We start from the raw sequence: 60,948 nt of genomic DNA, 5'->3' as shown, positions 1-60,948 counted from the left end.
GGGGGAAATGACAGCTGTATCACTGGTACAGGTAGGGGTATAGACTATGGGAGGCTCCCTACTGCTGACTGCATCACTAATGTCACTATTAATGCCACCTGGCCCGTTGAAGGGCTGAACCAAACTAGAGGTGTTGCTGATGTATGGTGGATGTGTGGACCTGCCAGGCGGTTGACCCCTATTTTGAAAGGAGACTGGCAGGGCACATGTGCTTTGGCCAGTCTGATAACACCATTGACTATTATTGAGGTTACAGCTAACCAACTCCTGGGATCTGCACATGACACAGAGGCTCGGGACCAACCCAGGAGACGGCAGAAACGTGACGCTCCTTGGTCCGAGGGTACAGATAACATCCACACCAACCTGTTGGGGGTCCCAATAGGGGTCCCCTACGAATTCCAGGCATTAAACAGGAATGATGGCCTGTGGCATTTGTTGCCCATTATTGGCCCAGCTATTGTTGATGCTAAGCAAACTGCCTGGATAAATTATATCTACTATAATCAACAACGATTTGTTAACTACACCCACACCGCACTTACGGGGATGGCTGAACAATTGGATGCCACCTCTCGAGCCGCTAGACAAAATAGGCTAGCACTAGACATGATTCTGGCCAACCAGGGAGGTGTTTGTAAAATGTTTGGAGAACAATGTTGCACGTTTATCCCTAACAATACCAATCCAGATGGGAGCATTTCAAAAGCTCTGAGCGGGTTGGAAAAGTTATCTGTGGAGATGAAGGGTCTTGCAGGTGTGGAGGAGAGTGGACTGTTCTCCTGGCTGGGTGGTTGGTTTGGTGAGTACACTGCATTGATGGTCACTGGATGTCTGACCCTAATAGTTGTATTTCTTATATTAATGTGCTGTGCTGCATGTATTATCCTCTGTTTGAGGAAATCTTTTACAGATGTTGCGCACGCTGCGGTTATGATGCCATTGCTTGCTCACGTTTGGGGGATGCTGAGACTGCCTTGGCAGAGGATGATCCATGGTTTGCTATATAAAAAAAATTGCTTATTTTTAGTTTAATTCATTGCTTTTTGTTTCACAATATATCCTTGTAATCTTTTACCCTGTATGTTGTCCTACCTTATGTCAAGGTTTACATTTCCTGGGTGGGTGTTAGCCAACCTAGTACCTGTTAGGTGTAGCAGGGTGGACTAGATGGTTTTTTATTCTTTATACAATAAAGGTGTGTTTCTTTTAATCTTTGTATTCTGAGTGTGACACCCTAAAAGGGTGTCAAAAGGGGGAGTCGAAATGCAGCTTAGCGTATATCATTTGTTGATTGGTGTAATTGTTGATTTAAAAAAAAATATATAATAATAATTAATTAATTAATTAATAATAAACGTTTGACTATGTTCATGAAATACTATTAACATATTACTATACTGTGACCGCTGAAGTAAAGGATAATGAGTGACACCCTAGGGGTGTCAAAAGGGGGACTCCTAAAAATCCCTATGGTATCTAATATGTTACTAGGGTAACGAGAACGTGTTCTGAATGGTCATTAAAGGTTTAAAGTTCCTGGGTTCATCAACAACCTGGTATGTATGTATCGATCATTGAACCTGATGGTTTCTAATACTATATCACATGTGATATAATATTAGCAACTGTTGGCCTGGGCGCCTGGGTGTCTGTGTGTGTGTGCTGGAAGTAACATTTTGCCCCAGATAGTGTGCTGAGAAGCTGTGGTTAACCTTGAGCGAGAACAGTATGCTTTCTATGCAGGTGCAAATAGCTCAAACAATGTTACAGAACTGTCTGACCTCAGTCTCCAGGGTGTGGGAGCGTAATCTACACAGCAACAGCGCCGGACACCAAGGAGCGCCAAGAGGCTGGGACCAGCCTGAGCGCCGGCGATAGGCTGAGCAAAGTTTAAACCACGCTCAGCCTCCACTGTGATAGGCCAACAGACGGGTTGGAACTACGTCTATCACGGTATAAGAACAGCTGTTTACTTACCTCCTGCCAGTTCCCTGTTCTACCCTGCGAGGTGTTACAGTGAACCCGGATATACGGAAATTGCATTTACCATTTATCGCTTGAGTTTAATAAAAATACTTAAATTATATTCGGTGACTCTGAATCACATTTTGTCCTGATACCAGATTTGAATTGACGCAAATCCCTTATAAGAGAGTGAGAGAGAGTCATGCTCAACATGAGCTTCTGATATATTTCATATTTTTTTGTTTTTAGAATGAGATAAACACTCTAATCGAAAAAGAATTCCAGACAAGAAGTGATGAACAACAACTCTATTCATTCAGAATAGAAGAAAAAAATAACTTTGCGCCTCAAGTTAAGAAGTTAAGAAGTTTTGAGTCTAGCTAGCTAGCTACACAACAAAGACCTAGCCAGCAGACTAACAAGCTGGCCAGAAGAAACGAGATAGAACAAACCTAGCAAGGGCAGATATTACAACTACATCAAACGACCAAACTGAGTGAGTAAACCAAAAAGGAGCACGGACTAACTTTAAACATATCTTCTGTTTTTTAATGTGAGGATTTGTCACTCTTTTTGCTGGTTTTTGAACTAAATTAGCGCTAGCTAGCAACAGCAGCAGACGAACAAATCGGTTGCCATGGCAACGGGGCAGCAGCAGCAGTTGTAGCAGAGCCCACAGGCACCATGTCCCCACTCCCCCTCAGCGCTGAATCCATTCTCTACCCTCCAGAGGCCAAAAATGACACAACGAGGAAAGCTTTTAAACAGAAGCTACTAGAGGGGAGGCCAGAAACCCTTTTTGCAGACCTCTACAAAAACGGTGACGTGAGTAATCTCATCTTCCTCACTGACCAGCCAAATGCATGGCGCTCAGCAGTGTGCTCTCACTACCCATCCATAAAGAAAGAGGGAATCTGTAATGGGTGGAAGCTGGAAATCAAAGAGACGGACGACCCTGACAGCACCATGATAACAATCAACCTCTACAAGACTGGGACTGTCATGGTGGAAGGTAACATTAGGCTGTTTGAAACAGACTTTCAGACCATTAAGGAGAGAGCGGAGAGAGAGAAGGACACCACCAGTGACATGCCCTCCCACAAGACAAACTCCACCAGCACCACCCTCACCCCTACTCTCCCCACCCAAAAAGGCACATCCAGCACCTCTCTTCCCACCATAGTGGAGGACACGCCCCAGGAGGAGAGCGACCCCCTCAGTGCAGAGCAGGCTCAGGCCCTCCTCACCACCATGGCTGCCATGAGGGATGAGTTCACCAAACTGGAGGGGGAGGTGGTCCTGCTCAGGGAGAGCGTGAGCAAACAGCAACCAGACAACCACACCTTAGAGGAGCTCCTAACCAAGGTGAGGACAGAGCAGGACAGCAGCCTTGCAACACAGCTGAAAGAGGTTCAGCAAGAGAGAGACGGACCTCAAGAGAGAGCTGGCTGATCTAACAAAGGAGGTGAGAGAACTCCAAAAAGACAGGCAGAGCAGCAATAAGGAGCTGACCACACTAAGAGAGGAGCTGCAGGAGAGAAAGAGAACAGAGGACAGGCTGCAGGAGCAGCTAGACCACCACCCTATGACCTGCCCTCACACAGCAGAGGAGCCCAGCTCAACCAGCCAGGCTTCCCCAGCCCTGCCTGCTGCACCCCTCCTCCCCAACCCACAGAACAGCCTCCCACTGACAGTGGCACCGACACAGACAAGCCACACCCCAGCTCCAACACCCACCAGCCCCCCCTCTGCCCCCCCCCCCCCCCCATTTGATGGACTCAAATGGGAAGTTTGTTCAGGAGAAGAAACTTTTCCCTAGACACAAAACGAGAAAGGTGTGGTGCCCAACAACGCAGCTGCTTGATGGAGCTGCTTGATAAGCTGCTTGATAAGGCCCATCTCGGGTCGCCAAGCCACATAATCATACATACCGGAAGCAACGACCTGCGTGCTCAGCATGAGAGGGTGGCGACTTCACTACGGGGAGTGATTGAGAAGGCCTCCGCAATCTTCCCCAACTCAAGAATCGTGGTGTCAACCCTTCTACAGAGGAAGGACTTCCACCCTGCCACAATCCAAAGAATAAACGCCAGCCTATCCCGGGACTGTGCCCTGCGACCCAATGTACACCTGGCCCACCATCCCACCCTCGATCTGGACTGTCTCTATGACCATGTTCACCTGTACAGGGAGACAGTCCCCATCCTTGCCAAGACTCTCAAGGACGTCGCTTTAAACCGCAGCCCGACCTCTCCACCCAGGAACAGCGGAGCAATCTCCACCCCGCCGAGATCACCGAGACAACACCCCGGACCAGCACCCTGGAACCTCCAGCCACGACCACAGCACCACCAACCTCAATGCCCACCACAGCCAGCGCAGCACAGACCACCCCAGCCCAGCTTCAGAGCCACCCAGACGAGGCCTCCCACCCCCCTGCCCCCCACCGCAGACCCACACTTGGAGGAGCCACAGCCCAGCAGGCAGAGCTATGCACAGGCTGTGAAAGGAGCAACTGGCCCAGCCCCCACCAACCAAATTAGTGACATTAAACAAATGCCGAGTCTACTATGCTCACATGTGATAGGCCGAGGGTCATGGTAAGACGAGCACAAGAACTCCACCATCCTCACACTACATCCACCCAAGTGGCATGACACAAATTCTATCTTAAATGATAAACAAATCACATTTGCAAAATAAGAGTTTACTTTAATTGAAAAATCCTATTTTAATAGTTCTTGTTGGATTGTGAGTGTTTGTCTCATTTTGAAGGTAAAGGGAAAAAAAGTTATGAAATCTTTTTACGTTGCATGTTGGAATTTACAATGATTGAAGTCCTCTGCTTTTGGGCTAAAGAGCAGAAACCCAGACTTCCTGAAAGAAATGGATGATGTTGATATTGTAGTACTACAGGAAACACAGAGGTGATGTTTCCACGGGCTGTCCACCAGGTTACAGGGAGATAATCATACCATCCACTCACAGAGGTGATGTTTCCACGGGCTGTCCACCAGGTTACAGGGAGATAATCACGGGCTGTCCACCAGGTTACAGGGAGATAATCACGGGCTGTCCACCAGGTTACAGGGAGATAATCACGGGCTGTCCACCAGGTTACAGGGAGATAATCACGGGCTGTCCACCAGGTTACAGGGAGATAATCACGGGCTGTCCACCAGGTTACAGGGAGATAATCACGGGCTGTCCACCAGGTTACAGGGAGATAATCACGGGCTGTCCACCAGGTTACAGGGAGATAATCACGGGCTGTCCACCAGGTTACAGGGAGATAATCACGGGCTGTCCACCAGGTTACAGGGAGATAATCACGGGCTGTCCACCAGGTTACAGGGAGATAATCACGGGCTGTCCACCAGGTTACAGGGAGATAATCACGGGCTGTCCACCAGGTTACAGGGAGATAATCACGGGCTGTCCACCAGGTTACAGGGAGATAATCACGGGCTGTCCACCAGGTTACAGGGAGATAATCACGGGCTGTCCACCAGGTTACAGGGAGATAATCACGGGCTGTCCACCAGGTTACAGGGAGATAATCACGGGCTGTCCACCAGGTTACAGGGAGATAATCACGGGCTGTCCACCAGGTTACAGGGAGATAATCACGGGCTGTCCACCAGGTTACAGGGAGATAATCACGGGCTGTCCACCAGGTTACAGGGAGATAATCACGGGCTGTCCACCAGGTTACAGGGAGATAATCACGGGCTGTCCACCAGGTTACAGGGAGATAATCACGGGCTGTCCACCAGGTTACAGGGAGATAATCACGGGCTGTCCACCAGGTTACAGGGAGATAATCACGGGCTGTCCACCAGGTTACAGGGAGATAATCACGGGCTGTCCACCAGGTTACAGGGAGATAATCACGGGCTGTCCACCAGGTTACAGGGAGATAATCACGGGCTGTCCACCAGGTTACAGGGAGATAATCACGGGCTGTCCACCAGGTTACAGGGAGATAATCATACCATCCACTACATTAAAAGGAATCAGACAGGGCAGAGACTCAGGGGGAATGCTAATATGGTATAAATCTGAACTAATTCATTAAATCGAATTGATCAAAACAGGAGAATTCTTTATCTGGTTAAAAAATCAACAAGGAGGCTATCTTGACAGATAAAAATGTCTTCCTCTGTGCCACATACATTCCCTCCTCAGAATCACCCTACTTCAACGAAGAGAGTTTCTCCATTCTAGAGGGGGAGATTAGTCACTTCCAGGCCCAAGGCAACGTACTGGTCTGTGGAGACCTGAATGCTAGAACAGCAGAAGAACTAGACACTATTAACAGTCATGGGAATAAACACCTACCAGGAAGCAACAACCTTTCCCTCCCCACAGAAACAACTATGACAAAGTGAAAAACAAAAACAGAGTACAGCTCCTAAAGCTCTGTCGAACACTGGGTCTGTACATAGTCAATGGCAGGCTGAGAGGGGACTCTTTTGGTAGGTACACCTACAGCTCATCCCTTGGCAGCAGCACTGTAGACTACTTCCTCACCGACCTAAACCCAGAGTCTCTCAGAGCCTTCACAGTCAGCCCATTCTCTCAGACCACAGTAAAATCACAGTGTATCTGAGAAGAGCAGAACCCAACCATGAAGCATCACGGCCCAATAAATTACATGGTACTAAACAGGCCTATAGATGGAGTGCAAACAGTACAGACATCTCCACAAAAAGCAATTAGTAGCCAAAAAATACAATCTCTCCTGGACAACTATTTAGCCTTAACATTCTCCTTCAGCAATGAAGGTGTAAATTTGGCCGTTTGGAACATAAACTTTATATTTGACAAATTAGCCTCCTTGGCTAATTTAAAGAAGCATAAGAGCAATCCAAAAATAACAGATAATGAAAAATGGTTTGATAATGATTGCAAAAATCTAAGAAAGTAATTGAGAAATATATCTAATCAAAAACACAGAGAACCAGTCAACTAAAATATACGCCTTCAATATGGGGAAACACTGAAGCAATACAAACACACCCTAAGAACAAAAAAGGAACAGCACATTAGAAATCAGCTGGATGGAATTGAGGAATCCATAGAATCAAACCACTTCTGGGAGAATTGGAATAAATTAAACAAACCTCATCATGAGGAATTGGCTATCCAAAATGGGGATATGTGGAGAAATCACTTTGCAAACCTCTACAGCAATATAACAAAGAGCCCAGAACAAAAATATATACAAGAAAAAGTACAAATCCTTGAATTAGCAGTCAAAGACTATCAGAATCCTGTGGATACCCCAATTACAGAAGAAGAATTATTGGAAAAACTATGCACTCTCCAACCCAAAAAGGCATGTGGTGCTGATGGTATTTTAAATGAAATGATCAAATATACAGACCACAAATTCAAATTGGCTATACTCAAACTCTTCAACATTATCCTCACTGCAGGTATTTTCCCCGATATTTGGAACCAGGGATTGTTCACACCAATCTATAAAAATGGACACAAATTTGACCCAAATAATTACAGAGGAATTTGTGTTAACAGCAACTTGGGGGAAATTCTCTGTAGTATTATAAATAGCAGACTACATTATTTCCTTGACGAACACAACGTCCTGAGCAGAAGCCAGATTGGATTTCTAAAAATGATCGTACAACAGACCACATTTACACCCCCCACACTCTAATTGATAAACAAGTTAACCAAAACAAAGGCAAAATCTACTCGTGTTTTGTAGATTTCAAGAAAGTATTTGATTCAATTTGGCACGAAGGTCTTTTTTATAAACTAATAGAAAGTGGTATTGGAGGGAAAACATATGATTTTATTAAATCAATGTACACTAAAAACAAATGTGCGGTTAAAATTGGCAACAAGCAAAGACTTCTTCTCTCAGGGGCAGGGAGTGAAACAGGGCTGCCCAATAAATCCAACACTATTAAACATCTACATTAATGAATTGGCAAAAACATTAGAAGAATCGGCAGCACCTGGTATCACCCTACTGTCACGACTTCCGCCGAAGTCGGCCCTTCTCCTTGTTCGGGTGGTGTTCGGCGGTCGACGTCACCGGCTTTCTAGTCACCATCGATCTATTTTTCAGTTTCGTTTTGTTTTGTCTGTTTATACACACCTGGTTTCAATTCCCCCATCATGTTCCCTATTTAACCCTCTGGCTTTCATTTCTGTTTTGTCCGTGATTGTTTGTGCGTTAGGTGTTGTGATGATTACGTGTGTGTTTATGATTATTTCCATTTGTGGAACTTCTGCATATATTTTGAGTAAAACACTGTGGTTTCACTCAACACCTGTGTCCTGCGCTTGACTCCGATACTTCTCCGCACACAACCCTGACACCTACACAACACTGAAATCAAGTGTCTGCTGTACGCAGATGACCTGGTGCTGCTGTCTCCCACTAAAGAGGGGTTACAGCAGCACCTAGATCGTCTTCACAGGTTCTGTCAGACCTGGGCTCAAACCGTTAACCTAAAAAAAACTAATATAATCATATTCCAAAAAAGGTCCGGAAATAAGGATGACAAATATAAATTCTATTTGGACACAGTTCTATTAGAACACACCAAAAACTACACATATCTAGGACTAAATATCAGCAACACAGGTAGCTTTCACATGGCTGTGAATGAGCTGAGAGACAAAGCAAGAAGAGCATTCTATGCCATTAAAAGGAACATCAAAATTGAAATTCCAATTAGAATCTGGTTCAAAATTTTGAAGTATGAACCAATTACTCTATATGGCAGTGAAGTATGGGGTCCACTCTCTAATAATGAATTTACCAAATGGGACAAACATCCAATCGAAATACTGCATGCAGAGTTTTGCAAGACTGTATTGCAAATACAAAGAAAAACTCCAAATAACGCATGTAGGGCAGAATTGGGCCAATACCGCCTCCTCATTCGGAAAGAAAAAAGAGCCATCAAATTTTACAACCATCTAAAAACAAGTGACCCCAAAACATTCCATCACACAGCTCTACAATGTCAAGAGATGAAACAAAAGAAGAGTCCCCTCAGCCAGCTGGTTCTGAGGCTCAGTTCACCAACCCAAACCAATTCCATAGAGCCTCAGGACAGCCCTCAGAAAATCTGGCTCAACCAAATCATCACAAAACAAAAATAAAAATATATCACCTATTGGAAAGACACCACAAAAATGTAAGTAAACTTCAATGCTATTTGGCTCTAAACAGACAGTACATGGTGGCAGACTATCTGACCACTGTGACTGATAGAAAACCGAGGAAAACATTGACTAGGTACAGACTCAGTGAGCACAGTCTGGCTATAGAGACCGGTCGTCACAGACAAACCTGGCTGCCCAGAGAGGACAGGCTGTGCTCACTCTGCTCCAGGGGAGAGGTAGAGACAGAGCTGCATTTCCCATTACACTGTGACAAATACTCAGACCTAAGAGAATATTGCTTTCCCAAAATTATAATTCAATACAAAGAATTTGAAACTATAAAAGATTAACCAGATGCTCTTGGTCCCACCATTTATTTATATATAAATATATATTTTGTATATTTATACATTTTATTTTTCAATATGTATACTTTGACAATGTAAGTAATAATGAACTTGCCATGTCAATAAGGTCAATTAGAGAGAGAGAGAGCGAGAGCGAGAGCGAGAGAGGAGGTGGGGGCGCTAGATATCAGCCCACTAGGCCTAAAGATGGGCGGACAGACAGACTGTCGTCCACTCATTCAAGAGCCTTAACTACACCATCAGATTATCCATGCGATTTTATGTGTGTGTATCATGAGTCATGGTAATGACTCGACAAAGCTCAGAGCTTTGCACAGTGCTTTGTTCAGCTGATTAGAGGATCTGACCAGCTGTGCATTAAGAAGAGGAGAAGGTGGTAATGGATCAGCATACCAGGATCACATTGAGACAATGCATCCAGGTTTCCCTCCTCCAGTCCTCCGGTACATCCAACATACACATTTTTATTGTTGCCCTGGACAAAAAAAATGATTCAACAAGGGCTTGATGATTAGTTGACAAGTGGAATCAGGTTTGCTTGTCTGGGGCCACAACAGAAATATGTTCTGTTGGGGGTACCACTGGGCAAAAACTGAATCAACGTTGTTTCCACGTCATTTCAACCCCAAAAATATAAGTGATGACATTGAATCAATGTGGAACACTCATTGGATTTGCAAAAAGTCATAAACGTAAGGGCATTTCATGTTTTAACCTAAATCACATGACATGGTGACATGTTTTGTTATATTCACGTTGAATTCACACTAGTTGACAATTCAACCAAATGTAAATCAAAACTAGACGTTGAACTGACGTCTGTGCCCAGTGGGTAGGCCAATATTCAGTTAGTGGAATCAGGGAATTTGTTGGTAAAACAGTTGTGTTAATAATATCAGTGACGGAGACTTCTGTCTTGGTTTTAACCTGGAACAACTCAAATGTACTCTTCCTGACTGTCCGGTGTTGTTCTAACAGCAGCCATAAGAACCTTGCACTCTGGAAAAATCTTACTGCTGCCCGTGGGCCACAACCCTGTAACAGCAAAGTAATAGCAGTTTTAGTGTAAAATGCATACTTATGTATTACAATGGTGTGTGTGTGTAAGTTAAATACTAGTATATTCCTTGTATGACCACCAGGTGTCACCAAGCTCATTCAGAATCTTCCAAGAAAATTCGGCTGACTGTTCATCTGGCTTCATTCACACCAGAGATCCCAGTAGTTATCAGCAGTGGATTGAGTAAGTGTGTTGGATTAGATAAAAGCACGGAGGGACTTCACAAACAACCCCTTTGAGACTTTTTGTTGTTGTTGCTTTTTACAGTCCTTGATCTTTTGTCTTAGCTGATAGGGCCCTTGGCTTTGAATAACATGACTGAATGAGTGTGTCTAGTAAGTGTGTTTCTCATCACAACCAACGTGATTCTGTGTGGCTACAGGGACCTGTATTGAAGACAAGCTGTGAGTGTGTTGATAGAGATTTAGTAGGAGAAAACTGGCATCCGCTTCCTTTCCCATCTGCTAAGTTTCAGAGTTAAGCTGTGGATGTTCTAACAGACTCCGCAAGGATCCAGTCCTGGGCCATTGTTATTTTATTACTGTGTGTGTGTGGTTATGTGTTTCTTTGTCTGTCTGGAAAACTGGACAGTGGAAAACTCCACTTTTCACTCACTGTTAGAAGTTGCAATATTGTACTAATGGAGGAAACCATTTATTTTCTGAGAATATGGCCACAAATGAGTATTCATAGAAGAAGAATTCAACAAAAACCTGAATTACTGGGTCTGATCTCATCACTGCCCAGTCACTATGCAAAGGATATTTGGCATCCAAGCCTTGGCTGCAGTCTATGAACATCCACAAGAAGGCAGGCAGTGAATAACTGAGCCTCTGTAGAGGAGCCAGCGCTGAGATAAGCCTGTGCTGTGCTTACATTTATTAACCTGATATTAAATCTTCTCACCTCCACTATGTGTTTCATACTCCTATGCCAGGACATTCACGAAGGCCAACCCCGTAAATATCCATCTTTATCAGTCCTAATTCCTTTTTACGAAGTAGAAAAATGTAAATGCAGCACTATTCCTGCCATGCTGATAACTAATGTACTGTATTTCTCATGGAGGGATGTCACACATTCTGTGTGTGGGTGCAGTGTGTTTAATTGAGGAAGACATTCCCCAATAAACCCATCTTCACACAAACGCCAGGGAATCTTGAAATAACCCAGGAGGTTGCTGAGGGAAGGAGTGCTCATAATAATGTCTGGAATGGACTGAATGGAATTGCATCAAACACATGGAAACCAAGTGTTTGATACCATTCCACTAATTCTGTTCCAGATATTACTATGAGCAGGTCCTCCACAGTTAAGGTGCCACCAGCTGCCTGTGGACAGTACCACAGGAGGTTGGTGGCACCTTAATTAGGGAGGACGGGCTCGTGGTAATGACTGGAGCGGAATCGGTGGAATGGTATCAAATACTTCACACACATTGTTTCTATGTGTTTGATGTCATGGCATTCGCTCTGTTCCATCCATTATTATGTGCCGTCCTCCCCTCAGTAGCCTCCTGTGGACAGTACATATTCTAAGTTAACTAGGCAGGTGAAGGTGGACTGTGTCAGTTACAGTGAGTAGCCCCCTGATGGATTGCATTGTTTCCAATGACAGTCGTGTTGCTTTGAAGAGTCGACCTTGACTGGGTAGGTAAAGTCTATTTATTGAAGTCATTACACATTAGGTGTGAACAGGCCTACTGTAAATCGATATTTTAATGACTGGGGTTTGAGTAATCTCACATAATTATGTTTGATTATTTATGCCCGTTCATTTTGATTATGCCCAGGAATACCTGTGCCTTGTTTATGGTAGAAATGTGAAGACATATTTCTGTCCCTACTGTAGAACTGAGTGTAGAACACAATGCCAGGGTAAGCCACTGACTTTACTGCAGACATGTCTAACACAACGATGTTCCCCAAGAGAATTTGAAGGTTAGATCAATTCCATTAAGCACATCCTAGACCTGCCTCTCTCTGTGGATTGCATTGAGCAGCAGTCAATCTTATATAAGCTTCTTAACAATCAATGTTTCGTTTTATTCTCAGATTCTAAGATCCTGTAAGGTAAAATGCAGGCATGCTTACAATACTGCATGCCACAACAATATGGAAATAGATAATTTATTCATCAATCAATAGTTATGTTCCCACAGGGGTTGTTCTATAGATCATTTGGCCTAATGAAGTACACACTGTACATTTCACCACATATGGGCTTTCAGTTTCTGTTCCAGTGAACTGTTATGACACACAATATCAAAACTATGAGAACTAACTCAGACTAACATCAGAACAACACCTTGTCGTTCATTCAGGTCCAATTAATATTAACAGATTATACCATGATTTATAAACAACTGGAAGGCTTGTCTGTCTCAGGTTGCGTCCCAAATTGTACCCTATTCCCTATAGAGCCTGGTTAAAGGTAGCACACCCTCAATCTGTTCATTAATCATTAGCCAGGACATGACAATTTGGTTGGGGTTTCCAGGTAACCACAGAGCTGTGGAAGAATAGTTTATGCGTGTTACTCTTGTTCCCTGCATGTTTTACTCTGTTGCTGCTGAATGCATATGAAGACCTTCCACCTTGTTGTGTTATTTATCAATGGTGTTGCTTTGACAGGCTTGAGCTACTGTTTCTGTTTTAAGTCTTTAGGTACATACTTTGTTTCCAAACTTCTGTTCCTGCCCGGTTAGGCCGGCTGTCTCTGGCTGTGTGGGCGGAAGGTGTGCCTGGTAGCCTCCATCTCACTTTCCTGGCTCTGCCTTTGATTCCTGGCCGCGCGCCTGGCCTCTGAGCTCACTGAGAAATGCTATCAACTGTCTTTCGGTCAGTCGGCCGGTAGTGGTGGCATCCACAGGTCCTTCACCCTGTGTTTCCAGACACATTAAAGCACCGCTTTTGTTAATACACTTCTGATATGACATTTTACTCTTCCTGGAATTCCTCTGTGAAATTCACCCCCTTGCCATTTTCAAGGCCCCTGCAAACAAAAGTCAAACCACCACGGACAACGATCTGTTTCACCGTCTCCAATTAACTTATGTTCGATTGTATTTCCAGGTGACCCTGTTCTTAAAGGGATAGTTCACCCAAATTACGAAATTACACATTTTGTCAACTGGATCCTGGACTTCCTGATGGGCTGCCCCCTGGTGGTGAGTGTAGGCAACAACAACTCCGCCACGCTGACCCTCACCACGGGGCCCCTCAGGGGTGTATGCTTAGTCTCCTCCTGTACACCTGTTGTATATAGCCAAGTTATCCTTACTCATTGTCTATTTATTATTACTTTTATTATTATGTGTTTTACTTTTCTATTATTTCTCTTTTTTTTCTTCTGCATTGTTGGGAAGGGCCCGTAAGTAAGCATTTCACTATTTGTCTCCACCTGTTGTTTTACAAAGCATGTGACAAATAAAAATGTGGTTTCCTTACCAATCCATGCTTATTTAAAAAAATGTTTTTAGTTGCACTGTTTCAAAATGCTAACGTTTTAGCATTTGTGGCACAAGTCCCAGTACCGATATTAGCATTTTTCGTGCATCATATCCAAATCATCCAAAAGTTTCTAAAATGTATGCCTGAAAAACGCAAAAATCGGTACCATGACTTTCAGGCATTTGTGGTACAAATCCCATTTTAAGTTATGGTACAAATATAATTTTTCACGCATCATGTTCAAATCATCTGTGGCTATCTTTGAGCTTTCAGATGATTTGGACATGATGCGCAAAAAAAATGTTAATATCAGTACCAGGACTTGGATGTGATTTTTGCCACAAATGCTAAAATGTTACCATTTGGAAACGGTGCCATGTAAACTAAACCAAAATCACAGATCGCTGTCAAACCTTGTCCATAGACTGCTTACAGGCTATGGAAACCTATGTCATTTTGTAATTTGGGTGAACTATCCCTTTAAGAAATGGCAAATGTTTAGTTTCACAACACAGGCATGTTTTGTGGAATCTCTGCATATATTCTGCTCATCTCTTGTAACATCCACTTCCGTTCCAGGAAACAACAGCCTAGCAGCTGTGTTACTTTGGACGTTCTATGTGTTCCAAGAGGTCATTCCTACCAAGAATTCTGACCCACAGTTCTAGGAACAGATGACTTATGGGTATAGAGTAAGCTGACTTAAGAGCATGGTGACAGTTTAGATTAGCCTTCATAATGAAAGTACACTTCAGCCATGCACTGCCCCATATGTGCACTGCAGTTGGTAGAGTGAGAGAATAGCCAACCAGTGGTAAATCAAATCAGTACTTCGCTCTGACATTTTTACTGTATTCATTCTTGTGAATTGGCAACAATGTGGGGTATTTAAAATGCTATTGATAAATAGATTACAATGTTATAGTTCACTTGACCTGTGGCGAACAATAGCACAGGAAGGGGAGACTGTTGTTGTAGTGTGGATGCGGACATGTTACAGGAGAGCTTGGTCTCTGGGAGGTCCTCTTCATCAAGCTGTGGAGGCATCCCAAATGGCACCCTATTCCGTTTAAATTGCACAACCTTTGTCCAGTAGCGCACTATAGGGTGTCATTTGGGATGCAACCCATGGGTGGGTGAGACACTTCCTTTACAATTGAAGGGCTTGTTAAAAACACACTCCGGTCCTCTTAACTTTACTACCTAACTTCCAGATTGAAGAGTGTCAGAGACTCATCTCTCCATTTAGCTTCTGTTATAGCTCATGTTATCTTGTACAGTATGTCATAAAATGTAACATTGAACTAAGATTTTCAGCCCAAAAATCAACTTCATTATTTGTATTGTAAATCTTGATATAAATAGTAAGGTGATCTGCTGTACCCCTGACCATTACGTTCAGAATAGGGAGAGAGAATTCCTCCTGCAGCTTTTCTGAACCTAATGGTCTATATACAGTATATATATATTCACCCCCCCCCCCCCCCTTGGCATTTTTCCTATTTTGTTGCCTTACAACCTGGAATTAAAATAGATTTTTGGGGGTGTTTGTATCATTTGATGTACACAACATGCCTACCACTTTGAAGAAGCAAAAATATTTGAAACAACACAAAAAAAACAGAACTTGGGTGTGCATAACTATTCACCCCCCCCTCCAATGGCAATACGCAATACTTTGTAGAGCCACCTTTTGCAGCAATTACAGCTGCAAATATCTTGGTATGTCTCTATAAGCTTGGCACATCTAGCCACTGGGATTTATGCCCATTCTTCAAGGCAAAACTGCTCCAGCTTCTTCAAGTTGGATCAGTTCCGCTGGTGTACAGCAATCTTTAAGTCACCCCAGATTCAATTGTACTCAATTGTATTGAGGTCTGGGCTTTGACTAGGCCATTCCATTTATATGTTTCCCCTTAAACCACTCAAGTATTGGTTTAGCAGGGTTATTGTCCTGCTGGACTGTGAACCTCCGTCCCAGTCTCAAATCTCTTGAAGACAAAACGGTTTCCCCTCAAGAATTTCCCTGTATTTAGCACCATCCATCATTCCTTCAATTCTGACCAGTTTCCCAGTCCCTGTCGATGAAAAACCTCCCCACAGCATGATGCTGCCACCACCATGCTTCACTGTGGGGATGATGTTCTCGGGGTGATGAGGTGTTGGGTTTGCGCCAGACATATCGTTTTCCTTGATGGCCAAAAAGCTAAATTTCAGTCTCATCTGACCAGAGTACCTTCTTCCATATGTTTGGGGAGTCTCCCACATGCCTTTTGGCGAACACCAAAAGTGCTTGCTTATTTTTTTCTGGTCACTCTTCCTTAAAGCCCAGCTCTGTGTAGTGTACGGCTTAATGTGGCCCTATGGACAGTTACTCCAATCTCCGCTGTGTAGCTTTGCAGCTCCTTCAGTGTTATCTTTGGTCTCTTTGTTGCGTCTCTGATTAATGCCCTCCTTGCCCGGCCTGTGAGTTTTGGTGGGCGGCACTCTCTTGGCAGGTTTGTTGTGGTGCCATATTCTTTCCATTTTGAAATAATGGATTTATTAGTGCTCTGTGGGATGTTCAAAGTTTCTGATATTTTTTTAAAACCCAACCCTGATCTGTACTTCTCCACAACTTTGTCCCTGACCTGTTTGGAGAGCTCCTTGGTCTTCATAGTGCTGCTTGCTTTGTGGTGCCCCTTGCTTAGCGGTGTTGCAGACTCTGGGGCCTTTTAGAACAGGTATATATATACTGAGATCATGTGACAGATCATGTGACACTTATATTGCACACAGGTGGACTTTATTTAACTAATTATGTGACTTCTGAAGGTAATTGGTTGCACCAGATCTTATTTAGGGGCTTCATAGCTAAGCGGGTGAATACATATGCACACACAACTTTTCCGTTTTGTATTTTTTTTAAACAAGTTCTTTTTTTCATTTCACTTCACCAATTTGGACTATTTTGTGTATGTCCATTTTATAAAATCAATTTAAATTACAGGTTGTAATGCAACAAAATAGGAAAAACGCCAAGGGGTGAATAGTTTTGCAAGGCACTGTATATACACACACACATTGATGTATATACAGTACCAGTCAAAAGTTTGGACAGACCTACTCATTCCAGGCCATCAGACTATCAAATAGCCATCACTAGCCGGCTACCACCAGATTCTTCAACCCTGCACCTTAGAGGCTGCTGCCCTATATATATAGACATGGAATCACTGGCCACTTTAATAATGGAACACTAGTCACTTTAATAATGTTTACATACTGCTTTACTCATCTCATATGTATATACTGTATTCTATTCTAAAGTATCTTTGTCAATGCCACTCCGACATTGCTCGTTCTAATTTATATATTCTTAATACCATTATTTAGCTTTTAGATTAGTGAATTGTTAGATATTACTGCACTGTTGGAGCTAGGAACACAAGCATTTCACGCCACCCGCAATAACATCTGCTAAATATGTGTATGTGAACAATACAATGTGATTTGATATACAGTACCAGTCAAAAGTTTGGCCACACCTATTAATTCCAGGGTTTTTCTTTATTTTTGCTATTTTCTACATTGTAGAATAATAGTGAAGATATCAAAAATATGAAATAACACATATGGAATCATGTAGTAACCAAAAAAGTGTTAAACAAATCTAAATACATTTTATATTTGAGATTCTTCAAACCAGCCACTATTTGCCTTGATGACAGCTTTGCACACTCTTGGCATTCTCTCAACCAGCTTCACCTGGAATGCTTTTCCAACAGTCTTGAAGTAGTTCCCACATATGCTGAGCACTTGTTGGCTGCTTTTCCTTCACTCTGCAGTCCAAAAGAAATAGTCTCTAGAATGCCAACTCTGACCACCTGAATCCTATTAGAACCCAGGTGTGTTTGATATTTACCCCTGGCTTGGTCTGTCTGGAATGCATTAGGAGGGGGTCATACATGGCCAGTCAGGGCTATGGGGGGGAGAGAGAGATGCTATGCTGCTGCTCACAGAGAATTGATGTCAGAAACCTTGAACAGCACCTCCTCCCAGGCTGAGTGAGGCTCCTGCAGCAGTTACCACATTTCCAAGTGTGCATCTGAAATTGGCATCCTGTTCCCTATATAGGGCACTACTTTTACTTACGTTTGAGCCCTGTGAGGCTCTGGTAAAAAGCAGTGCACTGTATAGGGAACGGGGTGCCATTTCAGACACATCACAGTGTTCTTCTCACCAGTAGTGGCTCCTTTGCTACTTATTTCAAAAAGAGACAGAGGCATTACAATGTAAAGTTTTTATTTTGTATAGCAAATTTTCTTTATATTTTCTGCGATATGTATTGTCTTTACAATGTGTGCAAGCAAGGGGAAATAGATATGAAGTCACATTACACAACTTTGCATAAATTATTCATATAGATATCTTCAACATGGGCAAACGTGTTCTATACAAATATATACATTGGAAAACCTATACTTTATTTTACCTATACTTTATTTTACGTCAGTATTTTTTTTGATACACTCTTGTTTGGCACAATGAAATCATTGAAAAAATAAGCTTGTATTGTCAGTCACATCCTATAGAATACATAGGCATGAATGTATGTACAGCAAAATGTGTAGCCTGGTAATATAATTTTTTTAATCATGCGTGCTATGTCCAAAACACAGCACGTATGATTTCCCCAGGCAGGAAGTCAGGAAGTGTTTCTATGTGTGAGTTTTTTCCCCACGTAGCCCTGCTGTAGAATGTGTATTTTTTCAAATGTTGCTAAGCTGTGGAGGCTGTGATAGGAACTGTGACACAGTGTATACAGTGTATTTGGAAAGTATTCAGACCCCTTGACTTTTCCATATTTTGTTACCTTACAGCCTTATTTTAAAATCGATTAAATAGTTTTCCCCCCTCATCAATCTACACACAATACCCCACAATGACAAAGCAAAAACAGGTTTGTAGAATTTTTTGTAAATGTATAAAACTTTTAAAAATAAATATCACATTAACATAAGTATTCAGACCCTTTACTCAGTACTTTGTTGAAGCACCTCTGGCAGTGACTACAGCCTCAAGTCTTCTTGGGCATGACGCTACAAGCTTGGCACACCTGTATTTGAGGAGTTTCTCCCATTCTTCTCTGCAGATCCTCTCAGCTCTGTCAGGTTGGATGGGGAGCATTGCTGCACAGCTATTTTCAGGTCTCTACAGAGATTTGGCTGGGCCACTCAAGGACATTCAGAGACTTCTCTTGAAGCCACTCCTGTGTTGTCTTGGCTGTGTGCTTAGGGTCATTGTCCTGTTGGAAGGTGAACCTTCGCCCCAGTCTGAGGTCCTGAGCGCTCTGGAGCAGGTTTTCATCAAGGATCTCTCTGTACTTTGCTCCCTTCATCTTTCCCTTGATCCTGACTAGTCTCCCAGTCCCTGCCGCTGAAAAACATCCCCACAACATGATGCTTCCACCACCATGCTTCACCATAGGGATGGTGCCAGGTTTCCTCTAGACAATTCAGGCCAAAGATTTCAATCTTGGTTTCATCAGACCAGAGAATCTTGTTGATTGGTGGAGTGCTTCAGAGATGGTTGTCCTTCTGGAAGGTTCTCCCATTTCCACAGAGGAACTCTGGAGCTCTGTCAGAGTGACCATCTGGTTCTTGGTCACCTCTATGACCAAGGCCATTCTCCCCCGTTTGGCCAGGTGGCCAGCTCTAGAAAGAGTCTTGGTGGTTCCAAACTTATTTCATTTAAGAATGATGGAGGCCACTGTGTTCTTTGGGATCTGTGCCTCGAGATCTGTGCATCAACACAATCCTGTCTCAGAGCTCCATGAACAATTCCTTCTACTTCATGGCTTGGTTTTTGCTCTGACATGCGCTGTAAACTGTGGGACCTTATATAGACAGATGTGTGCCTTTCCAAATTATTTCCAATCAATTGAATTTACCACAGGTGGACTCCAATCAAGTTGTAGAAACATCTCAAGGATGATCAAAGGAAGCAGGATGCACCTGAGCTCGTTTTCGAGTCTCATAGCAAAGGGTCTAAATACTTATGTAAATAAGGTATTTCTGTTTTTTATTCTATATACCTGTTTTTGCTTTGTCATTATGGGGTATTGTGTGTAGATTGATGAGGAAAATATTTAATTTATTCCATTTTAGAATAAGGCTGTAACATAACAAAATGTGGAAAAAGTCAAGAGGTTTGAATACTTTCCGAATGCACTTTATATTAAATAATTTGCCTTTTACTTTTATTTTACTAGGCTGATGGTGCCTGCATCTGATGGCCAGTCTCAGCGGAGGGAGAGAGCAGCAGGCTGAGGGTCCGCCTCTCAACATCCCTCCATTCTCCCTTTCCTTTACTGACACAGAGTTGCTGAAACTTTATTTCTGCCTCATGCACACATTAATCTTGTTACTCCTATGAACAAAGAAAGGGAACTATTCTTCAATACTAAAAAAGACCCAAGCCACTAATAATAACAACAATGCAAGCCTATTGTCATGACGTTGGCCTGGGGGTAGGTTTATGACAGTCATAAATACCTCTTTCCCCCCTCCCCCGTTCCTCTTCCCTACTGATGTGACATAAGAAAACCCCTTGGTTAACATAGAGATTCTGGGAACATCAGAAGTTGGGGGGAAATGAACTATATTCTGGTAATCCGACCAACTGAACATATGCGGTGGTACTTAAGGTATATTATGTCAGTTCGGTTGCCCTCTGACACAGTCTCATCAATGATAGAATGACATAAACTCTACTGTGGAAAGTCTAAACCTCAGAGGTATCGGATTCACATGGAATTGTTGTTTAATTCAAATGTTTGAATATGAAATTATTTGTGAAGAGATTAAATGTAATTTTAGCTTCCAAATGAGAGATTTGGGTTTTCATAAGTTTGGGGCCTCTGCTCAAACAGTGGCCCGCCCCTGTGAAGAGGCATGGGTTATAAACTTTTCAGACACACCCCTCTCCCTCCACTATATAAGCCATTGACAAAAATATAACTTTCTGTTCCGGGTACATTAGGATGACGATCCGATGTCAGAATGGTTCAGATAATAACTACAGAACTAAGCCAACATCAGCATGGACTTTGGTTGTGAATGGTATGAACTTTGAACTCGTATTCACTACAGAAGTGATACCTCCTAGCTGTTGAGTTAGCAACAGCTGCTACAAACGCAGGTTAGGAAGGACAGTCAGAGTATCCCGTCTACTACACAACGTTACTACGACAGTGACCACCAGAGACATTCTTCAAAGGACAGAGGACTCGGGTTGGCGATACGGTCTTCCATCTACCACCAACCTAGTGAAGCGCAGCTCAGAGTAAATATTTATTGCATTTTCCTTTTCCAAATGGGCGGTAATTTAGAATGCATAAGATACTGTATTTACGATAGCACAGCTTCGCCTATGTTCCAGTCTCCCGCTCTTTCACTAAAATCTTTTCTTTGTGTAACAAGCTGTCATATCTGTTCCGCCCGCTAGGGACGTTTTCCTTTATGACGGCAATTTGTAATCAAGTTATGATTTAATTGTGTATGTGTGATTCTGTGTGATTAGTTAGGTATTTAGTAAATAAATAATTAAACCCAATTTTGTATTGCTGATTCAACTTGTTAGCCAGGATTCTTGCAGATAACCAAGGATTTACAACTTTCAGATGAGACTGAATAAAATGACGATTAATGTGACTGCTGTGGATGTAAAATATTACTAAATCTTTAAGAGTTTATTCGGAAGATAACAGCTCTATAAATATTATTTCGTGGTGTCCCTCTCTAGTTAATTACATTTACATGATTAGTTCAATCAGGTGATATTAATTACGGAGAAATTATTTTATAGAATAGCATGTCATAGCAATTAATCTGGCATAGCCAAAGACACGACACTATCGACACACTTTCCTTCTCATTCATTACTGCTTCAGTGCTTGTTGTAACGCTGAGTGGAAATAGGAAGAAAGCGCATGTTATGTCTTATAAAACTGTTGAATACAAAGTGTTTACAGTGCTGAGTAAGAACTTAAACATGAACTCAATCATAAAAACAGCAGTTCTTTGTTGTATTCGTTGACAGTCTCTCTCTAGTCATGGTTTTAAATGTTTCAAAATCTCACAGTATCAATTTTGCTGTAGCTACAACACTGCAGACATGATAAACATCCGATTGGCCAGTAGTAGGTTTATATTTGCGCTTGATTTGCTCTATGTGCCCACTGGGAAGGCAGAGTTTGTACCTTCAGACACATGAAATGGTTCAAAATGGCAACAGTTTGCGCAGGGCAGCTGAATCGGGTGCACCTACTGCCAAGAGACCGAAACGCAAAAAAAAAAAAAAGAAAAGGAACATTATTGTTGTTTTTTAGAGAAATGTTTGGTGATCAACTAGAATAGCCTTGGAGATCGACCAGTCGATTGCGATTGATCCGTTGGTGACCACTGCTCTAGAAAGTTAGGTTAAATTCAATCTCGGGCTCCTCTCCGTGGTCTGATATTTCTCCACAGTTTAGAGGGAACATTGCCTGGGGCAGGGGTGCATTCTGAAATTGCATTTTTGTCCCCCTCCCCAGTTTTATAATTGGAATGTGATACAAAACGAGGCTCGTGTGCTTTAGGACCATGTGGACGCCTCCGATCAGTCGGGTAGGCTGTTTTGAGTGTTTATCCGACTGGATTAAATAAACAAAAAAAAAACCCACACACTTCTAAAAACAAAGTTGCGCCCCTGGCCTGGTGTGCCCCTGGCCATCCAGGCCCAATTCGTTTTTTAATTCACACTGAGAGTGGCTCACTGGGGAAATATGGCCAACACAGACGGCAACCTGTGATCTAATCCAGTGTCCTTAGTCACTGAGATCTGTCGTCATCTGAATTAGTCTAGGTTTTGCTATAGAAATTCCTAGACCGGAAAATCATTTGTGCATTGGAAAGAGAACCCTGGGAGTGTGGAATGTTTTAGATGTATTTTTATTTTTTTTACTCAACTGATATAGCTGTTGGTATTTAGATAGTTCAGATGATCTGTTTCTTTTCTACTTTACATTTTCAAATTCAGATCTGATGTATTTCACCCATTATAAACTGTATTAGACTCCAGAGAATCAGGTTTGGAACCTGTTGAAACACTGGCCTGTAGACTATATTGTCACGTCTGCTCCCGCTCTTTCCCTCCCCCTGGCGCTTGAGGGCGCCAGAATGCCTTGCATCACTCACTCCTGCCATCCATCACGTACACCTGCCTTTCCTTGTCACGCGCATCAGCGTTATTGGATTCACCTGGACTCTATTATCACCTGTTCATTTCCTCCCCTATATGTGTCAGTTCCCCAGCTCTGTTCCCTGCTTCTGCATTGGTTGTTTTTCTGTTTGCTAAGCTGTTTATGTCTCGTTCCATGTCCGTTATTTATTAAATGTTACTCCCCGTACCTGCTTCGTCTCTCCAGCGTCATCCTTGTGATAGATCGTGACAGAATGCAGAAGCCATCATACGAAGCATCGGGGAGTACTGGCGTTCTGGTTGGAATGGTGGCAGCGGTTCGGGGTCGCCACCAATGGAACCGGGGATGCCTAGCCAGCTTATCGGGCTTTCGCGCCCTAGCAGGCTCGAGAGGTTTCCTTGCCCCGGTTGACTCGGATGGCGCTCATCCCACTTCGGGCCTCAGCTGGATCGTCAGTTTTTGCTTGCCCAGCCGGTCCAGGAGTTTTTTTTTGTTTGTCTTGTGTTTTGTTGGTGACGTTGGTGGATTCCGCTGCCGATGGAACCGGGGTGCCTAAGCTAGCCCTTCAGGCTTTCACGCCCTGGCTGGCTCGAGAGGTTTTCCTGGCTCGGCGGTTTCCCATCCCACGTCACACTCCACTGGATCATCGGGCTCCCCTTCAGCGGGATCGACAGGCGTTTTGCCTCAGCCGGATCGTCAGGCTCCTATGCCTGAGCCGGCTCGTCAGGCTCCCACGCTCCTGCCGGTTCGTCGGGCTTTCACGCCCCAACTGGCTTGCCCTGCGCCCATGTCTCGGCCGGTTTGCCCAGGTGGGACGCCGGGTGGCGTCCCAAGAGGGAGGGGTACTGTCATGTTTGCTCCCGCTCTTCCCTTCCCCTGGCGCTTGAGGGCGCCAGATTACCCTGCATCACACGCTCCTGCCATCCATCACCCACACCTGCCTTCTCTCGTCACTCGCATCAGCGTTAATGGACTCACCTGGACTCACTTATTACATGTTAATTTCCTCCCCTATATTTGTCTGTTCCCTTGCTCTGTTCCCTGCTGCTGCATTGATTGTTTCTTGTCTAAGTTTTTGTTTGCTGACGCTGTGCTTGTCTCGTTATATGTCCGTCATTTATTAAATGTTACTCCCCGTACCTGCTTCGTCTCTCCAGCGTCATTTTGCGTGACATATATGGCACATAAAATATCTTCAACTTATAACATGTTTTACCAGAGGAAATAGCTTATCACTTTGTGATTTTGGTTTATCACTCTGACTTCTCAAGACTTCATTCTTCAGATGTTTTTCTGACAGACAATCCAGACAATATATCCCAAAACAACTGTGTAATGCTCATCTATTTTAGGGACACATCAATCAATCAGTGTCAGTATCCCACCCGTTTTAAAGTGGTACCTTGAAAGTCTTATAATTGTCAAGTCAATAAGAGTCAATCAATAAATAACCACTAGTTTGTGTTTGTGCGTTTAACGCGTTGTGTTAGGTCTCTGCTTGACTAGATTGAATGGAGAACTAGGGGGAGTTGTCACTGTCTTTCCAAGTGCCTGAACTGCACGTTGGGCTTCGGTTGGTCATTTTAGTCAATGCCGTATTTCTCCGGAGACTGCTGTCCGAGTCCTCTTTCTTGAACTTGTAGCGTAATTTATTACAGCACGGGAAACAGAGAGTAAAGTCGTGAAGAAGATTCCCGCTGAAGATCATGTATATCCACGGGTTACAGCAGCTGTTTAGACTCGCGAGGAGCGCGGACAGTGTGACAGCGGTGTTCTCAGATTCTGGAAAGAAACGGAAAAAAGGAAATTACCAAAGATAACTAATTTGTCCAACAGCTGTGGTATAAATCAACGGTTCCGTGAAATCACAATCACTAAACACAATCGATAACATGCTGATCTATATTTAAACACCTGACATCTCCATATAGTGCACGTTATGGTATAGGATTAAAACGACTTTGTCTATGATGTCAGGACACCATACATGTTATGCATACATTTCCACTTAAACGATGTTATTATTATTTCGAGTCTATGTATTCTGTGTTTAAATTTCGTAACGGAATTGTGCGGTGTGCCTGGTACTCAATGAAGGATTATGCACAATTATATCAGCACGATCTCACACTCAGTTTGTGCAAATATGTACAAAAAGTATTTTTGTGTGTGAAAACACACACATTTGTTTGCGACTATATATATAGGAAAATACATTTTCGGAGGGCAAACTTCGGAACAATCTTTTGAAAGTTATTGGAGCAATGCATTTTGGTCAATGGTGTTCTACACTGCATTTTTGTGTCCCACATTTATTTATATATATATCAAAAAAACGTGTTAACAACCCAATATTTTTAATCAACCAGGTTGTCATATAATAGTATAGTAGACTTTTTTTTAAATTAATGCCAATGCTGTTTTCTATGCTTGTTTTCGCTAAATATTTTGGGATACTGGTGTTATGTCAGATTTTATGATGGTTGACAGATTAGAGTAAAAAGCTTTATTTGTCTGATTTTTGTTGTTGTATTGATGAAGGTATTTGATTGGGGAATGGGGATACATTTTCAAGATGGGAAATTAATTCACCAATAAATGTGGGGAAACAGAAGACCTGGAAAAAAATCTGTTTGTTTCAAATTCCCCTGGTACAACTGCATGGTATTTGCTACTATAATAAGTCTGGACTATGATCAATTAAAACATATCAATGCAGTTAAACAGGTTCATGTAAAATAATGAATTATGTTGACTTACACTTATGACACTTCCAAGGGCGTTTCATGATAATTATTACGGTCGTGTCAATCATGTTATATACTTAGGCTATTTTAACAGGGCATATGCCAGCATTATAGGCCTACTGCCTCTGCCCAGAGGAATACTAGGCTTTCATGGCAATGGCCGTTAGAGCTCACTTTGCCACATTTGAGCCCGGTTAGAGTCCCTGTTGCAGCTTTAACTTTATTTCGCTGTATTGGTGGAAGTGTTGGGATCATGTCCAGATCATGTCTAGTTAGTGATCTAGTGGTGGGAAGCATTCTGTTTTTCAACATTGTGTTGGGTGTAATTACATTTGATATATCTAGAGAACAATGGATAAGCAACAATGGGCATGACGGATGGAAGTAGTCACTACAGGTGTGATCAAGCCTCACATCAAAGTTGCCTGAAGCTGAATGGAAAGTGCTATGCCCTGATCAGTTATTCAGAAGAAAATCCTCTGTGACTGTCTATTCTAAATAAATAAATTTACCAGCGTGGACCCAAACAAACACATTGTAGGCATATCAGCACCGGCCTGTACCCTACCTGCCCTAAGCTCTCTCCTGGCCCCTTACACTAAGTCTGAATTTGTCCTGCTAGGTGACCTAAACTGGGACATGCTTAAACCACCTGACCAAGTCCTAAAGCAATGGGACTCCCTAAATATTTCTCAGATTATTACCAATCCCACAAGGTATGACTCCAAGCATCCTCGATGTTATCCTCACAAATAAGCGGTGACGTCACTCGCTTTGAGACCTTGAAGTAGTGGTTCCCCTTGCTCTGCAAGGGCCGCGGCCTTTGTGGAGCGATGGGTAACGATGCTTCGTGGGTGACTGTTGTTGATGTGTGCAGAGGGTCCCTGGTTTGAGCCCGGGTATGGGCGAGGGGACGGACGTAAAGTTAAACTGTTACATTGATGCTGTTGACCCGGATCACTGGTTGCTGCGGAAAAGGAGGAGGTAACCGATGTGAAATGGCTAGCTAGTTAGCGGTGGTGCGCGCTAATAGCCTTTCAAACGGTGACGTCACTCGCTTTGAGACCTTGAAATAGTGGTTCCCCTTGCTCTGCAAGGGCCGTGGCTTTTGTGGAGCGATGGGTAACGATGCTGCGTGGGTGACTGTTGTTGATGTGTGTAGAGGGTCCCTGGTTCGCGTCGGCGCGAGGGGACGGACTAAAGTTATACTGTTACACTACCATGTTGTTGTCATGTTGTGTTGCTACCATGCTGTGTCATGTGTTGCTGCCTTGCTATGTTGTTGTCTTAGGTCTCTCTTCATGTAGTGTTGTGTTGTCTCTCTTGTCGTGATGTGTGTTTTGTCCTATATTTTTATTTAATTCATTTCTATTTTTAATTCCAGCCCCCGTACCCGCAAGAGGCCTTTTGCCTTTTGGTAGGCCGTCATTGTAAATAAGAATGTGTTATTAACTGTCTTGCCTAGTTAAATAAAGGTTAAATAAAAAATATGAAAAAATGTAAAACTACCTATTTAAAGTGTTATTACAACCATAGTGTTCTTTTGTTACTGAAGCTTATATATCTAATGACCTGACAATGATCCACATCATATGGGTAGACAAATAATTTGTGTTATGCAGCTAAATACAACTAGCCTTTTTTTGGATGCAAACCAGTAATATGAATCACTGTTGATCTATCCTGTTCTGATCTAATGAGATGGATGCAGGATTTTCTACGGACTAGAATCAAAGCCTTTCCCAGTCATGAAGAACGAAGCTACGCCTCTCTTTGTTCTCATTGGCGAAGACTGAAGTCAAGTTAGGGGTTATATGTCAGACTCTCCTATACCACTTTGCCCAACATGTTATGCCCCAGAGGTTGTAAAAAAAATACTTTTTTTAAGGTGATATAACTTGTATCATTATTATAGGGCTGTGAAACCCATAGCTGAATGGCTTCAGACTGAGCATTTCTCACTAGAAATTGCTGCTGACATTGAACATAGCTTAGGGTTAGGGTATTTCATTCATGTCAGACTCTCCTATACCACTATTCCTAACATCTTATACTCCATAGGTTGTACATAAACCCTTTTTAAGCTGATATAACTTGTATCGTTATTATAGGGCTGTGAAACCCATAGCCGAATGGCTTCAGACTGAGCATTTCTCACCATTTATTTACAGATAGCAATTTCCGTTTTATAACAGATAATGTCCATTTATTTACAGTAGTGTGTTGATTAATTATTGCTTTCTTAATTGGAAATAAAGAATATGTATAAAAATGTCAAATATACCAAAAGCTAAATCAAGATTTATGATAATTTAACCATGTTAATCATTACTGAAACATGCAAACTATAAACATTTAACCAGTTAAAGATAATGAATACATGACAAGTAGATACAAATATTTTATAAAAAATAATTCATAAACATTTTAAGAGTTGGCTATAACATGTGTATAAACAAAGTGAGTGTGTATGTAAGTGTTTGTGTGTGTGTGTATAATGGTGTGTATTATAGTTTCCCATCATACAAATGTATCCCCATTCCCCAATCAAATACCTTCATCTATCTCACAAAAAAAGCATGTTTTTTTCTCCAATAAAATTGGACATAGCCTTGTTGAAAATGCATTATGAAAGAAATGATGTAATGTACACGAAAAAGCGCGTTTGTGACTACAAGTGCACCAGTACCCCAAGGTATTAAGCGAAAACAAGCATAGAAAACAGTATTGGCATTCAATTAAAAAACAACGTAAGGCTACTAATATATTATTATTATATTTTATTATTTGGTGACAACCTGGTTAATTAAAAATATTGGGTTGTTAACACATTTGTTATTTTATATAAATAAATGTGAGAGACAAAAAAAGGCAGTGTAGAACACCATTGCCCAACATGCATTGCGCTAATAACTTTCAAAAGATTGTTCCGAAGTTTGCCCCCATAAAATGTATTTTCCTATGAATGAAGTCGCACAACAGTATATGTATTTTCACGCGAATTAAGCCACACAAAAACGCACGAAATACTTTTTGTAAATATTTGCACGAATTGAGTACCATGATACATTTCTATTCTGCTTCAATTGTATACATATTCCACGTATGTGGATATTCATCCCAGTTAATTAGTAAAAACAATATTTTGGGGGGCACAGAATGGATACATCACCAAACACTTTGCGTAATCCCCTATATAGACTGTGGCTTTAACATGAGTTATTAGTAGAGGGAGAGAAACATACTTGAGTGAAGATAGCTCATGTTATTAATTCTATATCAAGGTTCACCTTTTGATTTGTGTGCGCAATCGAACCTACCTTTCCCAATACAGAGAAGTCACTTACCGTCCCATGCGAAATTCTCATCCCACACCGACCACATCTGCACGATGAAAAAAGGTGACCAGCATATTATGTAAGCCAGGACAATCACAAAAGTCATTTTGACAGTTCTCAATTTCGCTCTGGATATAGTAGTAACGTTGCTAACAGAGTTAATTCCCATCAGACCGTTTTTTGACGCAACACCCGCGTGTGTGTTTCTGGTTTTATACCTTATGTTCTTCCATATGCTGTGGCAGATGAACCCGTAGCATATCATCAGAATGAACACTGGGATTACGAATATACTGACGGTTATCCAAGTGATGTACGCCTTTACACCCCACGGTTCTATGAAGTGGCCCCAACAGTCGTAGACAACCGAACCGTTCTTGATCTCACTCAGAGAGAAGATAAAGTACTGCGGCATGCTGAGGACCAGACTACACATCCAGGTGCTGATGATCATAATATAGGACCGCTGGGTGGGCTGCTGAAGGGTCTTCAGAGGGTGGCAGATGGCGATGTAACGGTCCAAGGTCATCATCACCATCATGTAGGTGGAGGCGAACATGCCCATCACCTGGAGGTGCTTCACTATCCTGCACAGGACATCTGGCCCGTAGAAGCGAAAGGTGATCTTCCAGCAGAGCTGCGGCAGGACCTGGAAGAAAGCGACCACCAGGTCAGCTATGCTGAGGTGCCGGATGAAGAGGTGCATTCTCGACTTCTTTTTCTTAGTGTTGAACATGGCCAGCAAGACACTGACGTTCCCAATCACAGCCACCACAAAGGTGATGCTGAGGACCGTTATCTCTATTTTGGCGACCTCTTCATTTCTTCCAAAAGGATCGCTCCCGTTCGGGAGGACGGTGCCATTGCCAAGGATCCCCATGATCGGATCATCCGTAGGACTGAAAACCAGAGATTGGTTGACTCCGTTGAAGAGGAGCCCATGGACGGGAGTGTGCATTGCACAAACCCTCTGTGCGCGCTTTGGCCCTAGTTACAGTTCCAGAGGGGCAGAGTTGTGTGAATCTCCGTATGCCAAATAAGGAGCTACCTGACTCTAAAGGGAAAGGACTCTTCTTGGTTTCTGAGCTGCTGGGCCTTTTAAACGCGAATCAAATTTCGGCCACCACGCCTTGTGCTGTTGTAGCCATACCCACTTGTGTATCCTATGGCATGCAGTCAGTCATGTTGCGCAAAACTGGACACAACCCCCCCACATCACCAAACCGCCTCTTAACATAATAGTTTGAAGTCCATCTTTGAAAATGTATGTTTTGTGTGACAAAACATTAGCGCATTGGAACTGGAATTACACAAACAAATCATGTAAATGGTGTATGGTAAATCAATTCGAAATGTAAAATATTCGGTAATGTAAAATATTCGGTTGCTAAAATACAGTTTAACATGTACAATTGTTTAAAACCTTTACAGGAATCCCGTTCCATATAATACCGTGAACAATTGCGGAATGCTTGATGCATTCCATTTAAACTGTAACTAGGCAAGTCAGTCAAGATTAACCTCTTATTTACAATGACGGCCTACCGGGGAACAGTGGGTTAACTGCCTTGTTCAGGGGAGGAACGACAGACTATTACCATGTCAGCTCGGGGGTTCGATCCAGCAACCTTTCTGTTACTAGCCCAACGCTCTAACCACGAGGCTACCTGCCACTCCTTAGACTACTATGAACACCTCAGACAGGAATCAAGCCCTACATTTGTATTTCGTTTAATTATAATTATTTCTATACAGCCTACACTTTTTCGCTCTGAACTCAATGATTTGAAATGCAGCTCCAACGCAGCTTACACATCTGACACCACCAAAACTTCAGCTATGGGTTACACTTGATCTGATTGAATCTAGGCCTAAATAATTGAGATACACAATTTTATAATTTGAATACAGAATGAAATCAAGAAAATCGCCTCAATCGCCTCAAACAAAATGAAAATAATACCATTATAAACGATTTATTTTCCCTCTAGTCTACTGAGAGGCTGGCTGAAAGAGGCTCAGCTGACAAAGCATATACCAAGTTGTTTATTTTTTTATAAACCAACCCTTAAAAACAACTATTTACAAAAAAGAACAATATACTGTGTATGCAATAGTATGCATATCCATATGTAGGCCTATTTGGTTAGATGTGGAACATGAGTTAGATATGGAATATACACTCCAAAAGCCTTTCTCTTGGTGATGTTAACAGATAGACATTAGTTGAAATGGAAGCTGGAATGTTGGCTTTGATGCAGCTTGTGCACAGCTCAGTTCACCTTAGCTGTGGCAGCTTTATAATCAAGACACTGATGAACTGTTTAAACTTTGATGTTAAAATCGGTGCTCTTGAAATGTTGTTATATTGGCTATGTTTAAACTTTGATGTAAAAATCGGTGCTCTTGAAATTTGTTGATGTAACCTGTGTACATACTTCTTTAGATTAATATCTAAATGCATAGTGTGCCAGAGAAATCAACTTCAAAGACCAAATAAGGTTCTCAACTGTACAAAACAAAAGAGAGGCATAATATTTCAGGGTCAGATATTTCATAATAAGTCTGATCCACAGTGAATGGTGCTGTAGAGTCCAATGCTCCTCTGCTGTATAAAGCTCAATGACAGGGCTTGCCTTTCTGCCACATCACAGACAAGGACCAAACACACCAGTTATCTCACAGTATCAGATATGTGAGAATGAAATGATCAGACAGAAATCGCATTTTTCCAAAATACACTGTATATACAAAAGTATGTGAACACCCCTTCAAATTAGTAGATTTGCCTACTTCAGCCACACCCGTTGCTGACAAGTGTAAATTGAGCACACAGCCATGCAATCTCCACAGACAAACATTGGCAGTAGAATGCCTTAGTGAAGGGCTCAGTGACTTTCAACGTGGCACCGTCATAGGATGCCACCTTTCCAACAAGTCAGTTTGTCAAATTTCTGCCCTGCTAGAGCTTCCCCTGTCAACTGTGAGTGCTGTTATTGTGAAGTGGAAACGTTTAGGAGTAACAACGGCGGTTTCCATGGCCGAGCAGCCGCACACAAGCCTAAGATCACCATGCGCAATGCCAAGCGTCAACTGGAGTGGTGTAAAGCTCGCCACCATTGGACTTTGGAGTGTGGAAACGGGTCCTCTATAGTGAATAATCGTGCTTCACCATCTAGTGAAAGCCTTCCCAGAAGTGGAGGCTGTTATAGCAGCAAAGGGGGGACAAACTCCAAATTAATGCCCATGATTTTGGAATGAGATGTTCTAAGAGCAGGTGTCCACGTACTTTTGGTCATGTAGTGTATATTCTCCCCTCCCAGTCTGGGTGAAGAGGAAGAAAGAAGGAATACAAATTTAAGAAAAACGTTGTGTTAGAGATTAGATTCCTGTATTTCTGCATGCCACGTTCTGCAGAACTCTCCTCCCTGTGATGAAGACATGACGGAGTGTTCCTCACACTCTGCAATAATCATCATCTGCCCCTATCACTATAACAGGGTCCAGCTAAGAGGTCCAGCCCCGAGCCTGCTGAGGAAATACAGGAAGTAGCATTGTCTCTTTCCTTTTTGAAACCGCTTGTAAACATTTTATGAACTACTGATGTATTGTTTAACCATGTTTGTCTTCCTTTCCCTTCTCTGTCACTCTCTCATTTCTCTCTCTGTTGCCCCCATTGACCGTTCCTGTATTCTCACAACAGCGCAATCTTTTGCACTCACTCTACCTCCCTCAGTGCCTCCCTCCTTTCTCCCTCTCCTGTGGCCTTGTTTGGTCAGGGAGTCTCGTCATTGTGCGGTTGGTTAGAGCTCCTCCTTGTCCAACAATTATAATGACGCCAGTGTGGTTTTGAAGTGACCCATGGTAACGTTCAACACAATAACTATAGCCCCAGAAAGGCGATTACAAAAACTGCTGTGGTCATTCAACTGTCAAAACCATTTGGTCATGGTGATGATACTAGCCATGTGCCTCTATTGGCATCCTACCACACGACACTGTAGTTTCACCAATGTCTCAGTTGAAAGGACTCTGGCTGTGGTCAGTGATGTAAGCTGATTCTCCAGTTCACACAGGAACCTCGTCTGAATTGTGTCTCAGTTAAATTGGCTTACTGGAATCATCAAGTGTTCCCACTAATCCTCTGTCATAGTGCACTAATATTCTCATGCATCAGAACCACTGAGAGGACCAGCCCTGATGCCACGGGGTTGCAGACCACAGTCTCATAGACATACAACATCTCTGTACCACAAACTCCCAGTGGGAGTTCTTCTTGTTGTGGTCTCCCTGCTAAAAGCTCTGTGTTGTTTAATGAACTGTCCCCCCAGACCATTCTGGATAACTCTGGTTAGCTGTGTTCTGTTTGCTGCCTGAGGCTTGGCCAGCGGATGGGTTAGTAAGTTAAGCCACTGACTGCTGTAGCTGTAACTCTCCCCTGTCTGGGCTGCCCTCCCCTGCCCGGCCCGGCCCTCCCCTGGCTGGGCTAACCTCCCCTGCCTGGGCTGCCCTCCCCTGTCTGGGCTGCCCTCCCCTGCCCGGCCCGGCCCTCCCTTGCCTGGGCTAACCTCCCCTGCCTGGGCTGCCCTCCCCTGCCTGGGCTGCCCTCTCCTGCTTGGGCTGCCCTCCCGTTTCTGCGCTGTTTCTGGGGGTTCATAGGGGAGAGACTGATCTGTTATTATGCCTCGGGCTCTCTGTGTTTGATTAGCAATGGAACCTGTTGTGTCTGGCTGTCTGCTCAACATCCTCCATCCAGACCGTGTGTCCCTCCCTCCCTCCTTCCCGAAGAACAGAGAACCGAGAGAACCGAGAGAATGTGTGTTATGTCTGCACCCTGAACGGACATTCTAAATCACCTTAATGACAGCAGGCATTGCTCCTTGGCTTAGAGTTCATTAGGGCTCTGCTTATACTTGCAATGTTGTGGATTCTTTGTCGACCTCCTTTCTTAGCAATCATACCTTGTATGGAATACTCATGTATAATAGAATATTCCTAAAAATGAGTCTATTGTTTTTTGTTCTTTTATTTATGTCTCTAATGTGATTAATGCCATAACAGTTTCAAATTGGCTTTGAATTATGAAAAATATAATCCATCTTTTTGCTTTACTAAGAATACCTAATTTTCTATTTATATGCAGAAAGCGCCAGGAAATACTGGGCAGGATGAAAAGGTTTATGTCAATGTCAAAACTCGCCTATTCAAACTTTTCAGTTTCAGGATTTCATAAAATAAAGGGTCACACAAGGATCAGTCTCACCATGTCTAGGTTACAAAGTATAACACTCACAAGGCAAACACGTTATTTACAGTAAACAGTCTTCTCTTTAGCTTCAGTTGGCTACTTGACCTGTGGATATAGGTCATTATACTGGCTCTAACCACTGACCTAGTATATATTATGAACTAAAACTTGTAGTTGTGCACAAAGCCTTGGGATTCTGGGATTCCTCTCACCGGCTCATTGTTTAGTTAAAATGGGTTTGTTTCCTCTGGCTTGGAGGCTTGTATCTGTGACGGCCGTGTATTAAAGGGGTAACCCAAACTCTTACTGAGAGGTAGGCTACACAATGGTTTCTCCACAAGGCAACCCCATGGAGTTCAATTAGAGATGATTCATAGCGGCTACATATGACACCCACGCTCTCTGAAATTTGTCAAAACAACAATAACTCAATAAATAAAGTGAAGGAAAAGAGCTGCACCCTGAAAGGTCAAAGGCCAGTCTGGGCCGCCTACTTCACTCCCTGGAAAAATACATTTTATTTTACTGTGTTTGTATACTGTATCTGTCCATCAAATTAAATTACAATTATACATAAAATCAGCAATTACATGTCTACAAGTGAATATTTGTCTTCTACTTAAAGCCTAAATCAAATAGGACATTTCATCTAGGTTTTTATAGATTAAGACAAATTTCACAGAAGTAGAGTTAGTGGATTGACCGAGCAGGGCTTTTGTTGATGCTGCTAGCTATAAATAATGGGTTCTGTACGTTTTATATACAGTACCCGTCAAACGTTTGAACACACCTACTCATTCCAGGGTTTTTCTTTATTTTGACTATTTTCGAAAAAATACAATTCTAAAAAATAGTGAAGACATCAAAACTATGAAATAACAAATATGGAATCATGTAGTAACCCAATTTTTTTTAAACAAATCCAAATATATTTATATTTGAGATTCTTCAAAGTAGCCACCCTTTGCCTTGATGACAGCTTTGCACACTCTTGGCATTCTCTCAACCAGCTTCACCTGGAATGCTTTTCAGACAGTCTTGAAGGAGTTCCCACATATGTTGAGCACTTGTTGTTATGCTGGTGAATGAGGACCCAAAAGCGACGTAATAGAAACAGAGTCTTTATTCTAGTCTTAAACAAACAATGATTCTCCTGGATATTATCAAAGGTAAATCCAAAACAGGAAACTGAAATCCTCTCGTCAGTAGAGAGGAACGACTGGAGACGCGACCACAGACTGCAGGTCGCTTCAGGAAGGCACAGGCCGTAGCTGACATAGACACCTGCTCACACGCAGCATCTGAAGAAGGCAAAAACACGACAGGGCGGAACAAGGACACAGAACAGCAAACCTCAAACAAGAATCCGACAAGGACAGAAGCGGAAAACAGAGGGAGAAATAGGGACTCTAATCAGAGGGCAAAATAGGGGACAGGTGTGAAAGAGTAAATGAGGTCGTTAGGAGAATGAGAAACAGCTGGGAGCAGGAACGGAACGATAGAGAGAGAGAGCGGGAGAGGGAGAGAGGGAGGAGGAGAGAGAGGGATAGAAAGAGGGAAAGAACCTAATAAGACCAGCAGAGGGAAGCACAGGGACAAGACATGATGATCAAAGACAAAACATGACAGTACCCCCCCACTCACCGAGCGCCTCCTGGCGCACTCGAGGAGGAACCCTGGCGGCAACGAAGGAAATCATCAATCAACGAACGGTCCAGCACGTCCCGAGATGGAACCCAACTCCTCTCCTCAGGACCGTAACCCTCCCAATCCACTAAGTACTGGTGACCACGTCCCCGAGAACGCATGTCCATGATCCTCCGTACCTTGTAAATAGGTGCGCCCTCGACAAGGACGGGGGGGGGGGGAGGGAAGACGAACGGGGGCGCGAAGAAAAGGCTTGACACAAGAGACATGGAAGACAGGGTGGACGCGACGAAGATGTCGCGGAAGAAGCAGTCGCACAGCGACAGGATTGACGACCTGAGAGACACGGAACGGACCAATGAACCGCGGAGTCAACTTGCGAGAAGCTGTCGTAAGGGGAAGGTTACGAGTGGAAAGCCACACTCTCTGACCGCGACAATACCTAGGACTCTTAATCCTACGTTTATTGGCGGCTCTCACAGTCTGCGCCCTGTAACGGCAAAGTGCAGACCTGACCCTCCTCCAGGTGCGCTCACAACGTTGGACAAAAGCCTGAGCGGAGGGAACGCTGGACTCGGCGAGCTGGGACGAGAACAGAGGAGGCTGGTAACCAAGACTACTCTGAAACGGAGATAGCCCGGTAGCAGACGAAGGAAGCGAGTTGTGAGCGTACTCAGCCCAGGGGAGCTGTTCTGCCCAAGACGCAGGGTTTCGAAACGAAAGGCTGCGTAATATGCGACCAATCGACTGATTGGCCCTTTCTGCTTGACCGTTAGACTGGGGATGAAACCCGGAAGAGAGACTGACGGAAGCACCAATCAAACGACAGAACTCCCTCCAAAACTGTGACGTGAATTGCGGGCCTCTGTCTGAAACGGCGTCTAACGGGAGGCCATGAATTCTGAACACATTCTCAATGATGATTTGTGCCGTCTCCTTAGCGGAAGGAAGCTTAGCGAGGGGAATGAAATGTGCCGCCTTAGAGAACCTATCGATAACCGTAAGAATCACAGTCTTCCCCGCAGACGAAGGCAGACCGGTAATAAAGTCTAAGGCGATGTGAGACCATGGTCGAGAAGGAATGGGAAGCGGTCTGAGACGACCGGCAGGAGGAGAGTTACCTGACTTAGTCTGCGCGCAGTCCGAACAAGCAGCCACGAAACGGCGCGTGTCCCGCTCCTGAGTAGGCCACCAAAACCGCTGGCGAATAGAAGCAAGCGTACCCCGAACGCCGGGGTGGCCAGCTAACTTGGCAGAATGAGCCCACTGAAGAACAGCCAGACGAGTAGAGACAGGAACGAACAGAAGGTTACTAGGACAAGCGCGCGGCGACGCAGTGTGAGTGAGTGCTTGCTTTACCTGTCTCTCAATTCCCCAGACAGTCAACCCGACAACACGCCCTTCAGGGAGAATCCCCTCGGGGTCGGTAGAAGCCACAGAAGAACTAAAGAGACGGGATAAGGCATCAGGCTTGGTGTTCTTATTTCCCGGGCGATAGGAAATCACGAACTCGAAACGAGCGAAAAACAACGCCCAACGAGCTTGACGTGCATTAAGTCGTTTGGCAGAATGGATGTACTCAAGGTTCTTATGGTCAGTCCAAACGACAAAAGGGACGGTCGCCCCCTCCAACCACTGTCGCCATTCGCCTATGGCTAAGCGGATGGCGAGCAGTTCGCGGTTACCCACATCATAGTTGCGTTCCGATGGCGACAGGCGATGAGAAAAGTAAGCGCAAGGATGGACCTTATCGTCAGACTGGAAGCGCTGGGACAGAATGGCTCCCACGCCCACCTCTGAAGCGTCAACCTCGACAATGAATTGTTTAGTGACGTCAGGAGTAACAAGGATAGGGGCGGATGTAAAACGCTTCTTGAGGAGATCAAAAGCTCCCTGGGCGGAACCGGACCACTTAAAGCAAGTCTTGACAGAAGTCAGAGCTGTGAGAGGAGCAGCCACTTGACCGAAATTACGAATGAAACGCCGATAGAAATTAGCGAAACCGAGAAAGCGCTGTAACTCGACACGTGACTTAGGAACGGGCCAATCGCTGACAGCCTGGACCTTAGCGGGATCCATCTGAATGCCTTCAGCGGAAATAACAGAACCGAGAAATGTGACAGAGGAGACATGAAAGGCGCACTTCTCAGCCTTCACGTAGAGACAATTCTCTAAAAGGCGCTGGAGTACACGTCGAACGTGCTGAACATGAATCTCGAGTGACGGTGAAAAAATCAGGATATCGTCAAGGTAAACGAAAACAAAGATGTTCAGCATGTCTCTCAGTACATCATTAACTAATGCCTGAAAGACAGCTGGAGCATTAGCGAGACCGAACGGCAGAACCCGGTATTCAAAATGCCCTAACGGAGTGTTAAACGCCGTTTTCCACTCGTCCCCCTCTCTGATGCGTACGAGATGGTAAGCGTTACGAAGGTCCAACTTAGTAAAGAACCTGGCTCCCTGCAGAATCTCGAAGGCTGACGACATAAGGGGAAGCGGATAACGATTCTTAACCGTTATGTCATTCAGCCCTCGATAATCCACGCAGGGGCGCAGAGTACCGTCCTTCTTCTTAACAAAGAAAACCCCCGCTCCGGCGGGAGAGGAAGAAGGCACCACGGTACCGGCGTCGAGAGAAACAGACAGATAATCCTCGAGAGCCTTACGTTCGGGAGCCGACAGAGAGTATAGTCTACCCCGAGGGGGAGTGGTCCCCGGAAGGAGATCAATACAACAATCATACGACCGGTGAGGAGGAAGAGAGTTGGCTCTGGACCGACTGAAGACCGTGCGTAGATCATGATATTCCTCCGGCACTCCTGTCAAATCACCAGGTTCCTCCTGAGTAGAGGGGACAGAAGAAACAGGAGGGATAGCAGACATTAAACACTTCACATGACAAGAAACGTTCCAGGATAGGATAGAATTACTAGACCAATTAATAGAAGGATTATGACATACTAGCCAGGGATGACCCAAAACAACAGGTGTAAAAGGTGAACGAAAAATCAAAAAGGAAATGGTCTCACTGTGGTTACCAGATACTGTGAGGGTTAAAGGTAGTGTCTCACATCTGATACTGGGGAGAGAACTACCATCTAAGGCGAACATGGGCGTGGGCTTCCCTAACTGTCTGAGAGGAATGTCATGTTTCCGAGCCCATGCTTCGTCCATAAAACAACCCTCAGCCCCAGAGTCTATCAAGGCACTGCAGGAAGCAGCCGAACCGGTCCAGCGTAGATGGACCGACAAGGTAGTACAGGATCTTGATGGAGAGACCTGAGTAGTAGCGCTCACCAGTAGCCCTCCGCTTACTGATGAGCTCTGGCCTTTTACTGGACATGACATGACAAAATGTCCAGCAGAACCGCAATAGAGGCAAAGGCGGTTGGTGATTCTCCGTTCCCTCTCCTTAGTCGAGATGCGAATACCTCCCAGCTGCATGGGCTCAGTCTCTGAGCCGATGGGAGGAGATGGTTGAGATGCGGAGAGGGGAAACACCGTTAACGCGAGCTCTCTTCCACGAGCTCGGTGACGAAGATCTACCCGTCGTTCTATGCGGATGGCGAGTGCAATCAAAGAGTCCACGCTGGAAGGAACCTCCCGGGAGAGAATCTCATCCTTAACCTCAGCGTGGAGTCCCTCCAGAAAACGAGCGAGCAACGCCGGCTCGTTCCAGTCACTGGATGCAGCAAGAGTGCGAAACTCTATAGAGTAATCCGTTATGGATCGATCACCTTGACATAGGGAAGCCAGGGCCCTGGAAGCCTCCTTCCCAAAAACTGAACGATCAAAAACCCGTATCATCTCCTCCTTAAAGTTCTGATAAACGTTAGAACACTCAGCCCTTGCCTCCCAGATAGCTGTGCCCCACTCCCGAGCCCGACCAGTAAGGAGTGATATGACGTAAGCGATCCGAGCTCTCTCTCCTGAGTATGTGTTGGGCTGGAGAGAGAACACAATATCACACTGGGTGAGAAAGGAGCGACACTCAGTGGGCTGCCCAGAGTAACATGGTGGGTTATTAACCCTAGGCTCCGGAGACTCGGAAGACCAGGAAGTAGCTGGTGGCACGAGACGAAGACTCTGAAACTGTCCTGAGAGATCGGAGACATGAGCGGCCAGGGTCTCAACGGCATGACGAGCAGCAGACAATTCCTGCTCGTGTCTGCCGAGCATTGCTCCCTGGATCTCGACGGCAGTGTTGCGAGAATCCGTAGTCGCTGGGTCCATTCTTGGTCGGATTCTTCTGTTATGCTGGTGAATGAGGACCCAAAAGCGACGTAATAGAAACAGAGTCTTTATTCTAGTCTTAAACAAACAATGATTCTCCTGGATATTATCAAAGGTAAATCCAAAACAGGAAACTGAAATCCTCTCGTCAGTAGAGAGGAACGACTGGAGACGCGACCACAGACTGCAGGTCGCTTCAGGAAGGCACAGGCCGTAGCTGACATAGACACCTGCTCACACGCAGCATCTGAAGAAGGCAAAAACACGACAGGGCGGAACAAGGACACAGAACAGCAAACCTCAAACAAGAATCCGACAAGGACAGAAGCGGAAAACAGAGGGAGAAATAGGGACTCTAATCAGAGGGCAAAATAGGGGACAGGTGTGAAAGAGTAAATGAGGTCGTTAGGAGAATGAGAAACAGCTGGGAGCAGGAACGGAACGATAGAGAGAGAGAGCGGGAGAGGGAGAGAGGGAGGAGGAGAGAGAGGGATAGAAAGAGGGAAAGAACCTAATAAGACCAGCAGAGGGAAGCACAGGGACAAGACATGATGATCAAAGACAAAACATGACACTTGTTAGCTGCTTTTCCTTCACTCTGCAGTCCAACTCATCCCAAACCATCTCAATTGGGTTAAGGTCGGGTGATTGTGGAGGCCAGGTCATCTGATGCAGCACTCCATCACTCTCCTTGGTCAAATAGCCCAAACACAGCCTGGAGGTGTGTTGAGTCATTTTCCTGTTGAAAAACAAATGATAGTCCCACTAGACAACACCTGGGCTAGACAATACCTGGGCTAGACAACACCTGGGCTAGACAACACCTGGGCTAGACAACATCTGGGCTAGACAACACCTGGGCTAGACAACATCTGGGCTAGACAACATCTGGGCTAGACAACACCTGGGCTAGACAACACCTGGGCTAGACAACATCTGGGCTAGACAACACCTGGGCTAGACAACACCTGGGCTAGACAACATCTGGGCTAGACAACATCTGAGCTAGACAACACCTGGGCTGGACAGCTTTCATATGCTGGAGACATATATTTTTTTAAGTATACCTACTGTACACTAAGAAGCTCTCCCAGGGTATGTTCTGTTTACATGGGTTGATGAACTTGCTGGGTTTTTGTTGTTGATCTAAATCACTTCTCATGTATCACATCCCATTTCCTTGTGCTCAGGGGATGCAAGACAAAGTCATATGGAGTCATTTCCACCAGTATTTACCAATAGTTGTGTTAAAGAATAGCTCCTTAATTTTGTTCTACTAAATAATTCACCATAAATAATAAATAATCGATTGTGCTTGTCTAGTTTTAAAGTTAATAACAAGAGAGTGCTGAACAAAGTAAACATATTTACACCCTAAAATAACAGCAGCTCTGCCAGGGTATGTTCTGTTTACATGGATTTATCAACTTACTGTGTTTTTATTGCTTATCCTGACCAAAATAGGTCATCTTTTATATAAATCACTCCTTATATACAACATCTCTTTTCATTGTGCTCCAGGGGATTGAGTAATTTGGAGTAATTTCCACCAGTTCTTACTATAAGTTGTCATTAAGAATAGCTCCTTAATTTCGTTCCACTAAATAATTCACTATAAATTATAAATAATTCTGTCCACTTGGTTTTCCATGCAATTTTCAACTTGATTGAGAAAAAAACTAAAATAAATCAAACCACTGAGCTGTATATGTTATGGGAGCCTTATGATGGGTCAAACCACTGAGCTGTATTCAATATGTTATGGAAACTTATGATGGGTCAAACCCCTGAGCTGTATTCAATATGTTATGGAAACTGATGATGGGTCAAACCACTGAGCTGTGTTCAATATGTTATGGAAACTTATGATGGGTCAAACCCCTGAGCTGTATTCAATATGTTATGGAAACTGATGATGGGTCAAACCACTGAGCTGTGTTCAATATGTTATGGAAACTGATGATGGGTCAAACCACTGAGCTGTATTCAATATGTTATGGAAACTTATGATGGGTCAAACCCCTGAGCTGTATTCAATATGTTATGGAAACTGATGATGGGTCAAACCACTGAGCTGTGTTCAATATGTTATGGAAACTTATGATGGGTCAAACCCCTGAGCTGTATTCAATATGTTATGGAAACTGATGATGGGTCAAACCACTGAGCTGTATTCAATATGTTATGGAAACTGATGATGGGTCAAACCACTGAGCTGTATTCAATATGTTATGGAAACTTATGATGGGTCAAACCCCTGAGCTGTATTCAATATGTTATGGGAACCTGATAATGTGTCAAACTAGTGATCTGTATTCAATATCTTATGGGAACCTTATGATGGGTCAAACCACTAAGCTAAATTCAATATGTTATGGGAACCTTATGATGTGTCAAACCATTGATTATGCCATGGTAGATGTGAACATGTAGATATTAATATCCTTTTTATAACAGACAAATAACAAACACAGGACAATATACTGCTTTGAAAACATCTCTCTGTGCCATAACTAACTCTGGTCACTAAAAATAGCTTGTCAAAGAAATGGCCCATACATTTAAATTAGAGGTAGACATTTTGGAGGCCATCACCATGGGTGACCACCACTGTCTGTTAGATCTTCAAACCGGTGCGGCATAACCAATCAGAGCTGCAGTAGGCCTATATGCAAATAGACCATTGCCATATATGGATCTGTTACATTTACTTTGAACTGGACTGTGTTTACTGTATGAACGGTCGTGAGTAGATGCACTTGTTTTATAGATCAAAGCGAGAGCTGCATGTAGTCACACGCGCAAATTTTGTTCATATCCTTTGCTAGTTAGTGAGTTATTAGCCAAGTTATAGATCATTTGTAGTCAGCAATAGGGGAGTGATTGCTTCCTACAAGAGCACAAAATGTGTACATTTCTAGATCTTTGAAAAGCGAGTCAGGTAAAGAGCTTTTTTGTCTTAACTTCTCTAGGGTAGGGGGCAGCATTCGGAATTTTGGATGAAATGCATGCCCAAATTAAACTGCCTGCTTCTCTGGCCCAGAAGATATGATATGCATATAACTGGTAGATTTGGATAGAAAACACTCTAAAGTTTCCAAAACTGTTAAAATAGTGTCTGTCAGTATAACAGAACTGATTTGGCAGGCAAAAACCTGAGAAAAATCCATTCAGGAGGTAGTTTTTCTTTTTTTCTTTTGTAGTTTTCTATTCAATGCCATTACAGTATCCATTGACTTAGGACTCAAATTGCAGTTTCTATGCCTTCCACTAGATGTCAACAGTCTTTAGAAATTGTTTCAGGCTTGTATTCTGAAAAATTAGGAAGTAAGAGCAGTCTGAATGAGTGGACTCTAAAGTGTCACAGAGCTTTTTCATGCGCGAGACCGAGAGAGTGCCTTTCTTGTTTACCTTTTAAATTGACGACGTTATTGTCCGGTTGAAATATTATCGATTATTTAGGCTAAAAACAACCTGAGGATTGAATATAAACATCGTTTGACATGTTTCTATGAACTTTACGGATTCAATTTGGATTTTTTTGTCTTCCTGTTTTGACTGCGTTTGAGCCTGTGGATTACTGAAGAAAACGCGCGAACAAAACGGAGCTTTTTGGTTAGAGACTTTATCGAACAAAAGGAACATTTATTGAGTAAATGAATGTCTGCTGAGTGCAACCATATGAAGATCATAAAAGGTAAGGGATTAATTTTATCTCTATTTCTGACTTGTGTAACTGTTCTACTTGGTTGGTTACTGTTTGTAATGATTTGTCTAGTGGGCTATGTTCTCAAATAATCGTAAGGTATGCTTTCGCCGTAAAGCATTTTTTTTTTTTAATCTGACACCGTGGTTGGATTCACAAGAAGTTAATCTTTAAACCTATGTAAAATATGTTTTGTTTTCTGAATATTTATAATGAGTATTTCTGTATTTGAATTTGGCGCCCAGCAGTTTCAATGGCTGTTGTAGAGGTGGGACGCTAACGTCTCACGTACCCAAGAGAGGTTAAAGGGTCAGTGTTGTATTTTAAGACAGGCTTGAATAAGCTGTCATGACGTGGCCCTCTTTGGATATAGCAAGCACCAACTCTCTCTCTCTCACCACCTCTCTCTTCCCCCTACACCCAGTCTCTGTTATCTCAGGTCGTAAATTCCTGGAGGAGACTCTCTTCCCCCCCGGCCATGCAGTGTAGAGAGAGGGTTCGCAGTAGAACAAAGGAACTTCTTCTACCTCACAGAACTTGAGAGCTGAACAATATCCATGTTTTGGAGAATGTGTAAACGGTCGGTGTAGAATCCATTTTGTCTAATGTTTGTCACCTCATGAGAGACAATACAGCCACATTACCATAACTCTGTTTATACAAGAGTCTCCGTTATGAGATTTGCATCTAATTATTGTATAAAATTAATGAATAAAGATGAAACTGTTTGTGAAATTATGTAATGTGATTTTAAACTGTTTAATGAAAGAGAATTGGCCTGCCCCATGAGCACAGATATTGATCTGGCGTCATGGGACAGCCCTTTTCTGCTGTTCCGAATATAAATCCCCCCTGGAGAAGCCCACTTCAGACCAAGCGCACCTCGATTACCGAGAGGGCTAAGGTTTGTGTAGAGACCATGCATTCCTCGGTTGTTGAATTCCTAACCAAACCACGTGGAGCATTGGCTACACTGGTGGAAATGGTTAAACGCTGAGACTATCGATACCGACAGAATAAGAGCAAATCTTCGATACTAATTACAAGTCTGCAGCTAGAATTTATGTCGACTGAATGCGAAGACCGACAACCGCCGAAACATCTATTCTATAAGAACATTTCTAAATGGGACTCTGAAGTATCCATTCTAACAACGAAAGACTTCATGGGAGAGAGAGAGACTTTGAACTTTCCGACAGAAAGACGGACGATTCCAACAGAGATCCCGACGACACACTAAGCGTAAATATATATATTGATTGCAATTATTCCCGAATGAGTGAGCTTTCATGTGCAAAGGATTAGCATTTCAATTATAATAATTATCAACTGTGTAGTGACTGATCTTTCCCGGCCTTCTCAGTCCACACCCACTTCCCTTAACCAACCAAGCCGCCATATCGGTTTAGCCCACTAGGGAACATTCCCTATCATTTCCTTGTAACCATCTACTGTTTGTTTGTTTGTGCATTTCTGTGATTATTTAGTTAATTAGTAAATAAATAATTAAGACAATTGATGTATGGATGATTTATAGTAAAGACTGGGTTCGTGCAGATAACCAACGATGTACGACGTTCGGAATGAGACTAACGTGAGGTAAAGAATGATTAATTAATTAGAAGACTAATTGATCAGATATAAAAATATCTGAAAAGTTATATTAGGAAAATTATAACTTTGTAATCTGAAGATTTTCCTTGGTGACTTCCTAGTTAATTACATTTACATGATTAGTTTAATCACATAATAATAATTACAGAGAATTGATTTGATAAAATAAGTCTTCACTTTAATGATGCCAAAGACACGACAAAGCTAAGTAGCCAATAGGCAGAGGGTAGCATAATTTGTCTGATTCTCTGTAATAATGGTATGGGCATAATAATGCATTTGATTTTGTAAAGTGGTTTCTTGCATCAAACAACACAACAACATTTTCAGTCACTTCCTTGTCTGAAGTTGCACAGAATTTCACAACGTGCAAGTTTGCACACAGCAGACCTGAAATTTACTCAGTTGCGGAAAAAATGAAGGAACATTGGTTATGACCGTGTCATAACGTGTTATAGCGCTGGCTGTCAAGTGAAGTGTTACCGCTAAATCTTTGACGGCTCTGTACAGTGTGCTCCAAAAATGAATGAAGTGATTTCCTTGGTAAAATAAGTTGAAGTCTGAGCTGCTGTTGCTTGGAGCTATGAGCAGCGTTACTCAACCAACTAACTGTTTGCTCTTTGAAATGTTACTAAATTGAGAAATAGCTGTTCCCTGAGCAAAGCACGATTTCCATCATCCTTCTAGGATGATAATCTAATCCTGAAGCGGGATAAAAATGTACGTAATTCGCTTTAGGGGAAATGATCTGATTCCAGAGTTACCGTTTGGGTATAAACAGCTTATTGATTGTGTAGTAGGATGTTGGTTGTCCAGTGTTCACATATAGAGCTTACTGTTGTAATCACTACAATCCACATTTAACTGATATATGTTACCATCAGCGGTCACAGATAATGAGACAAGTTACATCCAAGACAAACCGTAAAAGCCCACTACACCCACATCACGAGACAGTTATTTGAATGAAGATTGATTGCTGAATGGAAAATCTTCTTTGGCAAGTCTGTGTGAATGAGTCAAGTGAACTGGATTGTTTATCACTCATGGGAATGTATGAGCCATCAACACATCGGATCATTTATCAGGAAAATACAGAGTACTAGTTTAATGTCCTCATTGGTTAACCCCCCACTCTGTCCCCATACCCCTCTCCTCTCTGTGGGGACAGGAAAGGGACGGCCAGCCCTCTGATCCCACTCAGTCATCTTGGACCGGAACTCCTCCGCTCCAATGCTAAACGCCCCAGGACACCATGTCTGTTTACGTCTTTACCGCACTAGCCCCAGGATACAGATGCATACACATTATGCAGAAACAACTGCTGATGTAAACACATTACACACGTACACAACAGATGCATCTGGCCAGACACACACACACACACACACACACACACACACACACACACACACACACACAGACAGACAGACAGACAGACAGACAGACAGACAGACAGACAGACAGACAGACAGACAGACAGACAGACAGACAGACAGACAGACAGACAGACAGACAGACAGACAGACAGACAGATCGACAGACAGACAGACAGACAGACAGACAGACAGACAGACAGACAGACAGACAGACAGACAGACAGACAGACAGACAGACAGACAGACAGACAGATACAGTATACACACATCTGTCCAAGTTGGCTTGAGCCACCACTGACAGATTGGGCTGAGAATTAGATCTGTGTGTTTTTGGTTTCTCATTGGATCTATAAGTTATGCTTTCACCCCAACCCCCCCCCCCCCCCCCCCCCTCCCCCCAAACATTCCACGCTGATGTCCCGTCAAACCCACATGTGGCTATGTACATAAAAAATACATTATATTAAAAACCCTTCATCATTCTCTAACAGGGCTATGTGACCTCGCAGGGGACTGCTGCCTGTTTTTCTCATGTTGTGACCAATCCGATGGATAGCTGGAGAGACCACGATGCCTCGCTGAGAGGTGGAGAGGAAACCGAAAAATAAGCGTCTGTAACGGCTGTCTAATTCCTCCTCCTCGGATGAGGAGAAGGAGTAAGGGTCGGACCAAAACGCAGCGTTGTATGCAGACATAATTGATATTTATTAAAGACAAGACGAACACGAAAAACACTTGGAAAATTACAAAACAACAAAACGACGTAGACAGACCTGAACTTGAGAACTACATAGACACGAAGAACGCACGAACAGGAAAGACTAGCCAAACGAATGAACAAACGAAACAGTCCCGTGTGGTGCAAAAGACACAGACACAGGAACAATCACCCACAAACAAACAGTGAGAACAGCCTACCTTAATATGGATCTCAATCAGAGGAAACGTCAAACACCTGCCTCTAATTGAGAACCATATCAGGCAACACATTTAACCCAACATAGAAACACATAACATAGAATGCCCACCCCAACTCACGCCCTGACCAACTAAACACATACAAAAACAAGGAAAACAGGTCAGGAACGTGACAGAACCCCCCCCTCAAGGTGCGAACTCCGGGCGCACCACCTACAGTCTAGGGGAGGGTCTGGGTGGGCATCTGTCCACGGTGGCGGCTCCGGCTCCGGACGTGGTCCCCACCCCACCATAGTCAAACCCCGCTTCCGTAGCCTCCTCCAAATGGCCACCCTCCAAATTAACCCCACTGGATTAAGGGGCAGCACCGGACTAAGGGGCAACACCGGAATGAGGGGCAGCTCCGGACTGAGGGGCAGCTCCGGACTGAGGGGCAGCTCCGGACTGAGGGGCAGCTCCGGACTGAGGGGCAGCTCCGGACTGAGGGGCAGCTCCGGACTGAGGGGCTGCTCCGGACTGAGGGGATGCTCATGGCTGGCTGGCGGCTCTGGCTGCTCATGGCTGGCTGGCGGCTCTGGCTGCTCATGGCTGGCTGGCGGCTCTGGCTGCTCATGGCTGGCTGGCGGCTCTGGCTGCTCATGGCTGGCTGGCGGCTCTGGCTGCTCATGGCTGGCGGAAGGCTCTGGCTGCTCCTGTCTGGCGGAAGGCTCTGGCTGCTCCTGTCTGGCGGAAGGCTCTGGCTGCTCCTGTCTGGCGGAAGGCTCTGGCTGTTCCTGTCTGGCGGAAGGCTCTAGCAGCTCCTGTCTGGCGGAAGGCTCTAGCGGCTCCTGTCTGGCGGAAGGCTCTAGCGGCTCCTGTCTGGCGGAAGGCTCTAGCGGCTCCTGTCTGGCGGACGGCTCTAGCGGCTCCTGTCTGGCAGACGGCTCTGAAGGCTCAGGACAGACGGGCGGCTCTGAAGGCTCAGTACAGACGGGCGGCTTTGAAGGCTCAGTACAGACGGGCGGCTTTGAAGGCTCAGTACAGACGGGCGGCTTTGAAGGCTCAGGACAGACGGGCAGTTCAGGCGGCGCTTGGCAGACGGACAGCTCAGACGGCGTTGGGCAGACGGGCTGTTCAGGCGCTGCTGGGCATACGGCAGACCCTGGCCGGCTGAGGCGCACTGTAGGCCTGGTGCGTGATGCCGGAACTGGAGGCACCGGGCTAAGGACACGCACCTTCAGGCTAGTGCGGGGAGCAGCAACAGGATGCACAGGACTCTGGAGATGCACAGGAGGCTTGGTGCGTGGTGTAGGCACTGGTGGTAATGGGCAGGAGACACGCACCATAGGGCTAGTGCGTGGAGGAGGAACAGGGCTCTGGAGACGCACAGGAGGCTTGGTGCGTGGTGTAGGCACTGGTGGTACTGGGCTGGGGCGGGGAGGTGGCGCCGGATATACCGGACCATGCAGGCGTACTGGCTCCCTTGAGCACTGAGCCTGCCCAACCTTACCTGGTTGTATGCTCCCCGTCGCCCGACCAGTGCGGGGAGGTGGAATAACCCGCACTGGGCTGTGTAGGCGAACCGGGGACACCATGCGTAAGGCTGGTGCAATGTATGCCGGCCCGAGGAGACGCACTGGTGGCCAGATGCGTTGGGCCGGCTTCATGACATCCGGCTCAATACTCAATCTAGCCCTGCCAGTGCGGGGAGGTGGAATAACCCGCACCGGGCTATGCACACGTACAGGAGACACCGTGCGCTCTACCGCATAACACGGTGTCTTCCCGTACTCTCGCTCTCCACGGTAAGCTCGGGGAGTTGGCGCAGGTCTCCTACCTGACTTCGCCACACTCCATTATAGCCTCCCCCCCCCAAGAAATTTTTGGGCTTGACTCACAGGTTTCCAGCCTCGCTTCCGTGCTGCCTCCTCATACCACCGCCTCTCGGCTTTAGCTGCCTCCAGCTCTTCACGAGGGTGGCGATATTCTCCTGGCTGTGCCCATGGACCTTTTCCGTCCAATATTTCCTCCCATGTCCATGAATCCTGCGATCGCTGTTGCTTTCTCCCACGCCGCTTGGTCCTTGGTAGGTGGGTGATTCTGTAACGGCTGTCTAATTCCTCCTCCTCGGATGAGGAGAAGGAGTAAGGGTCGGACCAAAACGCAGCGTTGTATGCAGACATAATTGATATTTATTAAAGACAAGACGAACACGAAAAACACTTGGAAAATTACAAAACAACAAAACGACGTAGACAGACCTGAACTTGAGAACTACATAGACACGAAGAACGCACGAACAGGAAAGACTAGCCAAACGAATGAACAAACGAAACAGTCCCGTGTGGTGCAAAAGACACAGACACAGGAACAATCACCCACAAACAAACAGTGAGAACAGCCTACCTTAATATGGATCTCAATCAGAGGAAACGTCAAACACCTGCCTCTAATTGAGAACCATATCAGGCAACACATTTAACCCAACATAGAAACACATAACATAGAATGCCCACCCCAACTCACGCCCTGACCAACTAAACACATACAAAAACAAGGAAAACAGGTCAGGAACGTGACAGAACCCCCCCCTCAAGGTGCGAACTCCGGGCGCACCACCTACAGTCTAGGGGAGGGTCTGGGTGGGCATCTGTCCACGGTGGCGGCTCCGGCTCCGGACGTGGTCCCCACCCCACCATAGTCAAACCCCGCTTCCGTAGCCTCCTCCAAATGGCCACCCTCCAAATTAACCCCACTGGATTAAGGGGCAGCACCGGACTAAGGGGCAACACCGGAATGAGGGGCAGCTCCGGACTGAGGGGCAGCTCCGGACTGAGGGGCAGCTCCGGACTGAGGGGCAGCTCCGGACTGAGGGGCAGCTCCGGACTGAGGGGCAGCTCCGGACTGAGGGGCTGCTCCGGACTGAGGGGATGCTCATGGCTGGCTGGCGGCTCTGGCTGCTCATGGCTGGCTGGCGGCTCTGGCTGCTCATGGCTGGCTGGCGGCTCTGGCTGCTCATGGCTGGCTGGCGGCTCTGGCTGCTCATGGCTGGCTGGCGGCTCTGGCTGCTCATGGCTGGCGGAAGGCTCTGGCTGCTCCTGTCTGGCGGAAGGCTCTGGCTGCTCCTGTCTGGCGGAAGGCTCTGGCTGCTCCTGTCTGGCGGAAGGCTCTGGCTGTTCCTGTCTGGCGGAAGGCTCTAGCAGCTCCTGTCTGGCGGAAGGCTCTAGCGGCTCCTGTCTGGCGGAAGGCTCTAGCGGCTCCTGTCTGGCGGAAGGCTCTAGCGGCTCCTGTCTGGCGGACGGCTCTAGCGGCTCCTGTCTGGCAGACGGCTCTGAAGGCTCAGGACAGACGGGCGGCTCTGAAGGCTCAGTACAGACGGGCGGCTTTGAAGGCTCAGTACAGACGGGCGGCTTTGAAGGCTCAGTACAGACGGGCGGCTTTGAAGGCTCAGGACAGACGGGCAGTTCAGGCGGCGCTTGGCAGACGGACAGCTCAGACGGCGTTGGGCAGACGGGCTGTTCAGGCGCTGCTGGGCATACGGCAGACCCTGGCCGGCTGAGGCGCACTGTAGGCCTGGTGCGTGATGCCGGAACTGGAGGCACCGGGCTAAGGACACGCACCTTCAGGCTAGTGCGGGGAGCAGCAACAGGATGCACAGGACTCTGGAGATGCACAGGAGGCTTGGTGCGTGGTGTAGGCACTGGTGGTAATGGGCAGGAGACACGCACCATAGGGCTAGTGCGTGGAGGAGGAACAGGGCTCTGGAGACGCACAGGAGGCTTGGTGCGTGGTGTAGGCACTGGTGGTACTGGGCTGGGGCGGGGAGGTGGCGCCGGATATACCGGACCATGCAGGCGTACTGGCTCCCTTGAGCACTGAGCCTGCCCAACCTTACCTGGTTGTATGCTCCCCGTCGCCCGACCAGTGCGGGGAGGTGGAATAACCCGCACTGGGCTGTGTAGGCGAACCGGGGACACCATGCGTAAGGCTGGTGCAATGTATGCCGGCCCGAGGAGACGCACTGGTGGCCAGATGCGTTGGGCCGGCTTCATGACATCCGGCTCAATACTCAATCTAGCCCTGCCAGTGCGGGGAGGTGGAATAACCCGCACCGGGCTATGCACACGTACAGGAGACACCGTGCGCTCTACCGCATAACACGGTGTCTTCCCGTACTCTCGCTCTCCACGGTAAGCTCGGGGAGTTGGCGCAGGTCTCCTACCTGACTTCGCCACACTCCATTATAGCCTCCCCCCCCCAAGAAATTTTTGGGCTTGACTCACAGGTTTCCAGCCTCGCTTCCGTGCTGCCTCCTCATACCACCGCCTCTCGGCTTTAGCTGCCTCCAGCTCTTCACGAGGGTGGCGATATTCTCCTGGCTGTGCCCATGGACCTTTTCCGTCCAATATTTCCTCCCATGTCCATGAATCCTGCGATCGCTGTTGCTTTCTCCCACGCCGCTTGGTCCTTGGTAGGTGGGTGATTCTGTAACGGCTGTCTAATTCCTCCTCCTCGGATGAGGAGAAGGAGTAAGGGTCGGACCAAAACGCAGCGTTGTATGCAGACATAATTGATATTTATTAAAGACAAGACGAACACGAAAAACACTTGGAAAATTACAAAACAACAAAACGACGTAGACAGACCTGAACTTGAGAACTACATAGACACGAAGAACGCACGAACAGGAAAGACTAGCCAAACGAACGAACAAACGAAACAGTCCCGTGTGGTGCAAAAGACACAGACACAGGAACAATCACCCACAAACAAACAGTGAGAACAGCCTACCTTAATATGGTTCTCAATCAGAGGAAACGTCAAACACCTGCCTCTAATTGAGAACCATATCAGGCAACACATTTAACCCAACATAGAAACACATAACATAGAATGCCCACCCCAACTCACGCCCTGACCAACTAAACACATACAAAAACAAGGAAAACAGGTCAGGAACGTGACAGTGTCTGTGGACTACCTCATGAAGCTGGTTGAGAGAATGCCAAGAGTGTGCAAAGCTGTCATCAAGGCAAAGGGTGGCTACTTCGAAAAATCTTTTGATTTGTTTTACACTTTTATGGTTACTACATGATTCCATATGTCTTATTTCATAGTTTTGATGTGTTCACTATTATTCTGCGATGTAGAAAATAGTACAAATAAAGAAAAACCCTGGAATGAGTAGGTGTGTCCAACATTTTGACTGGTACTGTAAATACACTAATGTTCAAAAGTTTGAGGTCACTTAGAAATTGACTTGTTTTTGAAAGAAAAGCAACAACAACAAAAAATTCATTAAAATAACATCAAATTGATCAGACATTGTTAATGTTGTAAATGACTATTGTAGCTTTTTTAATGGACTTTTAATCTAATATTTATTTATCCGTTATTTTACCAGGTAAGTTCACTGAGAACACGTTCTCATTTACAGCAAAGACCTGGGGAATAGTTACAGGGGAGAGGAGGGGGATGAATGAGCCAATTGTAAATTGAGGATTATTAGGTGACTGTGATGGCTTGAGGGCCAGATTGGGAATTTAGCCAGGACACCGGGGTTAACACCCCTACTCTTACAATAAATGCCATGGGATCTTTAATGACCTCAGAGAGTCAGGACACCCATTTTACGTCCCATCCAAAAGACAATACCCTACACAGGGAAGTGTCCCCAATCACTGCCCTGGGGCATATTTTTCAGACCAGAAGAAAGAGTGCTTCCCACTGGCCCTCCAACACCACTTCCAGCAGCATATGGTCTCCCATCCAGGGACTAACCAGGACCAACCCTGCTTAGTTTCAGAAGCAAGCCAGCAGTGGTATGCAGGGTGGTATGCTGCTGGCCTAGTTACATAGGCATACAGAGACCCATTACCAGCAACCATCACTCCTGTGTTCCAATGGCACGTTGTGTTAGCTAATCCAAGTTTATCATTTTAAAAGGCTAATTGATCATTAGAAAATAATTTTGCAATTATGTTAGCACAGCTGAAAACAGTTGTGATGATCAAAGAAGCAATAAAACTGGCCTTCTTTATAGTATCTGGAGCATCAGCATTTGTGGGTTCGATTACAGGCTTAAAATGACCAGAAACAAAGAACTTTCTTCTGAAACCCATCAGTCTATTCTTGTTCTGAGAAATGAAGGCTATTCCATGGAAGAAATTGCCAAGAAACTGATGATCTCGTACAGCGCTGTGTACTACTCCCTTCACAGAACAGCGCAAACTGGCCCTAACCAGAATAGAAAAAGGAGTGGGAGGCCCCGGTGCACAACTGAGCATGAGGACAAGTATATTAGAGTGTCTAGTTTGAGAAACAGACGCCTCACAAGTCCTCAACTGGCAGCTTCATTAAATAGTACCCGCAAAACACCAGTCTCAACGTCAACAGTGAAGAGGCAACTCCGGGATACTGGCCTTCTAGGCAGAGTTGCAAAGAAAAAGCCATATCTCAGACTGGCCATTAAAAAGAAAAGATTAAGATGGGCAAAGAACACAGACACTGGACAGAGGAAGATTATAAAAAAATGTTATGGACAGACAAATCTAAGTTTGAGATGTTCGAATCACAAAGAAGAACATTCGTGAGATAATGAAAAGATGCTGAAGGAGTGCTTAAAGCCATCTGTCAAGCATGGTGGAGGCAATGTGATTGTCTGGGGGTGCTTTGGTGGTGGTAAAGTGGGAGATTTGTACAGGGTAAAAGGGATCTTGAAGAAGGAAGACTATAACTCCATTTTGCAACGCCATGACATACCCTGTGGACGACCCTTATTTGGAGCCAATTTCCTCCTACAACAGGACAATGACCCAAAGCACAGCTCCATACTATGCAATAGATATTTAGGGAAGAAGCAGTCAGCTGGCATTCTGTCTATAATGGAGTGGCCAGCACAGTCACCGGATCTCAACCCTATTTAGCTGTTGTGGGAGCAGCTTGACCATATGGTACATAAGAAGTGACCATCAAGCCAATCCAACTTGTGGGAGGTGCTTCAGGAAGCATGGGGTGAAATCTCTTCAGATTACCTCAACAAATTCACAACTACAATGCCAAATGTCTGCAAGGCTGTAATTGCTGCAAATGGAGGATTCTTTGACAAAAGCAAAGTTTGAAGGACACAATTATTATTTCAATTAAAAATCATTATACTATATTTCCTATTCATTTTGCAACTAATTTCATGTATGTTTTCATGGAAAACAAGGACATTTCTAAGTGACCCCAAACTTTTGATCGGTAGTATATATATATATATATATCTTCTTTTTATTATTATGATTTTTCAGAGTGTGCTATAGCACCCCTACTTCCCCATGGGGCTCTGGTCAAAAGTAGTGCACTACATAGGGAATATGGGTCTTTTTAGGGAGAAAACCATGGCATGAAGTTACAACTAGGTAGCACATGGGGCCCGGCCAGCAGAGCCCCCTGAGCTGAGCCAACAACACAGGGACCAGGGACGGGGGACCGCAGAGAGGGACAGTCATGCCTCCCTGGCCGTCCCTCTCCCCTGGCTTTGTTATGCTTTCAGCGCCGTGGCGTTGGAGGGCGCGAGGCTGTCTGCTAATAAGGATTGTAGTTTAATGAGAGGGTTTAGGGATGACCACCTCTGCCAGGGTAAACCTTCCTCTGGGACGGTGTGGTGATGTATAGTGTTGGTGTAACCTCAGATGGCTGTAGCCAAACTCAAGACTTAGAGCTCAGGGTAAAGAGTTAGTTATGACTGCGGTATCTCACCACCAGTTGTACACAACCAGACACACACACTCAGAGGCACAAAACACACATGAACATACACATACACACAAACACATGCACACAAGCACACATATGGATGCACGCATGCACACAAACACACGAGTGATGTACTGGATGGTCTTTGTCAATAGGCTTAAGTTCAGTTAAATCCCCAAAGTTATCCTCTGAGTGATTGTCTCTCTATATGTGCTGTATAAAGTTAATTGTAGTCATTGATTAATCCGACATAGAACACAGTGTATTTGCAAGGATGTTTACAGTATGTAACAGAAACCATATGGCCCTAACTCCCCACAGCTAGACATACCCCTAGCACCCATCTGAGTGGCACCTGTCCTTGTCTCAGTTGGACATGGCAAGCTGCATCTCTCCAGCATGCCACCTTACCATTACATTTTATTATTGAACCAGGCAAGTCTGTTAAGAACAAATTCTTTTTACAGTGAGAGCCTAGGAACAGTGGGTTAATTGCCTTGTTCACAGGCAGAACAATAGATTTTTACCATGTCAACTCGGGGATTCAATCTAGCAACATTTCGGTTACTGGCCTAACACTCTAACCACTAACCACTGCCACCCATGTCGTTACATGTTGTTATGGTGACAGCTTCCAGATCTAAACATTGCATCAGTGAGCCAAGAGTGTCAGATACTGATATACTTTAAGGTCTGGACCGGAGTGTTCTGTTCGATCAGACCAACTTACCCAAAGGGGTAAGTTGAGCCACCGTTGTTTCTAGGAAACCATACACAAAATGTATCATTTTACAAAATGTTTAGGAAGAGGTAATCATTTCATGGAGTATGTGAAGAAAGAAACCACATTGGAAAAGTGATAAGCAAGTTAGGTAAAAAAAACGGATTTTCACAAAGTCAGAGGTTTGATGATACTTGTATCTAAACCGAAGTAGATCATTTTAGGATTGTTCTATACACAATTTGGGGTCTGTATAAGCTTCAATATGAGGTCCTAAACCTGGTATGAAAGTGCATCCTTGTAGCTGTGTGGGCTAATATAGTCAAGATGTTTGCCTTGGGGTTAAGTTGAGCAAATGGCAAGTTGAGTAAATTTAAGTAGTTTCTTCCAAGGTGTACGGCAAAGGCATTATCGCTGGGATATGAGGTAACAACAGGGCCTGGCCTAGTGTAATAGTGTAATAGTGTAATAAAGTGTAATAAAAAGTACAAAGTGTTTGTTAGGTGTTAAGCATGTGTTAAAATATGATTACAATTATTAAAAGGCAAACAAGTGATTGTGATTGTGTTGAAATGTGTTTGGTAAACAAAGCTAGACATGGTTTTAAAAAGGTAGTGGTAATATTTTATTCAGTACAGAAATGTGTAGGCGGCTTAACTTACCCCACACCCGGGGTAAGTTGTGTCAAGAGACCACTTTTTCTGTACCAGCTATGTTTTAAAAACTGTAATGTTTACATGAATTCTGATTATTTCCAGTGACACACAACATCCTGAAATATATGTAGATATCTTTGTGAGAAAGTAAACTATATTTCTCTCAACGGAGTGATGCTGAATGTAGAAAACATGGCTCAACTTACCCCACTCTCCCCTATGCTATGCTCTGGTCTGAAGGGGTTCTATGGGAGCTTGGCACTTCTCCATAAATCCTTTATATTTATTACAGGGATGTACTTGATCTGGCTGTCAGGGTAGAGAACACATGCATTTGAGCTCTCTGGGTTTAAACACATTTGTGTCGATGTGAAGTCATGATGTACGCTTCCTGTGAATGAGCATTCCTGGTTTGGTGCGTCAACCAGAAAGGCCAACAAGTTAATTGGTTTGAAACTTAATGTTGACCAATCAAATTGTTTCACTGAAAACACTCAGAGTTCCATCATTGTCTTTTTTCTATTTTCTTTGCTATTTTCCCGGCTGTAAAGAACATTGTAAAAATAAATATATATATTTAACCTGTATTTATTCAGTGGCGCCCAATTGAGACCAGGTTCTCATTCTCAATGGTGGCTTGAGAACAAACAATTCACAAATCAACATGACAAAAAAAAAGAAAATGCAAGATACACTACGTTTCAACAACACAAATAAATTATTACAATCAATCAAAACACTCACCCTATTGGCACCAGGGCTTCAAGATGTAATGAGGATTGTAAATTATTCCAAACACGGGAGGCATTAAAACTAAAGGCTGCTTGCTTTGGTTACCAAAGCTGATGAAAAATGACAGATATCCCCCCACAATGGCATTGTGTATGAGCCACTATCATGCATCAGAAAGTGATGCCTTGGATGGATATATGGTGGTATTGTCATTAAAGATGGAGGTCACACTTTATTTGGATAGTCCGGATTTTTTGATCTGTAGATGCTCTACAGATGGTCATACTATCAATAAACTATCTGTTGATAAGCAACTGCTGGCTAAGGTTACGGTTAGGTTTAGAATAAGCATAAGGGTTATGTTAAGGGTTAAGATGAGGGTTAAGGTAAGGGTTAGTGCTAGTGCTAGTGTTAAGGTTAGTAGATAGTTAGTTGAAATGTTACTGATAGTCTGAAGAGCAGTGGTCACAAACCTTTTCTGAGTCAACATCACTTTCTGAGTCAAAATGCAAGCTGCTTAGATTTTTTTTAAATGATGGCTTAAAAACATAAGCTTTTGCAAAATTAACCAATTAAAAACAGTTCTGTAGCAATGAGGTTTGTGCAGTAGGCTATAGACCCAATACATTATCACTGCATATTGGCTGCGCTTGTCACACCCTGGCCATAGAGAGGCTTTTATTCTCTATATTGGTTAGGCCAGGGTGTGACTAGGGTGGGAATTGTAGTTTCTTTATTTCTATGTTTTGTATTTCTATGTTTTGGCCAGGTATGGTTCTCAATCAGAGGCAGCTGTCTATCGTTGTCTCTGATTGGGAATCATACTTCGGCAGCCTGTTTTCCTTTCGCATTTGTGGGTAGTTATCTTTGTTAGTGGCACTATTGCCCAAGTTAAGCTTCACGATCGTTTTGTTGTTTTGTTGTTTTGTTGGCGACATTTATATAAATAAACGAAAATGTACGCTCACCAGGCTGCACCTTGGTCTCCTTCCGACGACGTCCGTGACAGAACTACCCACCACAAATTGACCAAGCAGCGTGGTAAGGAGGAGCAGCGTTTTTTGGACTCATGGACTTGGGAGGAAATCCTGGACGGTAAGGGACCCTGGAGGCAGGCTGGGGAATATCGCCGTCCTAAGGAGGAATTAAAGGCAGCGAAGGAGGAGCGGCGACGATATGAGGAGGCAAGTCATCGAAGCAGGCACGAGAGGCAGCCCCCCACATTTTTTTGGGGGGGGGGGCACACGGGGTGATTGGCGGAGGCAGGTTATAGACCTGAGCCAACTCCCGTGCTTACCGCGGGGAGCGAGTGACCGGGCAGGCACCGTGTTATGCGGTAAAGCGCACGGTGTCTCCGGTGCGCATGCACAGCCCGGTGCGCTCGGAGCCAGCTCTCCGTAAGTACCACGCTAGAGTGGGCATCCAGCCAGGGCGGATTGTGCCAGCTCAGTGCTCTTGGTCTCCGGTGCGCCGTTTCGGCCCAGGGTATCCTGCGCCGGCTCTGCGCACTGTGTCTCCGGTGCGCTGTGACTGTTCAGTGCGTCCTGTGCCTGCGATCCGCCCGTGCCGGGCTAAAGTGGGCATTCAGCCAAGAGGAGAGGTGCAAGTGGTAAGCAACAGATCTCCAGTGCTCCCCCACAGCCCAGTTCGACCTGTGCCTGTGTAACAGTATAACTTTAGTCCGTCCCCTCGCCCCGACCCGGGCGCGAACCAGGGACCCTCTGCACACATCAACAACAGTCACCCACGAAGCATCATTACCCATCGCTCCACAAAAGCCACGGCAGAGCAAGGGGAACCACTACTTCAAGGTCTCAGAGCAAGTGACGTCACCGATTGAAAGGCTATTAGCGCGCACCACCGCTAACTAGCTAGCCATTTCACATCCGTTACACTTGCGCTCTGGAGGTGCCGGGCTAAAGTGGGCTTTCAGACGGGAAGAGTGGTGCCAGGGATACGCACCAGATCTCCAGTGCTCCCCCACAGCCCGGTCCATCCAGTGCCTATTCCAAGGACCGGGCCTCCAGTAGGTCTCCCCAGCCTGGTTCATCCTGTGCCTCCTCCAAGGACCAGGCCTCCAGCGACGGTCCCCAGTCCGGAGCCTCCAGCGACGGCCTCCAGTCCGGGGCCTCCAGCGACGGTCCCCAGTCCGGGGCCTGCAGCGACGGCCTCCAGTCCGGAGCCTCCAGCGACGGCCTCCAGTCCGGGGCCTCCAGCGACGGTCCCCAGTCCGGGGCCTGCAGCGACGGCCTCCAGTCCGGAGCCTCCAGCGACGGTCCCCAGTCCGGGGCCTGCAGCGAGGGTCCCCAGTCCGTCAGTGACCCCAAAGTTTTGAACGGTAGTGTACATGTATCATCTTATTAATAACTATTAAGCTTCTGGTCATTTATTATAGTATGAGGTAGAGAGAGAGAGAGGGAGGGAGAGAGAGAGTGAGAGGGAGAGAGAAACGTTGATGCACCTCATACACATCTACTCACACCACCATCCTAAAGCTCGCAAGCCGTGAAATACACTAATAACCCTGTCAACAGACAGGCACAGCACTAGGCCAGGGCACTAATGCTCGCCAGCCGTGATGAGAAGGGTAATGGAGTCTCAGCTGGGACAGGCAGTGCGAGAGAGAGAGAGAGAGAGAGAGAGAGAGAGAGAGAGAGAGAGTGACTCTGCCTTACCACAGTCCCCATTAACGCACATTACTGTTCACCAAGAGGACGTGGCGATAAAGAGGACTCATGGGAGGGTCAACCTGCTTCACTCCTTCAAAGCTCAGGGCTCATTTCATGTGTAATCCCTGAAATAGAGCTAGACATGCTCACTGTTACACAGCTCTGAATCCCTAAATCTCATTACACACATACATCTGTCCTAAAAGTGTCTCAAGCAATAGGAACTTCAGGTGTTGAGGATGGCGGCAGGCAGCCTAGTGGTAAGAGTGTTGGACAGATAACCAAAAGGTTGCAAGATCAAATCCCTGAGCTGACAAGTTAATAATCTGTTGTTCTGCCCCTGAACAAGGCAGTTAACCCACTGTTCCTAGGCCGTCATTGAAAATAAGAATGTG

At 44.8% G+C, this 60,948-nt stretch overlaps 1 protein-coding gene across 1 annotated transcript; it reads right to left on the bottom strand.

Moving 5' to 3' along the window:
- Nucleotides 1-23,705: 23,705 nt before the first annotated feature.
- LOC139578265 (arg8-vasotocin receptor-like) lies at nt 23,706-30,376 on the bottom strand. The gene is made up of 2 exons (XM_071405656.1): nt 29,315-30,376; nt 23,706-25,002 (listed from the first exon to the last, which is right to left on the bottom strand). The coding sequence occupies exons 1-2, from the start codon at nt 30,261-30,263 to the stop codon at nt 24,740-24,742; spliced, it is 1,212 nt and encodes a 403-aa protein (XP_071261757.1). The 5' UTR covers nt 30,264-30,376; the 3' UTR covers nt 23,706-24,739.
- Between the last annotated feature and the right edge of the window lie 30,572 nt (nt 30,377-60,948).

Source organism: Salvelinus alpinus, chromosome 6 (assembly GCF_045679555.1).
Source record: "Salvelinus alpinus chromosome 6, SLU_Salpinus.1, whole genome shotgun sequence".
Classification (NCBI taxonomy): domain Eukaryota; kingdom Metazoa; phylum Chordata; class Actinopteri; order Salmoniformes; family Salmonidae; genus Salvelinus; species Salvelinus alpinus.
This window is presented reverse-complemented; position numbering and strand designations above follow the sequence as displayed.

Bases quoted from the DNA above. Each gene is read 5' to 3' on its own strand.
- LOC139578265 (XM_071405656.1), bottom strand. From the start codon at position 30,263: ATGCACACTCCCGTCCATGGGCTCCTCTTCAACGGAGTCAACCAATCT. The intron at 25,003-29,314 runs GTAAGTGACTTC...GTTTCTTTCCAG, and splicing joins TGAGAATTTCGCATGGGACG to AATCTGAGAACACCGCTGTC.